Below are 72089 nucleotides of genomic sequence, written 5' to 3' on the forward strand. Positions count from 1 at the left end.
AATCACCATTTTTTTAGCACATCTTATACTAATGTTCTTATTAGATTTTTGTACTTTTTCATATGTCCACTATGGATACTAAGCACATTTTGTCAACTTATGCACAAATTGTGAGCATACACATAAGCAAAATGTAAGCAAAATGTAGAAAGAACTCTTATAATACCGTATCATAAGATGGTTTTTCGCATGCTAAACACTGGCCACTAACGTTTCACCACGTCATAATCAGTTGGACCCACCTTATTGGGTCACATGGTTAGCGGCCAGTCTTCATAAAAATTGAGGACCACATTACGTCATTATCCAAACCTAAGCAGGAAAAAAAAGAAAGTGTGGGACATACGTACAACTGCTACCTTAGATTATGCAATCCATTTAGTACGACTACTTTTAGAATAAACGGGTCCACCATATAACGTAAGATGTAGACCACATAACGAAAACCGTTTGATCAGATCAGCTTTCGCATTATTATCTTATCAATTATCAAATGATCCCCTTTAATTAAATGAGATTAGATATTGAATTATTAATAAATGATCAATGGTTGAGATTATAGAAACTGTAGCATCTCAATTTCACCTAAAATTGGATTTTGTATATAATAGAAAATGGCGGGTAGATCATAAGAACGGACCAATTAGAATTTAGACATGTAGTGAACTTAGTAAAAGGTGTCTTGGGTAGATATCACCTACCCTTTGAAAAAAATTTTGGGAAATAACATCTTAGTGAGATGGACAGGCGAATTGAATAATTGAACGTACGGTTCTAATTTTGTTATATTACCTACTCTCTCGTGAAGGTACCTAACGATAAGTTCATTAATTTTAAGAGGGATGTAAATTCGGAGATCCAAGATTTAATCCACCATATTATCAGTCTATTAGTATTCAAGATGTCATCAATTCTTTTATATATATATATATATATAGAGGATCAAATTTGGATCAAGTATTCAGTGACATTGGACATATGAAAATGGTAATATGTATCTATTTTTAGACACTTATTATCATTTGACTGGTCCATAGCAATAAATGAAAACTCATTTTTATGATTAATATATAATGTATGACTCCGTTGCTTAACGAATCATTCTAGTGGATGTTTGAAACGGGTGGCTATTATCAGCGTGGGTTGTAACTTGGAAGAGACAAAGAAGGGGTATTGACTTTTATTAGTTCGAAGAATAGTTGGTCAAGCCCGCCATACAATCAGGGGCCCCACATGGGTTTTGGTCCTTTTCTTCTGACGTGGGTCTTGGCCTTTTTTGCTAACACGTTGACACGCCCTTTCATGCATCAAGAGCCAAGTCAAAATGATAGCCTATTTTTTAAGTTTGCTTTCACATTTGCTGTTTGGGTGTAATTAATATCATGCTAAACCGCGTGTTCACTAACCGACCATGATGATTTTCACGTGTAATCTAAGAGCTAGATTGATTTCTCAGAAACTGAGAGAGAAGCCCATCTTTGTTTTGTTACCATTTTTTTGTAATAAAGGGTTAATGTATGTTTTACCCAATATGTTTAAATTGTGTCTTTATAACTTGAAAACAAGACTTTAAACTTCGTTTTTAGTTATAAATTACCGTGTGTGTAAAATACACTACATGAAACAAGTTTTTTCCTTTTTGTAAAGCCATTGAGATGAGATGGGTTGTTAAAGAAAATTGTGATCCCCGTGATTTGTAATCTAAAACCTTGTTCTCCTAAATTCTCCCACTACATGGAATATTAATCATGGGGATTTTCATGAGTGTTGGGACATACTCCCTAATCAGAACACAACCAATGTGGTAAGATCTATTAAAGTTGCCATCCATATAGTGGACAAAAACCAATCACTCAGATGAAAAGGCAAACAAAGGCATCCACCAACCCTATAGAAAATTAAGAAAAAAAGGTCCTCTCTATGGAAGACTTCATATGCCCCTTAGGTGGGCTACAACACTTAATGAGTCTATATTGTCTCCATTAAAAACGACTTTTAGCTCCAAGATAAGTTTGGAACTATATCGTAAGACTATTACTGTATTTTTTATTATTATTATTTTTTTATGAGTAGACTATTACTGTATTAAGTATTTATGATATGTAGCCATTTATAAAATTATTTATATATATATATATATATATATATATATCATTTAAGAGTATAGTTTAAATCCAAACCAATTTAAAATTTTGATAGTTTCTTTAATTGTCACATAGTGGTTTGAAGGAAGATAAGTCCAAATTAGTTTGGAGCTAAACTTTTTTTTTTTATTTAAACAAATTACATAACTTATTAAAAAAAATAATGTGATTAAAACTACACATAGATTATCTTTTTAAGAATTAGAGATTAGATATCTTCAAACTGGTTATTTGGAATTAAAAATTTTCGACACACTATGTACATGAAGAACCTGAGATAACTCCCAATGATATGCTTTGATCATGTTGCTCTTGTGATGCTCCCAAAGAGGCCAGTATCATAATGGGGCTGTCGCAATCTAGATTAGTGGGCGGTACCACCAAATCAACAAAATAATAGCCTAGCTTTTCATCATGCGGATTACTTTACAAGTTTACATTGACCTTGACTTAAATCGCTAGTGTTATATGACCGGTGTTGATGGGAAATGAAAATCGGTTTTTGTTAGGTTATAGAGAAATTAATGGATGAACTGCAGGTTTGAAACATGAATTCCACAAAATTCAGTAGTTGGTCAATCAGTACCACCGAAAGCCTTCTCCTTTCATTGGATAAGTAAAAACTCGAGACATAAATTACATTTTAATATAATTAAGCTTAAATGAGATATATAGAAGCAATCCTCAAGACAAATGTAAGGGACACGTTTGTTTGGCCAAAAAAAAGTGTAAAGAAAACGACTTTATACTCTAGTGAAAGTGTACATAAGTACTTCCTCTGGTATGATTTTCAAAGCAAAAGAGAAGCTATTTATTTGCTAAAGTAACACTGTTTTAAAGATACTTAAGAAAACAGCGGGCTGGTTTGGTAAAAGATTTATAGTAACATTATTATTATTTTGTAAAAATACGTGTTGATGAAAAAGTGTGTAGAAATGCTTGTAAACAGTGTTTAAACAACAGTACCAAACACCCCCAACATTTTCATAAACTCATCCTTTGAAGAGACATTTAGAGAGACGAGTTCAAGCAATATATGATGAAATCGTTTTTCCAAAGGACATGCATGTTCCACTTCTATTATGTTGACATGATAATGCTGACTATTGTAAGAGTTTGAAAGACAAGTTTCATGTTTTTCATACCATTTTCTTCTCAAAAAGAAAAAAAAAAGTTTTCATCCATTTTAAACTAAAACTAGTTCTACTTTTAATTTGAAATTCCTTAGAGCATCTACAACAATGGAGCTAAATTTTTAGCAGTTTAGCTCCACCAAAAGTTATTTTATCTATTTTACTTACACACATGTTGCAGCAGTGGATTTATTTTAGCTTTCAACACAATAAAATAATATATTCAACACAATAAAATAATATTTCTACTACAATAAAATAATAATATTTCTATTACAATAAAATAATTTATCACCACCACCACCACCGGCCACCAGTCCACAACAGGAAAAAAAAAAAAAAAAAAAAAAAAAAAAAAAAAAAAAAAAAACAACCCAAATCGAACTCACAAATCCACAACCACCACCACCGGCCACCAGTACACAGCAGGGAAAAAAAAAAAAAACCAACCCAAATTGAACCCACAGCCACAAATCACAAATCGGACCCAGCTATCACAAATTGAACCCACGCCGGTACGACCCACCAGCAGCAAAACGACCCACCACCACCACCATCTCCACTGTGACCCTTGAAATCCAGCAACCCAAACGCCGAAATCCACCAAACCCAAATCCAGCTACCTAAACATCAAAACCACACACCGATCTCAACCTCGATACCAACGCACACCGGAGCACAACCACGACCCAACGGCGGAGTGGAGGTGAGGGAAGCCACTTCGATCCACGAGGTCGAAGCACAACCACGACCCAGCGGCCGGAGCACAATGTTGAGAGAGTGAGGTTGAGAGAGATACCGAAGTTGAGAGAGTTGAGATGAGAGTGAATGAGAGAGAGAGGGGCACAGTGTGAGAGAGAGAGAGAGGCATTTTTTTAATAAAAAGCTGGAATAAAATAATGGTTTTTTTTTTAGCTCTAATGAACAGTGCACATCTATAAATAGATGTGCACTGTTCATGTGGAACTAAAAAAAATGGATATAGCTCCACTACTGGAGCACCATTTTAGCAGCAGTGTAGCTCTATCATAGCAATATAGCAATATAGCTACACTGCTGCAAATGCTCTTAGATCTAAGTCTTTGCCCAAATAGAAATACTTCACATTGTAATTCTAGTTTAAGACATTAATAATAATGTGTTAAAAAAATTGATGCGGTTGAATTAAAGAAAATTATGGACAAACCCAAATAAAAGAAATTAGGACATAACGCAAACATCTTCCAATATTCATTTATATATAACCATAACAATTGCACCGATATTAAAAAAAAAATATATATATATATATATATATATATATATTTAAAAGTCTCAACAAGAGACTAATTCCTATTATATATACTAGCTAGGCTACCAGCTTCTTTTTCGCAAGAGTAGTTATAGTGCCACAATAAAAGGTACAACTTGTCCCACAACTCGCCACATGATGAGTTGTAGTTAGTGGACGGGTGATAGTGGATCTATGTGGGAATACCCTTCCACCAACTACAACTCGTCACATGGACGAGTTGTTGCACAAGTTATATATTTTGTTGTGACACTAGACTTTTTCTTTTCGCTTGTGTGTTGCCTGTGCTTAGACTTTAGAGGCTTTTCTATGTTTTTTTCATCTCCAAAAATTTAATTGTGTTTAAAATTTAAATGTGATTAAAGAGAAGTGGGTGACTGTTCTTTTTTTTTTTTTAATTATCCTACTCAATTATCATCAAAACTATTTGAAGTTTATTGCTTGTTCTATATTTAATTCTTTTTGTTTGAGAATTTTTTTTTTTTTTAATAGGCAGGACTCAAACCGTCAAACGAAGATTGTTGTTGTTATTTTTTTTTTTGTTTTGTTTTTTGGGTTAATTTTCCTACTCAATTATCATAATTGTTTGAAGTTTATTTGTTTGTTTTATATTTAATTATTTTTGTTTAAGATTAAAAAAAAAATGCAAGACTCATACGTAGGTCTTTTTTAAAATATAAATTGTGGGGCACAAGAATTTAAATAGGGTACTTGTGCTACGTGTCATATCCATGGCTGAGGAGTCCATTATCATGCCGAGGAGGCCACACACTCGAACAATAAGGTCGCATCAGTGGCACATTACTAGAAGAGGTCATATTATAGAAAAAAAGCTTTAAGGAGGGGGTTAGCCCTAACATGATTGAAGGAATGGTAGCTGCCACCATATTTAATGCATCCCACCAAACCTCCTGACTGCATTTATGTGGAGAAAACCCCTGAACAGTGCTGTCTTAGTTGCCCCAACTCACAAGGGGCTTGGGAAGGAGTCTGATGGGACAAACACTCAAGTACAGGCTTGGACAACCAACAAATGTAGGACCAAGATCATCTAAAAGGAACTATATAATGTAAGAGACCCTTTAGGGAGATGGGATCGAAAAAAATCTGTAGAGAACACATTGTGGCAACAAGAGTTGAAATTGTATCCAAGTCCAAAAGAACTAAATTCAAGAAGCATTTTTCTCAGACTTTGCCGGGGAAGGATTTCCTTGCTTTAAACTTGTCTTGCTTTGTTGTCTTAATATTTCTGATCCATTGTGCGCGTTGCCTGATTCATTGAGGCCTAGCTTTTTAAGCCCATTCTCTACAAATTCATTATGTGGGGTTCTTTGAGCCTTAACCCACTCATCATTTGGGCTTAGGAGCCAAAAACTCACTTCTACAATTGGCGCCGTTTGTAGGGAAGCTTGAGATTTAGTGAGTCCAATGTCCAACCATGGTAGGATCAGGGTAAGAACGAGAGGAGTCTATTGGTTCCCAACGTCATGATCAGTTCCTCAACCTTGAATGGAGGAAGGGCCATGAGGTTAGTGTGCACACCACGCATACTAGTAGGAGCCAGTCTCAAGGCGGGAGTCACATCTCTCATGAGGAAAATACCAGAAGCTTGTAGTTGGAGATTGACTGTCTTCGTCGAAGGCTACGCCGCGAGCGATGAAGAAGGACTCCCTTGGATTCTAACCCTTCTTCTGATGATAAGGGAGATGGTAGTTATAGGCTCAAGTCCAGGACTCCTCCCGGTGAGTCTTTTTCATACGATGAAGACCGTCATTACAAACGAAGGAGTAAGTCCACCCTGCAAAGGTCTGGGCTGATAGACCAAGAATGAATTGACCCTTTGTGATAAATTAATTGATTAATTTGCCAAATTTATTAATTAATCAAATTAACATGCAATGTACGTGGCAGCACAAACAAATCACCAATTAAATTAAGTATGTAGCGGAAATTAAATTGACACGGTGATTTGTTTACGAATGAGGAAAACCTACACGGCAAAAACTCCACTAGATGATTTTAAGGTCACTACTCTCGAGAATCCACTATTATTACAACAAGCAGTTACAAGTAAAGGAATCCTACTTCCTTATATCAACCTACAGTTAAACCCTTACCCCAAAACCCAATTGGACTTGTTCTGTAGTGATAATCTCTCATTTTCAATGCACGGCTCTCAGTATGTGACTAACCAATTGCGTAGATTCCAATACGCTACTTGATCACCAACTTGAGAAGAATGTTGGTTGTAAAGTTCTTCAGTTCATCACACGATGAAAATCAAGAAGTTGCTTGGTCACAAAACCCTACGGTGTACAAATACAGCAGCTTCTTTAAGAGAAAGAAGAATTAGAGCAAACTAGGTTTCCGATCACACCTTTTTTCAAACTTGTGAAATTGTGCTCTTGTGCAACTATGTGTTACCTTTTATGGCCCTTAAATTAATCCTTATATATGTTTAGGGTTACGAGAAAAGAAAACCCAAACATACATTCACGGATTGGATGAAAATCAGCTTGAAAAACTGAATTTCATAAACCTCGATAGATAGCCATCTATCGAGCTAGCTGTCAAGCCATGGGTTTCAATAGCTTTTAAACCTCGATAGATGCTAGCTGTTGAGTTTTAAAATCCTACACTTTCTCACTTGATTCTTGGATAAACTTGCATGGTTTTAACACTTAAACTTGAAACCTTGTTTCTTGAAGCGTTAAACTTATCCTAAATCTACTCAATTACAAGTGGAGTGCGTTTTGTCAAAGGATTAGCCAATTACATAAATTTTGAAATTAAAAATTTTCGATACACTATGTACATGAAGAACTTTAGATAACTCCCAATTAATGATATGCTTTGATCATGTTGCTCTTGTGATGCTCCCAAAGGGGCCAGTATCATAATGGGGCTGTCGCAATCTAGACTAGTGGGCAGTACCACCAAATCAACAAAATAATAGCCTAGCTTTTCATCATGCGGATTACTTAATTTACAAGTTTACATTGACCTTGACTTCAATCGCTAGTGTTATATGACCGGTGTTGATGGGAAATGAAAATCGGTTTTTGTTAGGTTATAGAGAAATTAATGGATGAACTGCAGGTTTGAAACATGAATTCCACAAAATTCAGTAGTTGGTCAATCAGTACCATCGAAAGCCTTCTCCTTTCATTGGATAAGTAAAAACTTGAGACAGAAAAATTACATTTTGATATAAGCTAAAATGAGATATATAGAAGCAATCCTCGAGACAAATGTAAGAGACAAGTTTGTTTGGCCAAAAAACTTGTAAAGAAAACGACTTTAGACTCTAGTGAAAGTGGGACAAAATGGGCTTCTGCCCTTTTTGGGCAAAGTAAATAGCCTTTTGCCCTTCTTCCCAAACTAAATAGGGAAATGCCCCTATTTTGAAAATCGACTTTCTTAAAATCGAGTTAAAAAAAAAAAAAAAATTTCCGTAGCCCTATAGCGACGTTTTTAAAGACCTATAGTGACGTTTTAAGAACCTATAGTAACGTTTTATAACTTGATATTAATGAAATCGAGTTATAGGCAATAGAATTGCCTATAACTCGATTTCATGGATATCAAGTTACAAAACGCCACTATAGGTCCTCATAAACGTCACTATAGGTCCTTGAAAATGTCGCTATAGGGCTTAAATCGATTTTGAAAAACTCGATTTTCAAAAGAGGGGTATTTCCCTATTTAGTTTGGGAAGAAGGGCAAAAGACTGATTAGTTTGCCCGAAATGGGCATTTGACAATTTTGTCCAGTGAAAGTGTACATAAGTACTTCCTCTGGTATGATTTTCAAAGCAAAAGAGAAGCTATTTATTTGCTAAAGTACCACTGTTTTAAAGATACTTAAGAAAATAGCATTTTCATAAACTCGTCCCTTTGGAGAGACATTTAGAGAGATGAGTTCAAGCAATATATGATAAAATCATTTTTCCAAAGGACATGCATGTTCCACTTCTATTATGTTGACATGATAATGCTGACTATTATAAGAGTTTGAAAGACAAGCTTCATGTTTTTCATACCATTTTCTTCTCAAAAAGAAAAAAAAAATGTTTTCATACCATTTTAAACTAAAACGAGTTCTACTTTTAATTTGAAATTCCTTTGATCTAAGTCTTTGCCCAACTAGAAATACTTCACATTGTAATTCTAGTTTAAAACATCAATAATAACGTGTTAAAAAAATTGATGCCGTTGAATTAAAGAAAATTATGGACAAACCTAAATAAAAGAAATTAGGACATAACGCAAACATCTTCCAATATTCATTTATATATAACAATAACAATAGCACCAAAATATATATATATATATATATATATATATATATATATATAAAGTCTCAACAAGAGACTAATGCCTATTATATATACTAGCTAGGCCGTAGGCTACTAGCTTCTTTTTCGCAGGCGTGCTGCTTGTGCTTAGACTTTAGAGGCTTTTCTATGTTTTGTTCATCTCCAAAAATTTATTTGTGTTTAAAATTTAAATGTGATTAAAGAAAAGTGGGTGACTGTTTTTTTTAACCATCCTACTCAATTATCATCAGAACTATTTGAAGTTTATTGCTTGTTCTATATTTAATTCTTTTTGTTTGAGATTTAAAAAAAAAAAAAAAAAAAAAAAAAAGGCAGGACTCAAACAGTCAAACGAAGGTTTTTTTTTTTTTTTTAATTGTTGTTTTTGTTAATTATCCTACTCAATTATCATTATTTTTTGAAGTTTATCTGTTTGTTTTATATTTAATTATATTTGTTTAAGATTAAAAAAATGCAAGACTCATTCGTAGGTATTTTTTAAAATATAAATTATAAAGACTCAAAAACATAATTAAACCTAAAATTTAGGATTTTTTCACAAAATTTCTAAAAAACAGCAATTGAAAATTGACTGATTTACTTAGTTTACCCTATTCTTTAAACATTTTGAAGACTTAATAAGGTATGGGTACTTTGGGACAACGGAAAAGTCATTCTAAACTTAAGAATCCTGCTATTAATAGTAAGTATGGATAAAAATCTTATATGTATTTTATTATAGGATATATGTATTATCTATATGGTTTGTTTGATTTTTGCAGAGAGTTTAATACTTTTGAACTTATTAAAAAATGAACATTTTATTAATCATTTTGATATCCAATGTGAGGGTTTTCTAGTTAGATGAGGATAATTAATTTTGTCATTTAGAAAAAAATAGAACAGTCTTGCCTTGGGATTGTGGATGTTCAAGATCACATGAGGGAATACACATTCCATAATGTGAGGCAACCATAATCCACTCTGGTCATTCCGTAAGGGAATACACATTCCACAATCCACTCTACTGGCTATTTACTACCAAACAAGAAAATACACGGAATTTCTTAGATAATTAAGGCAACGCTCGAGAATCCTCAAAAATGTTATGAGATGACCCAAATCAAATGCCTTGATGCAAATCAAATGGTCCAATATTAAGGCATTGAAGTTCTCCATGGTTTGTTCAGATGGTGATTGAATCATTGCTATTCAAGAGAGCAATAATTGGTGCAATTGCTGTTCAAGAGTGTAGGGAATTAACCCGAAATTCCCAACCTCTGAGAAACAAAAATAGAGAAAACACACGTCAAAGAAAAACAATCACGTGCACAAGTCAATATTTATGTGGTTCGGCACTTTACCTATGTTCACGGAGTTGCAAGGATTTCACTATTATCAAGGAAAAATACAAGTGCGGCAGTACAGTGTTTCAGTCTCTCAAAAACGACAACAACAACAAAACCCTAATCACCAAAAACAGTTTCTATATACTACGCATAGGATTCACAATAGGCAACAAAATAGGCCAAAAAATTTTCACATGAGCACTCGGGCTTGGGCCTGTCGGCCCTAGCCTTCGCTCTATGGACTAAGCCTAAAAAAATCTCCTATCAAAAATCACGTAACATTATTTGGGTCGGGTTTGATCGTCAACCAGATCAAACATAACTAGGCTCCACAAAACCCAACAAAGAGAGCATTGTCCACCCCACACTTGTGGTTTGGTTTGAGTTTTCCATTATCTCCCGTCAATTTTCTTCTAAAGTATTGAAATTAACCGCACACAAAAACCAAGAAGTGATTTTATGAATAAAACATGAGAAGATTAAGCATAAAAGAAGCTATCAGGAATGCATGAAAAGAAATGAGAATTATGACAAATTGTAACTTTGCATCATACCATTTTTTCAAGGATAAAATTCAATTTAGTTTCTTGATTTTAACTTTAATTGTCAAAGTAATCCTTAAGTTTTAATATTTGTCCATTTAGTCCATGCTCAATACTCACTTTATCAGAACTTGTCGAACATCCACACAATGCACCGTAAAATATAATATAATTATTTATAAGAATATAATGTAAAATTTATAGGTTAAATAGTGCATGTGTTATAAAAAGTTTTTTTTTTTTTTTTTTTTTAATTTAATAAACTTTATGTAATGTGTAGGGATCAAGGCCAAAAATAGTATATTGGGTCTTGGGCCTTATTCGAGAATATTAATAAGTCCGAGAAGGAGCAAGTAGCTGTTCAAACGTTCCCAATTAAAGTCTTAAAGATAGGGAACAAGTGAGAGGTTATTCAAGGATGATATGTTGAATATAGTTCACAACATATACTCCGTCTGTCAGCTTAATCCCCCAGAAAGCTCCAATAAAAGAGACATACTTCATGAACATACGAAAAGGAAGGAAACTCAAAAATATCTAAGGGAAAGCTGCCACCACCGCATTAAATGCACTGCAGCTACTTTTCTGGCCGCATTTATGTGGTCTGAACAGTATTACCTTAGCTACTACAACTCACAAAAAATCAGAGAGGGTGTCTGATGGGATAGGAACTCAAGTAAGGGTCCGGATGATCAACAGGTGGAGGGTGAAGATAATCCAAAGGAGGATATATAAGGTGAAAGACTCTTCATGGAAGAGGGGTGGTAAAAAAAAAGAGAAAGAGAACATTATAATAATCCAAATTGTTTCTATATTCAACTGTGATCATTATATATAATTACGGTCTCCTCGGACTGAAAGTCGACTGATATCAATACCTCTTGTTTGTGCTTGATTATCATTTAAGCTCTATATTAGCCATTGTTCAAATCATTAGGGCCTAGTTCTTTGACCCACTTTCTATAAATTTATTGTATTGGACTCATTGGGCCGAGATTCCATATACTTTGGATTTAGGTCACAAATCGAGACCCTACAATTGGCGCTGTTTGTGGGAAGAACTTGTGCGATAGAGAAAGCAATGATCAACTATGGCAAATCCAGGCTCACATCAGGAGGAATCCATAGCATCTCAACGTGAAAATCCTTTCGCTAGCCTTAAGCGTAGGGGAGACCAGGAGGGCAGCGTGCACGTTACGCACACGAGCAAAAGCCATTCTCAAGTTGGGAGCCACGTCTCTAAAGAACAACACAATAAAGCCATGCAAAGAGAAATCGACCAGTTGAAGAAGAAATTACGCCATGCACAATGAAAACGAACTCCCACCTCGTCTGATTCCTCTTCCGATAATGAGAAAGATAGTGGTTATCGACGTTGATCAAGGACTCCTCCTAGCGAATCCTTCTCATATGAAGAGGAGAATCGTAGTGAACGCCGACGCAAAAGCCCCATACACAGAGGACTAGGAAATGATGTGATGAGCAAAGCTTTGAACCAGATTGCCAAGTCGCCATTCACTAATAGGATTGAAAGGGTAGCTCCTCCTCGGCGTTTCCACTAGCCAACATTCACCATCTACAATGGGCGAATAGACCCGGTGGAGCATGTGAGTCATTTCAATCAAAGAATGGCTATTTATTCCAAAGACGAAACCTTGATGTGTAAGGTGTTCCCATCCAGCTTAGGACCCGTAACGATGAGATGGTTTGATGGCTTGAGGACAGGTTCAATAAATTCCTTCAAGGAACTCACTCAAGCGTTCGGCTCCCGCTTTATCACATGTACCAAGGTCCCTCAGCCCTTAAACTCTCTATTGTCTTTGTCCATGCGAGAATGGGAGACCTTGAAAACATATTCGGACCGATATTGGGAGATATAGAATAAGATAGAGGGTGACTTTGAGGATGTCGCCGTCAGTACCTTCAAGAGTGGCCTTCCAGTCGAGCATGGTTTAAGGAAGTCCCTGACAGGAAAACCAGTCACCAACTTGCGCCAGCTTATGGACCGTATTGACAAGTATAAAAAGGTTGAGGAAGATCAACAACTGGGTAAAGGAAAGGTTAAGATTATCCCTCAAGAGAGAAGGGATTTTAGGTCAGACCGATTCAATAACAACCGGCCCGAAAATATTTTGCTGGGCAATCAGGGTCTACCAACACCCAGACCATTAATGTAGTATTCTGAGAACCGGTGCATCAGGTTCTAGAGAAGATTAAAAACGAGCCATTCTTCAAATGGCCGAATAAGATGGCTGGAAACCCCTCAAGGTGCAACCAGAGCCTTTATTGCCAATATCATCAGGACTAGGGACACACTACAGAAGACTACAAGAATTTGTGGGACCATTTGGACCAACTGGTCCGAGAAGGGAAATTGAAGCAACTGCTGCACCATGAAGGGATTCTTCTTTAAGACCTCTTCTGGGAACGATCAAAGTCATCTTCGTTGCCTCCGGTAGGATCGGTTCCTGTCCCTCCAGAGTGATGTCCGTGGCTCGGTTACTGACAGAAGATAGCAATTCGAAACCAAAAAGAGCCAGACTAGAGGCCCCACTAGTCCTGGGTTTCTTGGCTGATGATAAGATCGAAACCATCCAACCTCATGATGATGCTTTAGTGGTCACACTCAGGATAGGGGGTTACGATATGAAAAGAGTGTTGGTAAATCAAGGAAGCGTTGTCAAGGTAATGTACCCCAACTTATATAAGGGGCTGAATTTGAAACCCGAGAACCTAACAGCGTATGATTCCCCACTAGTAAGATTCAAGGGGAAGACATTTGCTCCATGAGGTTAGATTAGATTGCCCATACAAACTGGTTCGGATGTGGTGGAAGTGGACTTCATCGTGGTGGATGCTTATTTACCTTATACGACTATTATGGCCAGGCCTTGGCTTCATGCTTTAGAAGCCATTTCTTTTACCCTTCACTAGAAGGTAAAGTATCTGTTGAATGGTCAAGTTAAAGAGATTGTAGGGAATCAATCCATAGCTAGGCAGTGCATGGTGGCTGCCATCTTGCATAGGCCTAGTGCAGAGTCCTTGGCCTCTGCTGAAACGAACTCATAGTAATCAAGAACTCCAATGCTATCCAAAAATGAAATAACCCAGGAAGTGAAATGCGAAGATCTGGAAAAGGTTGCAGTTGGTAGTGATCCGGAGAAGTTCTTTCAGGTCGGCTCCTAGCTTCCTCCCCAAGAGAGACAAAAGCTAATCGAATTCCTGAGAAAAAATGTAAATGTATTTGCGTGGGACGCTTATGAAACCGGGGGTGAACCCAAGTTTCATTTGTCACCATTTGAATGTCAATCCATCTATTACCCCCAAAAAACAACCCCCTCGGTGCTCGTCCAGAGAACATTTTGATGCTGTCAAAGACGAGGTGACAAAGATTAAACAGGCGGGGGCTGTCAAAGAGGTTTTCTATCCTGAATGGCTAGCCAATACTGTGGTAGTAAGGAAAAAGAGCGAAAAATGGCGAGTGTGTGTAGATTTTACAGATTTAAATAGGGCTTGTTCGAAAGATTCCTTTCCTATGCCTCTGATAGACCAATTGGTAGATGCTACTGTAGGCCATCCTCGGATGAGTTTTTTAGATGCCTTTCAAGGATACCATCAAATACTGCTAGTGCTAGAAGACCGGGAAAAAATAGCTTTTGTTACTCCCACTAGAAACTACCACTACAAGGTAATGCCTTTTGGCTTGAAAAATGCAGGATCCACCTATCAAAGGATGATGATAAAGATGTTTGAACCTCAGTTAGGCAAGAATATTGAAGTCTATATAGACAACATGGTAGTGAAGAGCAAAGTGGTGTCCGAGCATGTGGGATACCTCGAAAGCATTTTTTAAATATTGAGAAGACACAAGTTGCGCCTTAATGCCTCCAAATGTTCTTTTGGTATGGGATCAGGAAAATTCTTGCGCTACATGGTAACCCACTGGGGGATTGAAGTTAATCCCGAACAGGTTAAGGCGATAAACGAATTACAACCACCTCGGAATCCCAAAGAAGTTCAGAAATTAACCGAAATGACTGCTGCTTTAAACCGATTTATTTCTCGATCCACAGATAGGTGCAGACCTTTCTTCCTATTGATGAATAAATAGAAATGATTTGAATGGACTGAAGAATGTGCTTTGGCATTTCAGCAGCTTAAACAATATCTATCTTGGCCGCCTATTATGTCCAGTCCTAAGACAAACGAAGTCTTGTTTTCTTATATCGCAGTGGCCCCCCATGCTGTGAGTTTGGTATTGATACGAGTCGATAATGGAGTACAACGGCTAGTCGATTATGTGAGCAAATCACTGCATGAGGCCGAAATTTGCTATCTACCGTTGGAGAAGGCTATCCTGGCAGTGGTGCATGGTACAAGAAAGCTTCTCCATTATTTTCAAGCACATACAGTCGTCATCCTAACTCAACTTCCACTCAATGTCATACTTCGAAGTGTTGATTACACGAGGAGGATTGCAAGGTGGGGCACAGTTCTAAGGGCTTTTGACATCAAATATATGCCCCGTACCTTCGTCAAGGGTTAGGTACTGGCAGACCTCGTGGCCAAGTTCACTAAACCCCTATTGGAAGAAATATCAACAACACAGAACATGGATGGAAATCGGTTGGCACAGTATCCCTGCAAGAACCTTCATACTGGAAGGTATATGTTGATGGTGCGACAAGCCAAATGGGCTCTGGAGTGGGGCTAGTTCTGATCTCACCCGAGAAGCTCACTATAGAAAGTTACTAAGATTGGGCTTCTTGGCCTCGAATAATGAAGCTGAATACGAAGCCTTGCTTGAGGGGATGTCCATGGTTCAAAGAATGGGAGGAAATACGGTAAAAATGTTCTCAGATTTGAGGCTGATCGTCGGCCAGGTGAAGGGCGAGCTAGAAGCAAGAGATGAAAGGATGTAAGGATATTTAAGTCAAGTTAGACATCTGCAATCAGGATTTGAATCCTTCATTCTTCTGCACGTCCCCAGGAGTAGAAACACACACGCTGAATCCCTAGCCACGCTGGCAACCTCCTCGACGCAGAGTCTACCTCGGGTTATCCTTATAGAAGACTTGTGTAAACCCATGGAGGTCAAGGGACCAACGGTTCATGTCCACCAAATCAGAGTAGGACCCAGTTGGATGGATTCTATAGTACTATATCTGAGAGAAGACATCTTGCCAGAAGACAAATCAGAGGCTGAAAAGATAAGGAGAAAAACGCCTCGTTTCTAGTTATCTGAAGACCAAAAATTGTACAAGCGCTCTTTCTCTAGGCCATACTTACTCTGTGTTCACCCCAAAGCAACAATGCTACTCCTTGAAGAACTGTATGAAGGAATTTATGGAAGCCACACACGACGCAGATCTTTATCTCATAGAGTCATCACTAAGGGTTATTGGTGGCCAAATATGCAGAAAGAAGCACGAGAGTGTGTGAGGAAATGTGATTAGTGTCAGAGATTTGCACCAAACATACATCAGCCAGGAGGAGTTCTGAACCCCCTGTCTAGCCCCTGGCCTTTTGCCCAATAGGGTTTAGATATAGTTGGCCCTTTCCCCAAAACAACATGGAATAAGAGGTATTTGCTGGTCGACACTGACTATTTTACTAAATGGGTTGAAGCTGAACCATTAGCAAATATCAGAGATGTGGATGCTAAAAAATTCATTTGGAAAAACATTGTTACCCGATTCGGGGCCCCTCATTCCCTCATCTCGGATAATGGTCTTCAGTTTGACAGTAAGTCATTCAGGAGATACTGCTGTGAATTGAGAATTACGAACAGATATTCTACTCCAGCTTATCCTCAGGGAAATAGGCAAGCCGAGGCTATTAATAAGGTCATAGTTAGTGGACTCAAGAAAAGATTAGATGATGCGAAGGGAAAATGGGTGGAAGAATTGCCACATATCTTGTGGACATATCGAACCACGCCCCGTAGGTCAACAAGAGAGACCCCCCTTTTCGATGACTTATGGAGTTGAGGTTATTATTCCCTTAGTGACAAGCTTCCCAACACTAAAAACTAGCTCATTCAGTCCAAGTAGTAACAATAACTTGCTAGAAAGGAGCTCGGATCTCATTGAAGAAAGAAGAGAAAGTGCGATGGTCCAATTGGCGTACTACCAACATAAACTCAAGCAAGGTTATGATGCCAAGGTAAAGTTAAGGCCACTAGTACCTGGTGATTTGGTATTGAAGAAAGTTCTGGGAACTGCAAAGAACCCAACATGGGGAAAGCTAGGACCCAATTAGGAAGGACCATACCGCTCACCTTTGTGGCTGGTATAGGGGCCTATTTCCTTGAAGACTTAAATGAATGTGTAATACCGCACACTTGGAATGCAAACAACCTGAAAAGGTATTATTATTAATGAAATTTTCTTTTATCAAATAATTCTCTTGTTGTGCAAAAGCATTGTGTTCTATGTTACTCATTCAAATATTAAACAGAACCTAAGTCCTACAACTTATGTCCTGTATGGCTCCTCGGATCACAGGTTTAGGGGAAATTAATTATTTTTGACATTTGTTCAAGTATTAAACAGAACTTAAGTCTTGCATGGCTTCTCGGACCACAGACTTAAGGGAAATTAATTATTTTTGACAACTGTTCAAATATTAAACAAATCTTAAGATATGTTAGGTCTCTCGGACCACATGTTGAGGTGAAATTAATACTCAAAGGTATGTAAATAAGTGTTTAAATAGAACCTAAAGCCAAAACAAATCCTAGGCAAATTTAAACTTATATTTATGAGCAATATATAGATTGTCTACCTCTTTTATATTCTTTCACATGATATAAGTCTATGAATATCAATCTTCATTACCTAAGATTCAATTCACAATATACACACTTAATTCACAACTTTACTCTTGACACATAATCAGATTATTAAGCAGCGTATTATTGTTGGCCTTAATTGAAGGCACAGTCACATCAATTCAATGCTATGTATAAAATTAATAAAATTCAAATTACATGAGGCAAAAGAACAAAGGATGAAATGAAGAACATTCTCATTAAGTGATAAAGAAAACACATTGAACACATTGACATAATGTCATTAAAAAAAATAAAAATAAAAACTACTACAAAAAGGGATCCTAAGGGCTAAGGTTTAGCAGGTCTTCCTTCTGGCTTGGTTGAGTAGTAGGAGCATCCTTGGCCTTGGCGTCATCTTCTTGAGTCTCGACCTCTGCTTCCTTTGCCTTAGCTGCATTTTTGGCCTTAGCAGAGGGCTTTTTCCCCTTGTCTTTGCCCTTGCCTTTCTCCCCTTCAACCCTCTGGCCTTGGTCACCAGCCTAGCTAGATTTCTTTGAAATTTCAGGAAAAGGGGGGCATCTAGGATGGCCAATGGCTGCTCGGAAGATTTTGGGGCAGGGGTAGGAAGAGAGGAGTCAGCCGGGACCTCACGGATCTCTAGATGATAGTAGAAATTTTCAGGCAGCCTCCAAACAAAGTCGGCAGGGACTTTTGCAATAGTCAGGGCCTTATCCCATGTCATGTTTCAATAGTCCCTGCACACTTCTACAAGCTTCTTGGCAAGCCTTACTTGCATCTCCTCCACACCAAGCTGATATGCAGCCTTCTTCTCAGCCTTGGCTACTTCCCTGGCCAGTTGAGCTTCTTCCTTAGCCTTCTGCAACTCAGCCTTAAAATCTATAACTAATTGCTTTTGTGTGGCCAGATCTATTTCGGTCAAGTGCAGTTTTTAGCGCTGATTCTCAGCTTTTCAGCCATTTTCAAGCCAGCCTCAGCACTTGAATGAGCTTGGTTCGCCACTTTGAGTTTCTCGGACAGCTTTATTTGCTCCTGCCTAGCAACCCCCAACGATTTCTCAACATCGGCACGAGTAAGGGCCTCAGCATTAGCCTGTTTATGAGCGTCATGGTACCTCTCTTCAGCCACAAAAACTTGTTGAGTAATCTGCCCAAAGACCACAAAAATAATATGAGTTAAAAACTAAAATACAATTTAACATCTAGGTTTATAAATGGATAAATTGTTTACCATAACAAGGTCTCTCTTCAAGGACATAAAGAGGTCAGTCTGTGAAAAGCACCTGTAAGCCTCCATATCCTTAGATAGGAGTAGAGGTTGCTCCAGGGCTTCAGCTATGTATCCAGCTCGACCCTTTTGAAACTCCTGAACCGAGGCATTCCAAGGAATGGGAGCCCCATCCACTTCTAGCCGAGGACTCCATGTGCGTGGTGTTATATGCACATTAGCCCTGTTTTGTTCTTCTCGGCTTTCCACAGACTGGGATCTCCTATCCCGAGCATCTGGGATCACCTTCTGCTGCTTCGTCTCCTTCCGAGGACCCACTTTGCCTTCTTCAAGCGTCTCGAGGGGCCTTTTCTTCTTTAGATCAGGATTAGGCTTTAGACCGAGATCAATGGGAATTTGTAGAGGAGGAGGGGGAAGATTTGAGGGAACTTGGGACTTAAGGGCTACCTTCGATGTTGACTCCTTGCCCCTGGAAGCCAAGAGCTCCCTTAAAATCTTATTGCCCTTGTTTAACTCCATACTATCTTCCTCTTTGTCGGAGTAGTTGTTTGGGTGGGCGATTACAAGAATAGGAGTGCGAACGTCGAAATTTCTGTCTGACTCACCCTCGGTGTTCGAGATGTTGATTAAAGGAACCATCAGATTATTTTCTTCTTCAAAATGGAATTTGTATATCTCCTCCTCAAATGATAAACGAGATGAGGCAATCTCCTCTTTAGGAACTGCTGCTACTTTAGGAAGATTTTGTGGAAGCGGTAGTGCAACTGGTGGAAGGTTTGGTGGAATTGGCAAGGCAACTAGAGGAAGATCCCTTCGAGCCAAAAATCCTGGCTTGGAGACGTCAATTTAAGCCATCCTTGAACTTCGGGCCTTTATTGCTCGACCTACGTCTTGGAAGATGTGGGACAGAGGCTCATAATCCAAGATTAGGTGAGCGGCTCGCAATTGTCCGTCCTCGCTCACAAAAATCTCTGACCTCAGAAGGTAATTGAGAGCCTGAACGTTAGTAAAACTGAGCTTTGGTGCAACGTGATTTTTATATGCAAAAACATCCGAGAAGAAGATCATGGTTAAATCACCAAAAAAGAATATTTTTCAACAAAAGAAGATGAAGTGTCAAGTAAAAAGAGTAAAACTAAAAAGGCTAAGTTCCCTTCCAAAGGGACTAATCCTAAAGGTACCACACCTGAATCTCCTACCTGAGTTGGACAATGAAGACCGTCGTTCCACTCCCCTGAGACAATCAGGTAGTCATCCTTCATACCCTTATTGGACTTGGGGAGACAAGATATCAACCTGACGACCTCGGACCGGGATTTGGGGTAGTATCCCTCATCTGCGAGCTTGTGGCACTTGTACATGTGAACCACATCGTGCCACATGAGCCCTAAGCCCAATTGCTCTTTCAGGACGTTTACGCAGCCTAAGACCCTAAATAGGTTAAGGGCGCATTGCTAAGGGGTCAATCTATGGTTAATCAAATAGTCCCTAGTTATCCTACTCGTGGAAAGTGTCATTCCTCCCTCTATGAAAGCAGTCATGAGAATGACGACTTGACCCACATTCCTATTAGTAAGTACTCGGTTTGGGGGAAAGTATTCTAAAACCACCCCTTGTGGGATCCGGTACTTAGCTCCAAAATCCTCCATATCGGCTGGTGTGTCTACTAAGTGCTTGAACCTACCCATCTAGATAAACTGGGAGGCTGAGGAGAAAGGCCGAGGCAAAAGAGGACAATATAAAGAAATAAAGACTTACGGGAATTTGTATGTTAATCTCTGAAACTTTCAGAGATTTTTCGAAAACTTCTTACAGGAATAGCTATGAAGACTCAAGAGTTTAGTGCATTTTGTGAAAACGGGGCGCTAGAATTCTCTGAAGTTCTTAAAGATTTCTGAAGAAAAGAGGAAAAGGGGTTCCCTCAAGGCTTTATATAGAGGGAGAAAATGAGTGAGAGTACTCCCGCTCAAAATATTAGGAGAAATGTCAGCCATTGGATTGGCGTTTCACTGTTGTATGTGAGGGACATAAATCCGCCTGGAGTAATTAATGACGCCTCGTGGACTACGAAGCATCAGTGAAAATTATGAGGCATGTAAAACCGCATTCTCACACGTGTAAATCAAAAAATCAATTGATCTTATCTCTTAAAAGTCAAAACCCCACTTTTTCTCCTTGGATAGGAGGGAAAAAAATCAGAATTTCGATGGGCTATTGTAAGGATTAGGACCCAAAATAGTATATTGGGCCTTAGGCCTTATCTGAGGACATTGATAAGTCCGAAAAGGAGCAAGTAGCTGTTCAAACGTTCCCAATTAAAGTCTCAAATATGGGGAACAAGTGAGAGGTTATCCGAAGGGGAAATCCTCCTCAGATATAATGAATATAGTTCATAACATGTACTCCGTCTGTCAGCCTAATCCCCTAGAAAGCTCCAATAAAAGAGACATTCTTAATGAACATACGAGAAGAAAGAAAACCCAAAAATATCTAAGGGAAAGCTGCTACCACCACATTAAATGTACTGCAGCTACTTTTCTGGCCACATTTATGTGGAAAAGACCTCTGAATAGTACTACCTTGGCTACTACAACTCACAGAAAACTAGAGAGGATGTCTGATGGGACAGGTACTTAAGTAAGGGTTCGGATGATCAACAGGTGGAGGGTGAAGATGATCCAAAGTAGGATATATAAGGTGAAAGACTCTTCATGGAAGAGGGGTGGTAAAAAAGAGAGAAAGAGAACACTGTAATAATCCAAATTGTTTTTGTAGTCAACTGTGATCATTATATATAATTACGGTCTCCTCAGACTGAAAGTCTACTGATATCAATACCTCTTATTTGTGCCTGATTATCGTTTAAACTCAATACTAGCTGTTGTTCAAATCATTAGGGCCTAGTTCTTTGACCCACTCTCTATAAATTTATTGTACTGGACTCATTGGGCTGAGATTCCATATACTTTGGATTTGGGCCACAAATCGAGATCCTAAATAATGAAATATATAATATATTTTGCATTCAATAACAATATATATATATATGAAGAACATAATTTAATAAAAAGATTTAAATTACATAATTGTAATATTGTTTTATATAAAGAGAAGATGTAATTAATTTTTTTTTTAAATATATCATAATCAGTTGAGTAATTTGAACACATCCAAGAATATTAAAAAAATATATATATACATCCTTTTTTCATGGAACACATGTAACATATTACATTAAGTTTATTAAGCATTTTTTTTTCTAAATATAATTATAATGCCTATATTATTGAAACTTGAATTTTAAGGTAATCTTGTGGATATTTATCCTTAATATTTCTTTTCTAGGACTCATATAAATTTCTAGTGCCTATTTTGTTTGTATTTTTTAGCCCAAAATTAAAGAGTTTGGCCCAAATAGAATAAAATTTCATACTTTTTTCAACCCAAAATTAAGGGGAAAAAAATGAAAAATTGAGTCTTAAACTAAAAAGGTATCCTACAAAAATGAATCAATTTTGAGGCCCAAATTGAACAAATTGGACAAGAGGTAACTCCAAAATGCAGACAAGAAGTTTTAAACCCAAGATCTCATGGATATCATAGTTCCTTAGGAAATAGGAACCAGTTAGCCAAATCTATTAACAAATGAAACTGTTTAAACTTTTTTTAAAATAATTTTTATAATAGAAGTCAGCAAAACATAAGGTCTTAATAATAGTGCATCTCATGAATATGTTAAGTTAAAATTTTAATTAAGAAAATATTTTTTTTTGAACAACATCATTTTCTAACATATTTGGAGACAATGATCAAATTAACTCATTTTAATAAAGTGAGTGATTAAATTGACAAAAACTAAACTTTAGAAAACTAATTTGTTAATTGAAATAAAAATTGGACTAGATTTAATTTTAGTCCCTTTTTTTTTTATGTGTACAATTGGACCGAATCATCCAATTCAAACAACCAGCAAGAGTTTCATCAAACTAGTTTAATATGTATTAAAATTTTAATGAGCATTTTAAGTAATCTCAAGAAATACTTTTTAACCAAAATTTACATGAAACCCGCAACTTGAAAGTAAAAACTATAGCACTAACGTGTATTAAAAAAAAAAAAAAAAACTACTCTAAAATCTTTATTTTTCTTAAGTTTATGTCTAAAAATTTAGTTCACAAAACAAAAAAAAAAACAAAAAAAAATCAAGAATATCAATTATTTATGAGTAAATAAAATTTCATCGTGAAGGTTAAAACTTGACATATAAAATCGACATTGTAACAAAATTTCCGCCATAAACATTTTTTTTCCTTTGTGTAGTTGTGGTAGTCTCGAAAAAATCCCTAGGACTATGCTTGGTTGTAAGGAAGGGAAGAGAAAGGAAAGAAAGAGAAAAGAAGGAAATGGAAAAGAAAATATATATCTGAATATAAAAGAGAAAATAAAAATAAAAATAAATATATAACAATTTCATCATTTTAAATTGTAAATTAATAAGGATGTAAAAGTAATTTCAACAAAATTCAAATTTTTTTTAAGGGTATAAGAGTATTTTTGGTATTGGAAAAATGATAGTTCTCACTTCTCACCAAAAAAAAAGAAAATCCTTCTTATTCCCCTTTTTTTTCCTCTTTTTCATTTTAACCAAATGGGAGAAATCCTTTCATTTCTCTTCTCTTTCTTCCATTTCCCTGTAACCAAACGTAGCCTTAAATCCCCATGACCCAATTTTCTCCGCGTGAGTTTGGCCTACTAAAACAAAATCACAACAAAACAAAAGACCACTGAATTCTTTTTTCTTTTCTCACGCCCCAAGATTTCAAACACACGTTAGCCGCCCCCACGTTTTTAGTGACGTGCCATTCTTGAAATCTCAAAGTGGGGTTTCTATAATTGTATTGAAGTGTGGTCGGAGCTGCTCAACATGGAAGATATTTTTATTTTCTTTGAGAATCTGGAAGACTGCTGTATTTGATTTTAAACAACAGACAGTTGTTTTTTTTTTTTTTTCTTTTTTTCTTTTTTTTTGGGATGACAGGGCAGTGTTTAGACGTTGAAAAGTGACCTTGTATAATGTTGTAATAAATATATTAAAAATCGTGAGACTCGTATGATTTGACCAAATACTCTATAAATGACAGGTGATGGGACTCTCTTTCTTTTTCCTTCGTGTTTTTTTTTTTTTTTTTTTTAAATTTTCTCCCTTTTAGAAACTCACTCCTATTATTAATTTTATGGATTCAGTTAATGTGTGCTTTTAATATTAAGCTATCTATTAAACTATTAATTTTTGTATAGCTTATTAACTTAGACACACATTAAATTATTCATTTTTTGAAGTATTTTTAAAAATAATTAATTATTATGTACCCTTAAGACACACATTAAAAAAATCCTAATTTTATTGTACATATCAAATCAATAATCACTTATGTTATAAAAACATACCTATCAAATATACGATTTTTTTTTTTTTTTTTTAACTTTTGAAAAAATGTTATTAGAAATATAGTATTAAATATAATTTTTTTTAATATTATAAGTACTTTAAACATGTGTTTTCATAAATTTTTTAAATTACAGTTTTTATATAATTTTGAAAACGGTTGTTTACAATCACATACCAAACAAGTATATTTTTTCTTATTTTCAAAAATTTGTATGAAAGACTATATGTTGGATTAAGGGAATTGAAGCATGAACATCCAACTATGCATTGTGACTTGTGAGCATCACTAGTGAGAACTCATTGACTTGAAGGAAACGCTAGATGCAGACGTTGGCTTTTCATCTGTATTGAAACGCCACTGAAGTCTAAATACAATCCACTTTTGAGCTTTAGATCTAATGTTTATTAGACTTTTTTTTTTTTTTTTTTTTTTAATTTGCATTATGTAATTGAATATCACTCAACAGTGAATACTACTCATTTGATATGTGATTTTAAATTGGAAAAAATTTGATTACAAATTTGGTTGTAATATAAGATTACAACTTAAAAAAAAAAAATTAACATTGCTACATATTTTGAAAAACGGTTAGATTTCATATTCTTTACGCTCTTAATATACCTGCCAAATTTTGTGCTAATTAGATTTTATTTACTATATGATCTATAAATTTATGTTTTATGCATAATTTTAAACTACAAAAAATTTTAATTTAAGCAATTGATTGATGACATAGTTATTGATCTCGAATTTTTTGAAAATTTTACTAGCACAAAGGATATAAAAAGAAAATGTAATCTAATGGTGGATTTGTCAAAATTCACATCTAATAAAAAGATACTGAGTGAAATTATAGTTTTAGGCTATAATTAAATTTATAACCAAACTTTATCCTTTTAAATTTAAACAATAGTAAGAGTTTAGCCATTGAAAACTATGACAAATAAAGTATGTTTGGTTAGGGTATTTGATTAAGAACATCCATAGCAATGCTCTTAAAATAGCTTTTTAGTTATTTTATAGCTCCAAACAAACAAAAACACCACACATCAATGTTGCTAAACTTAAAATATTTTACAAACTTAATATTTTACAAATATTAAATTATTTTCTCTTTCTTCTCTCATTATTAAATTAGTTTTTTTCTCTCTCTCTCAATTCTGACCATGTCTAATGTTTATTATATTTATTTTATTTATTTTTTTATATTATTATAATGTATTATTTATTAAAATAAAACTTTAATATTAAATATATTGTAAAATGAGATATTAAAATAAATAAAGTAAATTTTTATGTTGTTAAGGGTCCGGTTAATGTGTGCCCTTAGGGCACATGTTAAGTTTTCTATTTTTGGAAATATTTTCTCGAGAATTAAAAAGTTATCATTACTTTTTCAATTTTCAAAATTCTTTTTTCAAAAAATAAAAATTAATATGTACCCTAGAGACACACAATAGTAAAATCCTATTTCGAAAACATTTCAAAATAAACTTCTAGTTTTTGACTAACAATGTAAGTGGCATCGTGCATTATATAAATATATTGAAAATTGTGTAACCCATATGATTTGACCAAACACTTTGAATGATTGCTAATGAGACTCTCCTTTTCTTCATTTCACATTCTTTTTTTCTTTTTCTTTGTCTCTCTTTTTAGAAACTCACGACTATTAATAATTTTATTATACATATCAAATTAGTCATCACCTAACAAAAACTCTTACACATGTCAAACACACCATTTTAAAAATCTTACTATAAATGCTCTAAAGAGAGTCATAGTTCTCAATTTAATTTAAAAACACCATATTTTTAAAACACATCAAAATAAGAGATTATTTGGTACATTATTTTAAATATATATTTTTAATTTTTAAACAATATTACACATATATTTAACATTTTTTCACTTAAATATGTTTTAAAAAAATTAAAAACTATTATTTAAGACGCTAAACTTTTAGTTTTTGACTAACAATATAAGTGGCATCGTGCTTTGTGTAAATATATTGAAAATCGTGTAACCTATATCATTTGACCAAACGCTCTATGAATGATTGCTAATGGGACCCTCTATCACTTTATTTCACTTCTGTTTTTTTCTTTTTCTTTCCCCCTCCTTTTAGATACTCACGACAATTAATAATTTTACTATGCATATCCTTCAGTCATCCCTTAAATAAACCAAAAAAAATAAAAATTCATTCACATATTTAACACATAATTTTTTTTTTTTTTTTACTTTTAAAAGTATGTTACTAAAAATATGATATTAAACATATTTTTTATATTATGAGTATTTTAAATATATATTTTCACAACATATTTTGAATCATAATTTTTACATCATTTTAAAAACTATTATTTGCAATCACATACCAAGCGGGTATTTTTTTTTTTTTATATAAAATATGTATGAAAGACTGTATCTGTTGGATTAAGGAGATTGAAGCATGAACATCCAACTGTGCATTGAGAGCAGCGCCAGTGAGAACTCATTGACTTGAAGTCTAAGACTCTAAGGGTCCGTTTGGATACAGCTGAAAATTGAAATTGAAAATTGAAAAACACTGTAGCAAAATAATTTTTAAATGTGTGAATAGTATCGTGGGACCCATTTTTAATGAAAAAGTGGCTGAAAAGTGTATTTTGTAGGACCTATGAACAGTGCATAAAAGCACTGTTCACACAAGAAAAGTCAAAAAGTTACGCTTGACAAAAAAAAAAAAAAAAAAAATTCTGAAACGTAAACGTGCGTCTGGCAAGCGCAAAACGCGCTTCCCAAACGCACTCTAAATGCAATCCGCTTTTGAGCTTCAGACATTTTAAATTTGCATACCGTATTTGAATATCACTCAACACTCACCAGTGAATAGACATGTACATTTGCAAGTCAAAAAAAAAAAAAAAAAAACAGACAGAATGGATTCACAATCAAAAATTGGATCTACAAATACACAAATTAAATCACTATATGTACTCCATTTGGAGACCGTATCACCTGTAATGATACTTAATGAATTATCAATACGTACATAAATGCAATAACCACATGAGATTCCTAGCCTTTGAAGATTCATGATCAATGACCAGTTTTGCCCCAATATTTTATATTCATCCTCCAAACACCAAAAAGAATTCCTCCACTTCCAAGAAAGGCATCCATTTGCACTATTCTTATCCATGGATGTAGTATCTACAGCACAAACTACCATCTTTTCTGTTCTCTTGACATGCAAAAAATCAGACTAGGCAGCAGTGGCCACCTTAAGGCCAGGATGAAAATAAAAAATTTTGGGGTATTCAAATCCATGATTAACATCAAATGGCATAAATTGGGTTCAGTTCTGTATCAGAATCCAAGTGATTCCATAAGCTAGTCCCACTTTTTGACATCTTCTCTTTCTTCCTCACTTTGCGAACTTGTTTCGACTTAACCACGCAATATGTCATGGTTCCAAGAACTCCTGCCATGGTGACTCCTCCTATAACTGTAATAAGCACTGCAGCCCACTTGTTATGCCGACCAACCACTATATATGCTGAAGAGATAAATGCAACCGTAGTGCATACAGAGGCCAACCACATTAGCTTATTGATCACCTCAACAACCCGCCTCTCAGACTTCATCTCCCCTCTGACAATTGTGATTTGTACCAGCACAACAGCCAATGACGTAAAGAGTGCAATGGCATTAAAGATGAAGAAGATCTTGAATGGTGTACTGCTCGCCATCACAGCATTCCCACTATCTGTGTCACCACCAGGAACTGTGAAAATCGCTGCGAATGCAACAGTGGCAAATAGCACGGCAACCACTGTGACTGAGTTGGTGGCATTGTTGATTCCAGCTATGTGGAGCTTACGGAGCTCCTTGGCTATCCCATTCACATTTCTGTTCGTTTTGCGGGTTTGTTCAAGCTGCGTGTGTACATCTTTTTTTATTTCTGTCACTGTTATCCTAAGCTCATCTCGTGGCTGGTTAAGTTCATTTGCTCTAACGGCACCATAACGAGCCAAGCAGTCCTTAATTTCTGAGGATTCTTCTGAGAGGGGCATTCCATCAGCTATGTCAAAGGCTGTTTTATGGTCTCGTGTTAGTGCATTCACATTAGTGTCGGGAAGCAATAACAGCTCATTCACTATCTGCAGAAATAATAAGTGTCACAATTGTTGCATTTTAACTGACTTTAAAAATTGTGATTACGTGTTCCTAACTACCAGTATGGTAATGATTTCTCGTCCAAACATGACAACTATTGTGCTATATCTATGTAAATAATAAAATCCAAAAAAGAAGAAGAAGAAATCGAATAGAAAACAAAAAATCAATGTACTCTATGGCTTGTTATGAATGTTCGATAAATCATATTTTACCAGCCATATTATATATGAGAAAATAAATCCAAATCCATTTCCTAGCTGGTATAGAGTTTGCTTCTGAACCAAACTAAAAATGGTAATATGCACTAAAGCGAAATCATACAAAAGACAGTATTTTGCATTTTTGATCATTTCCAAGAACCTGTAAAAGCATGTTATGCTATCCTTTGAAGCAGTTCCCAACCAATTTCCAGACATCCATTAATCAAAAATAAAAATAAAATCTAAGTTGGGACTTGGGACACGAGAGAGAGAGAAGAAAAGGTTCTCTAAATATTGAAGCAATTTTTCAAATATAACAAAATTTATTAAAAGAACATTACGTAGGAACATGTGTATAAGATGTGGATAGCCAGCACAAGTTAACTCTAGCTGAAATATCTAATAACCTTCACAAGATGTTGTTGCATAACTGAGGGTTGAAATCAAGCAAGGCCGAACCAAATGGTACTTGGCTCATAACATAATGGGTTAGGAATATCATTTGTCAGGGGAAAGAATGAAAAGATCTCCCGTAGCCTAAACTTGAGTAATTATAGTATTATCTCATGTCATCTTATTTACCATATTTGCCATTGAGTTTTAGTTTTCAACTTTTGAAAAACCAAAATCCTGTTTTCATTTTCCATCATCCACATCCAAAATTTTGAGTTTTTGAGTCATGAAAACAGTCATCCAAAACCTAACCAAACAGTTTGTCATTCGTGGGACCCACTCGATTTGGATGATGGATCATGAAAACTGAGTGATATCACTCAGTTTTCATGATATCCAAACAAGCTATATCTCAATACTTGGACCAAACTTTGCTCAAACTAGGCTCAAATAAGCTTGAAGGGTGATTCTTTAAAGGAACAATAAGAAGGTATTAGGCTATCTCAGCTTCATTTGCAACCTTTCTCATAATGCTGAAAAGCATGAAATTAAGGGAAATAATTATAATTGTAGTCAACAGCAGAAAATATCTATACATGAACATAAGAATTTAGCAATAACAATGAATACCTCTGCCCGCTTTTTCCTGGTGGCTACATGTAATGCCGTATTGCCAAACTTGTCTGGGAGCATGACAATAGCTGCATCTGCCTCAAGAAGCAACCTCACCACTTCACAGCTAACCCCTTTTACAGCCATATGCAGAGCAGTCTGCCCTTTCTTATCGGTCCTTCGAGCTAATTGTGGATCTTTGTCAAGCAATGCTTTTACAATATCTTCATGCCCTTGCCGGGAAGCTAAATGTAACGCGTTCTTTCCATTGGATCTAGATATCTCCAGCAAGCTAGGATCTTTTGATAGCAATTCTTTAACTACTGCTGTATGCCCTCTTGTGGCAGCAGTTATAAGAGGGGTTGCATTTGATTGGCCAACTGTTTTGCTTAGCCCTGGGTCATGATCTAATAGCACCTGGACAATGGCTGCATAGAGATAGTTAACGATTGAGGATGGCCCAGAACTATGATGTATTTACAGTGCACATATTGAAAACAGAAACATGAAGGCAAACAATTAGACAGCGTAAACTTAAGGTTGCACATACTGAAAGATAAGCGGACAAACACTTCATAAGAAAAGCATATCTGTTTCTGAAACCATGTTGAAAACAGCACTACCCTTAAATATTAGAAGACTTATTTTAATAAATGCTTTGAGCAGACCGTAAAATTAAACAGAATGTTATTAGAATGGACTTTGAACTCCTTCCAATTTTTATTAGTAAGTTACACATGTACTTAGTGAGTTTTGAACCCACAACCTCACCCTCCACCTATTCTTATGTCATTTGAGCTAGAGCTCATTGGCTTTCAATAGCTCATTATTTCTTTTTTCTTCTTGCCTTAGAATGTCTCAACAATATCCTTCAATTTCTATCATATACGTTACAGAATTAGTCTCTTGTGGGCATGAAGAACAAATTGCTCCTCTCGTTCAACTTACACATTAGAGGCATGTTATGGACCTGTGGTCATCAATTTTAACTATCACATCATTTGATTCATAGCCTATAAAAGAGAACAAGATTAAACAAACCAACTAAACTATGATACAAATGATTAGACTGCACCACAAAATCAAAATTCTAAAAAGGGTTACCTTCATGACCTTGTCTTGCAGCAATGTGCAAAGGATCAAACCCGGACCTATTCTTAAACGAAATTGCCTCCTTAGTGGTATACTGCAACAACTCCTTAACAACATCAAGATGACCCTTCTCGGCTGCAGTGAACAACGCGGTCTCGCCCAATTCATTCACCTCATTCACAATGGCTGCCCTTATATCAAGCACCTCAGCATCAAAATCCGCCCCGCTTATTGTCCCAACCAACTGTGCATCAATTTCACCCAAAATTTGCTTCACAGCTTCCAAATCCCCACGCTGCACAGCCAAGTGGAGCTCAGTGTCATTGTGGCGACCCGTCACCTGCTTCACATACTTCTTCTTATCTATCTTCTTGCCCGAATTCGACATAACCAAAGACTTGCTAGAATTCGAAACCAGCAGAGCCTTGCCGGAATTGGATAGCACCATAGTCGGTGTCCTTGGAGTTGGAGGTTCAGAGATATGGTTGGCATTCCGGTCCAGGCCTAAGCCCAAGCCCAAGCCCAAGCCCGGACTCTTCTCCATATACCTCTCGTCTCCTTCACAACCTACCATTTACTTAACACATCAAATCGATCAAACATACTAAACATACAAAATCTCGCTACATTTTTCCAAAAAAAAATTTGTGGGTTTGATTCAAAGAAACCAAAATATTCAGAAATTAACGCAAACTATAAATCAAACTATGCTATTTCTATAGACGCCATTATGACACGGTTACACAAACAAATTCTAAAAAATTATAACATGAAAAGGCCAGTACGACACCTTAAATAAAGTGTATGTAATTCTTAGCTTTTCATTTAAGAAACACATAAAACTCAGTTTTCATTTGCTTTATATCAAAAGATAATGCAAGGAAAAGGAAAATTACCTTCTTCAGGTACAGACTCCATACGGAGATGGGACAATGGAGCTCTATTGATTCATAATTGAGAGAAACTATTTTTTTTTTTTTTTTGTTGATAATAATAAAAAAAAAAAATTCTAAGAGGTTAGGAGGAGGCAGTGATCTAAGGAAATGGAAATGTCAACGGCGCCGGAGATAGCATAATGACCACCGGACCACCCGGGGTCGGGCGCGAATCACACAACAGGGAGCTTTTATTGCGACTTGGGACTTGGGAGGTGGTTGGGTTTGTTGGTTGGTTGTTTGTTTGTATTTGCCATGTCAGCATAATAATGAAAAAAATAAGTCAAAAGTTATATTTTACATCCTTTTATGTTGGACAGTTTTTAGAAGCGTCTTGCTTTAAGGTGGGGATTGAAACTATCTTTTATATGTATTTTTAGTTTCAATGACTTGTTTAAATCATAATGATAATAATATATATGGATAGTTTTATAATGAGTTGGAAAAGATAAATTTTAGTCTGATTGAAGTCAAACTTTATCTTTCTAAAATTTGATCAATTATCATTTTCACATACAATTAGTCCCTCCTATATTTTGTTAAAAAAGTTTTTGTTAAGGACTAATTGTGATAGCTAATGTGAAATCACATGACTAAAGTAATAAAAACAAAACTAATAAAACTAAAATGACAATTGACCAAAAAATTTTTTTTCAAGAAAATTTCAACCTATAGTGTCTGTTTTTAATGAATGCTCTTTATCATTAGCTAAGATATCAATCTTTTTAATATAAACGAGAATTGAATTCTAAATCTCTTATTCAACCACCAGAGAATTTACCAAGCTAACTAGAGCACAATTGACCAAATGTAATTTTCTTAACTATAAAAAATTAAATTACAAATTTACTTAATTATGGATATTCTTATATTTAAGATAAAGTAAATATCCTTATATTTAAGATGAAATAAACATTTGGAAAAAGAAAAACATTATCATTAAAAGATATAAAAAAAAGAGGTTTAAATTGTGTAATTTACTTAACTATGGAAAATTTAAATTACAAATTTACTTTAACAATGGATATCCTTATATTTAAGATAAAGTAAACATTTGGGGAAAAAAAAAAATCATTATCAATAGTAAAAGATAAAAATGAGGTACACTTTCAAATCTAACGGTCCAAAGTAGTGTCCCGCAAAGATCAACCAACGAGTAGGCTCAGATGGAATAACATTTTTACATATCCGAAGCAACGAATAAAACCTTAAACCTGGAATGTCGGCAGTTATCCCTGTTAACAGGAGACAGAGACAGAAACAGAAACACACACATAGACACACAGCTTTAGAGTTCAGTTTCAACTTTAAAAGTTGAAGTTCCAACCTTAATTAATATCTGAGCTAAAAAAAACGTCTGCAATTGAATGGGGAACATCCATGGCCATCGCAAACACCGTAACAGCTCTCATCAAAATAAACCGCCTTCAAATTCACAGCCCTTTAAATATGGTCCGTCCGATCAAGCTCCACAAGTCCCCAGCTCCACCAAGCCTAAGCCCAAAACCAACATGGTCTCCTTGCCTTACGGTCATGTGGACTCGACCCTACGAGCCCTCGCCGGCCAAGCCGAGGGGTTCGGCCACCGCGCCATCGGTGGGCTCCACGGTTCTCTTTACCATGTCACCACCTTAGCAGGTCACAGCCTTTTCGTCCCTCTATCTTGTTTATATAAAATTATGTGTTTGTGTTTATGAAATTCAAAATTCTGGCATTGGGATTTTTTGTGTTTTTATTAGGTTTCAAAAGTTGGATGCGAAACAGTGGTTTATGGTTATATGTTAGGCTTTTGGGATTTTACTGTTCACTGGTTTAACAGTTAGTTTATTGAGCTTTACTTTTTGGTTACTTATATATATGAAAATATGATCATCATGATAATGTGAATTGCCTGGACATTGTTAATTCGATGGGGTTGTTTCAACTGGTTAGGTAGATTAGTGAGTTTGGAATTGTTGCATTAATAGGGATTTTACTAATGCAAATGATGGAAATGTTCGAGGTTTTAGCGAATAGTAGAATTTTGGCAAGTGGAATTGAGGTAGAGTTTTACTAGGTTGTTCATTGGTGCAAAGTTTAGACTTTGGAAAATGCTAAAAATCTTAGTGTAAATTTTATTAGAAAAGTTTACAAATTGGCATGGCAATGTAACATTGAATGTGATTGGTGCCACTTCAACGATATGATAAGTAAGTTTTGAATTACTTTTTTATGATTGATAACACACCTATTTGTAAAGCTTATATAGTAAAATTTGTAATATCCCTAACATCACTCTTAGACTTTGTAGCACTAAAAGTTTTTATTGGGGCTACAAGTATATTTTATTGATAGTCTTCAGTGTGATTATGGTTATGTGGGCTTCAATCAATAAAAAAAAAGGTAATGTGGGTTGGGTTGCCAAACCTGAATTTGTAATTCAATTTGGTATTCCCTACCTGAACTATTGATAAATTGCATTGGTGTAGTTGGGGCATTGGCTTGTCAAACTCTTCTCTTTGGAGGGGCCATTCTAGAGGTTTCCCAGAGTCTGTATTTGACTGTGTTCTGATGTGCATAACATATTCTTCATTATGGTTTTGCAGATGATGGGCCAGGATCACTTCGTGAAGGATGTCGTAATAAAGAACCACTATGGATTGTGTTTGAAGTTTTAGGCACCATTCATCTCTCTTCTTACTTGAATGTGTCGTCTTATAAGACCATTGATGGCCGAGGCCAAAGGATTAAACTCACTGGGAAAGGTTTGAGGCTGAAGGAGTGTGAACATGTAATTATATGCAATCTGGAGTTTGAAGGTGGTAGAGGTCCTGATGTTGATGCCATCCAAATCAAACCTAATTCAAAACATATATGGATAGACCGCTGCACCCTTCGTGACTATGATGATGGACTGATAGATATCACTAGGGAAAGCACAGATATTACTGTTTCTAGGTGAGATCAAAATTCCTTGTTTCAAGAAATTTCTCTCATTGAAAAATAAAGAATAAAAGTTAATGTCTTCAAACATTGGCTTCAGGTGTCACTTTTTACAACATGACAAGACAATGCTCATTGGAGCAGACCCTTCTCATATTGGTGACAGATGCATTCGAGTGACCATTCACCATTGTTTTTTTGATGGGACCAAACAGCGGCATCCTCGAGTTAGATATGGGAAAGTGCATCTTTACAACAATTATACCAGAAACTGGGGCATTTATGCTGTTTGTGCCAGTGTGGAATCACAGGTGCTATTTTTAGTAATCAAATTCTATTATTTGTTGGTTTGAACATTTAAAAGGTTTCAAGTTTTTTCCTACTCTAGGTGATTAAAGATCTTGTATCTATATTGTGATATCAGATATACTCCCAATGCAATATATATGAAGCAGGACAAAAGAGGGTTGCATTTAAATATCTCACAGAGAAGGTATATCCACTTCTAGTTTTGAACTGAGTACATTTCTGAAGTCTGCACAATCATCTAGAACTGATTGCTTTTAATTGTCTGAGGGCTTAAGTAAAGTTTGTATACATAGATGTAAATACACACAAACACAACGGGATTTCGGTTGTGAATTCAGCTCTTTGAGCATTCTTTAATTGAAACAGCAAAAGGAAAGAAATTTTAAAGAAATCCTTGGGAGATTACTATGTAACATACATAAAGACACATTTTTGCATTAAAATATCAGTTTCTTATTCATGTAAAAAATTTATCTGCAGTAAGAGAGCTTTATATGCTAATAATTTTCTGCTTTCCAGTAGGTAGATATTTTTTTGCTAGTATATGAAAGTAGAAATGGATAAGCAAACCTATGGATTTTCTGTATCTTTTTTTTTTTTTTTCCAATTTCTGTTGTCTCTATTGTGTTTTGATCTACGATATCTATCTCTTTATGTTCCTTTCTAAATGTGGTATAGGAGCACAACAATTATGATTGCATAAATTAAGACATTTTGGCTTCCTCTCAACATGAGTGACTATATTTTAGCATTCCACAAGAGCTTTTGTTATCCTCTTTTTGGTTCCCATTTCCATTTAGCAGTGAATTTCTTTCAATATTTCATATGTCTTCAAGTATCAATGTTTGAGATTAATAATCTTGCTATCTAGAAGCCTTACAGAACCCAACATTTAGAAGTAGGAAAAATAGAGGAAAAAAAAAAGAAAAGCAGAAGATTTTCAATGATGAGACCCCTGATGCTTATCTAATTGAATTATAGAAGAATTATCTGATGGAAAGAGGACACCTCATAGCAATGGAACAGATGGTATGTGACTTCTGCACATGATGCAAATTGAGTAGAATGGCTGTGCGCACTCTCACTCATAAAGGTGTGTGACCTGTAGTTCATTAATCAAGAACTGTGAAAAGACTCCCGTGTCCTGACCTCTAGTGCCCTTCTACAAGCATTATTTCTTATAGTTCATGACCAGTTGGATTGAACTTTGAAATTAACTTTCAAGGTGTTCATAGGAATTTTCCACTCCAAAAGTAATCCAAACAATCTCCCATAAGAAAAGAAGACAGATATCTTGAGTTGTCGATTTCATACATGAACCCTTGTGATGGTTTCATGTAGCTGGCTATGTGAATCATTCATATGAACAAGTTGAATTTTCATGAGACACATACATGAGAATCTTTGGATATTGGAGGTCTTAGTCAGGATAGGTAGGAACCGACTCTTATTGTGTTATTTAAAGGTTTGCTAGTATTTTATTTTATTTTTAATTGTCAAGCTTTATTAGTATTTATGATAGGCTTAAACTCAGTTTTCAAGGAATGGAAGGATGGAGGGAATGGTCCATTAGCTGATACTTATCTGATGTGTCTTGTGTATGCATATCCATTTTTTATTTAATTAATGGTTTCTGGTATTAGCCTCTGCATTGAGAAACAAAATATTTTTTGTTGCTTGACTATATAATTGAGTATGCATGACATAATTTAGAGTTGTGTTTATGTTGGATTTTTCTTATTGCCTACTTTGTTAAATCCACCTTTTGATCGTCTTAGCCATATACAAACAACAAAATGTTGGTTAACCATTTTTCCCTTGTGGCCTTATCCTGTTTTCATCTACTGGATGGTTGACACTATAAATCCCTGTGCTAGATATTGGGAAAAGCATGACATTATGTGAAAGTATATATGTTGGAATTTTACTAGCTGCCCATGCATTGTAAATCCATTGGTTGATAGTAATAGCAATACTTAAAAATGCTTGCCAATTAAGCTGCACAGACAAATGCCATCAAAAGTGTTGAATCAAGTTTTTGAGTTGTGAAATTGCGGAATATGGTCCTCTTCAAAGTACCACATCTCCGTTTGGTTAGAATGATCCTTCCTGTGAAATTGTATATTTGACTGGAAGTACATGAATTTGTCCATGACCAATAAATTGTTTCAGCATCTAACAGCCGAGACGTGTTTTTCCTAATGAGATTGAAGTTGGTTTTTTGTGACCTCCGTCTAGGCAACTGACAGGGAGGAGGCAACAACTGGCTGCATAAACTCTGAAGGGGATTTATTCATTAGTGCAACTCAAGCGGGGCTAATGACCAAGGATACTGCACACAAAATGTTTCATCCTAGCGAACACTACCCTATATGGACAGTGGAACCGCCCACGGATGATCTTAAACAAGTTCTCCAGCATTGCACAGGATGGCAGTCTGTTCCACGACCTGCAGATCAGAAGGCGGTAGCGTAGTATCTTGATAACTACATATATAATCTCTACTTGGTAATTTTGACTATGATGTTTATTTCAACAAAATACCTCTTCCCGTCTGTAAAAGGCAACCAGTGAGTTTTCCTTTTAAGCAAGGATGAAATAAATAAAATTTTTGTTTTGATGTTGTTATGTACCTACTTTTACTTCCCCATTTTCCTGGTTGACATAGACACTTGACAGGTCTCAGAATTCGTTGTGCCCCATTTCTTTGGTTAGTGTACATCAGATCTTGCTGATAGGTAAGCTTATTATCTAATTTGATGTGTTGGTTTCACTGACAATATATATAATTATTATAAAAGTTTTCTTGGTCCTGTTTTGCACTTTTCTTCTACTGTATTCTTTGAATCTTACTTTAAGAAGCAACAAAAATAGTTTTAAATTGGCAGCAGGCCAATTTGGAAAGTACTTAAAAAGAAAACTATTTGTTGAAAATAGCATCAAAAGATTGGAAAATCCGCATGCAATTAATGTGTTGTAATTAATGTGTTGGAAATGATCCGGCATTATAAATGATATAGGTTTGAGTGTCAAGAGGTAGGTCATATATTCATGGAAATTTTTAATGGCTCTAAATGATTCAAATGTATATGAATGGAAACTTTGAAAATGATAATATATATGCTTATATCTAGAAAGTGAAAGGGTATATTGACATGACCATTTCCATACAAACCAATTATAACTAGAATCTTCTTTGGAGCCCATATAAGCAGCGGTTGTTATTTGACTCACCATTTTGTTAAGGAGAATTGTTGCTCATTCATTTCAAGGACAAAAACCTTTTTCAAACCATGACGCGCAACCACACCAGATTAGGTACTACAAGACTACGGTATGAAAAGAGAGAGTTTGAGAATCTAAGAGCAACTACACCAGCTCATGGATAGTCTTTTAAAATACAAAAAATGCTTAATTTTACACATTTTAACCCCAAAACCCCCCACATCAATCTTTGTAAAAATATCTAAATATGCACAATGGTCTTGCAAATGAATAGTAATTGTGTATATATACACGGTTACTGTTCACCGTGTAAATAATTTTTTTATTCTTTTTTCTCTCTCCTCTCTTCACCTCACTCTCTTTTCCTTTCTCTCTTCTTTCACGATTACTGTTCATAGTGTTAAAAAAATGAATATTTTATTTGAATAAATGTATATAATAGACAAACTAATGTGGGTTTGTAAAAGTGGGTGTATAAAATAGAAAAAATAGGTTTTAGATGTGAAAAATGGAAAATTTTTTGCACATACTGATGTAGATGCTGCTTGTTTGGTGAGTGAGTTCAAACTCACATTTTCATATTTTAAACAACATTATACACATTTCTACATACTTTTTTACTCATACGTATTTTAAAAAATTTCAAACAATAATTTTCAAACTACTCTACCAAACACCTCCTAAATGAGATATGGAAAATCCGAAATAACACTTTCCTAAAAACGCAGATATAAAAAATTGAAAAGGGTTTTTTTTTTTTTTTTTTTTGAGAGTGAATTGAAAAGGGGTATAAGTACATAACGATGTTAGACAAAAGTACAAAACATAGCCAAAAAAGTCGTAGTATAAACTGATTATTCAAACGGTACTTTTACACAAAAGGAAAAACTATGAACAACATGTACATCTTTATATATAATCGAGTAAAAGAAGTCAAAAATTTGGCTATCAAAACAAAAAATCGCCAACTAAGCCCAAAAACTGTTTGATATTGTTGTTAGTATTTAAATAATAATAATATATCTAACAAGTATTTTCACAGAAAATTGAACAACAATATTTAACCATTACTACCGAACAGCCCTTAACCTCTAGACCACGAATGTCGTTGATGAGACGAGGAATACGAAGAAGAAACACTAGTACTCCCCGAGTTATTGTTCCCAAAGAACAGGTCCGACAAGTAATTCCCCACATCCTCAGGGGCAAATCTGACAATTAACCCAACATTGCGCTCTCCAACAACATTAGACCTGTGAGCGTCGTAGAATTCCCGATAACTTGGGACAATCTTTCTCGCTAATGAGACTTTCATTTCGTCTCGGAGTTTCGGGTCCGATACGACAAACGAGCTCTGTTTCCTACAAGTTTCGTCGAAGCTCGAATTGAATTTCCTGAAAATTTCCTTCTCCTGAGCTGGAGTAATCGTGACCGTTGGATTTTCCGGCAGCGTTGCAATCACTGGGCCCCACGCTAATCTCTCGTAATTCGCGGCGAATAGTTTCACTTTCTCTTCGTGCTTTGCGATCCAATCCTCGCCGAGAAGGTACTTCAAGTTCGAGGTTTGAACTTTGGAGACAACGTGGTTAAGGTTGTTGGCTAAGAATATGTACGAGAGACAAACGTCTTTGTGATGTTCAACTTTGCCGTCGAGTTTGCAGAGGAGTACGAGGATTAACCAAGCCATGCGCATGGAAATCTCCGGTGCCGGAGAGTCATCGGTGGATGGACTTTCGAAGTAAGATTCCGGTAACGATGATCTCGGAGGAGGAGGCCAGTCGGCGAAAATGTCTGCGAGGATGTTACTGTAATCGGCGAGGAGAGAGAGGTAGTTCATGGTGGTGAGAGTCAGAGTGTGAACACCGCCGCCACCGTGGATTTTCGACTTCGACGAGTCCTTTTGCATTGTTGACTCGAACTCTGATAGCATTGAGCGGACCGAGTCGCTGAGTTTGTTCAGCGAGTTGAGAGCTTGAGCTCGAACCATGACGGTTGATTCGAATGAGAAGATGGAATCGATTTCGATCCAGTTGGTTGAAATCGCTGTGTACATGTCAAGCAACCGGAAAATTTTCTCAGGATGAGATTTCTTGCTCTTAGCTACGAGTTCGGGGAATCCGAAGAGAAGAGTAGCTCCTTCTTTGGAAATCTCAGTGAAACAAGATTCTCTGATCGAGTCTGAGGAAGCGAAAACATGGTCGCAGAGGATTCTCTCTCCGTTGAAAAGAGTTGTCGTCGAAACTTTCACTGCCTCCAACCAATCCTTGATTCTGCGATCGAGAACTTCCCAGTCCATCTTATTGATTTGTGAGGAGCTAAATTTTTCAACACCAAGTCGATAAATGCCTTCGTCGATTATCGATTTTCTGATAATTTTGTATATACTGATACACTCTTTGGCGTAACCAGAAGAGATCATACACTCAGCTATGGATCTCAAGTCAGTCATAGCTATGGAAGAAACTTCTTCGACTTCATCGATTGAATCGCCCACGTTGCGCACTTCATCATCGTGTGAGACTGAGCCATCATCGTCGAAATCAGAAATGCTTGATCGAGCGGAGGCGCGTGAGGATCTAGCGGAGACTGATTCGGGGTCCAAGTGAGCTCGATTCATGGAAAGGATTTGATAGAACTCCTTCTGGAGTCTCTTCATCGCTATCTGCATAAGGTTCTGTGCGTGCACGAGCTTCTCCGAGGTCGAGTTCTCGGTGACCAAGGCGTGCATGGATTTCTGAAGATCGTTCACGCACCTGATGAATTGCATGGCTTCACGTTTGCTCTCGTAGAACAAAGATGTGACTTTGGCATAAGTGGAGGTTTCTGGGTTCCACTTGTTTATCAAAACCGTGGCCGCTTCGATGCTCTGCTCGATCAATGACTCCGAAAAGCTGCGTCGAGGAGTACCTGTTGAAATTGAGTTTCTTGCAGGCGAAGAATATCGAGACATAGAGAAAGATGAAGTTTTGGAGTTGAAGCAAATACTCCTCATTCCTTTTCTAGGCATTTTTAAGATCTTGGAGTGAATATGAGTGCTTGTTTGTGTTTGGGTGTGATGGGTGTGATGGATAAATACTTGAGCTCTGTGATGGTGTGTGAGAAAAGGTATATCACCGTATCAGAACTATAGATTTATTTCTAGTTCTGAGAGTCTTTGTTTATGGTAAATTGTGAGTTGGAACATTGTTGTGGGGGTATATATAGACAAACGAACAACGCCGTTACTTGGCCGAAACTCAAAAAAAAGAAAAAAAGGAAAGAAATGAACGCCGCCATTATTGCTTAAAGAAATATTGTAACGTGTATACCGTATAGGCCATAGGGAAGAACGTGAAATATTGACTGCACGTAAATTGACTCTTACACGTTCCACGCGTACAGTTGTATACTTGTCTTCTCGAGTAATTTTTAGGTGCTCTCGCACTATAGAGAATAATACTAATTTTTTTCATATTTTTTTGTAGGGTTTATGCATTAAATTTAGGTTAAAATATAAAATTAACTTTCTAACTTTCTTCAGATTTTATTTCAGTCTTTTAACTTTGTTTTTGTTCATTTCAGTCCTCTAAGTTTTAGATTTATTCGATTAATATCTTTTCGTTAACTTTTGTTAATTTTTTTTTAAAACACTGGAAATATTTTTCAATCATTAACTGATTTTTTTTTTAATTTAAAAAATTTGAAGAAAATTTTATAAAATTGAAAAATTAACCACAACATATAACAAAAGTTGATGGAAAAGCCTTAATTGAATAAACTTGAAAGTTAGAGTACTTGTGGGACTGTTCGATCAATAGGCCCATAAAGTTCGAAATTGATTCAGGATTGTTGGGCCCGTGGCCCATCCGAGGATGCATATCCGTCCGAGGACACCATACTCCTCGGCAGTATGCGTCCGAGGACGATCAGGACGTGGTCTTATTGCAACCAGACCTCAGAATTAGGTCACCGTAAAGGATAGAATAACTGACCAAGGATGAAAGAGATAAGACAAACAAATATCTGTAACTACAGCTGCCTCCGTATTAATGACCTCTCAACCAATTCTCTGACCACATTAATGTGGAGGTGATATCTGAACAGTAAGGAAGCAGTCTTACAGCTGCCCATAGGAAGTTTCAGGAGGTGTTAGATGGGATAGAAAGAAATCCTCCGGACCCAACCTACGCGTGTGCGGTGAGGATGGAACACTAAGAGGGGTATATAAACTAAAAGAAGAGCATGAAGGAGAGAGGATCGGAACAGAAAAAGAAAAGGGAGAAAAACACAGACAAAAAGGAAGAGAGCAAAAGTAGAGAAAAAGAATTGCATTGATCACTAAAGAAAACAATCGTTGTACCAACTTTAGACCTTTAATATACGTGAGAATGAATCTTTTTAAGAGAGACCACAGTTAACCTAGTTCTTTATACCCACGCTCTACAAATCATATTGTCTGGGCCTTTTTACGTGCGAACCCAACACTGTTAAGGTTTGTTGTAAATCGTGTCCTTACAGTACTGAAATGAACAAAAGCAAAGTTAAAAGACTGAAATGAAATCTGAAAAAACTTAGAGGGTCGATTTTTTATTTTACCCTTAAATTTATAGTGGAATTCACCATAAATGTAAGGAGAAGGAACATAATTTTTCTATGAAATATTTAATAATTTTCCATCTTGTATTGTGTGTCTCTCAGAGAAGCTGGGAGCCTGGGACTTTGAAATTTGATAAAATTTAAACCCAAGGAAATATCAAAATAATAAGAGGTGGAAATATTTTTGTATAAAATTGATGAGAGAAAATAGATTTGCCCGTGTGTATCGATACCCAACTCTTCCGTTTTGTAGTGATACATATTAAAAATAAATTAAAAAAATTCTGAATTGGGTATATTATAAAAATAATAATACTAATTATTTCTGGTCTGGGTTTATTTAAATCAACTATCAAGTCAAATAAATATCATTTCTAAAATAAATAAAAACTATCAAGTCAAAAAGGATAAATTGAACCCTTCAAAAGAGGATAAATTGACATAAATATCAATGGGGATATAAATCTCTTGATAACTTATCCTTACGTGTGCTTGATAGTTTTGAAAGATTATTGCATGTGATTTGAAGATGTTGACTAGATTTTTATAATTTACATACATTCTTTATTTATTTTTCTCTAAATCCCACATTAAACAATTTTTCTTTTAGTAATCTATATATACATAAAGAAATTTGTGTTTTACTACATGAAAAAAAAAAAAAAATTGATTTTTTTTTTTTTTTGGGTGTCTGGTTCTATTTGAATCAACTATGAAGTCAAAAATGATAAATTGTAATAAATATTGTAAGAACGGGGTTTAGCAGCCCAAGCCCACTTAGAGTAGTGGTGCCTTGGACTTTAACCCAAACCTAAATAATAGAATTGTTTTGTGTAGAGGTGGGAAGACAATTACAGTTTAGTCACAAGCTAAGCTTAAGGCTAGTGATACAGTTGTCAAATACAGAGGAACAAATCAAGTAGTTGATGGTAAGAAAAGTTTTCCTTTGCCACTTTCCAGGAAGAGTTCTTATATAAGTCTTTTCTAGGTTTTTATCAAGTTATACACTGTTCTCTCTTTCTCTCAGCCTCTCCTTTGGTAGACCAACTCCTCGGGTCAAACGTGCTTTTCTGCAATGAGTTGGTGCAAGATATCCCGCTCCTTATTCTTCTCGGTCCTCGGATGTTCGACAAATATAATTCGAGAAATGGAGAATATGATTTGAAGATTATTAAATATGTTTTTGAAAGATCATTAAATATGATTTGAAGATTTGACTAGAGCCTTCTAATTTACATACATTCTTAAATTGTTTGAATAGAAATTAAAATCACATTAATTTGTGTCTAGAAATTTGGAAATGATTCTTGACGAGTAATAAGAAAATGGTCCACATGGACGATTACATTCAAGCCAGCAATAAGTAATGGTTATAAAACCATTATAAGGGCCTTCATGAGCTGCTTCATGTTCGTTACAAACACCTTTATAAGCCGTTCCATTACTTTTAATCACCTAGCTCAGGCACAATGTCCAGGAGAGATCAACAAACCTTGCAATAACTCATAAGTTGTCTATATAAAGCCATAAAAAGCAAGTAAGTAAACACACACGAACTAAGCTACAATACATATTAAATATTTCCTAAAAAAGATTAACTAATTTAAGCATTGGAGAGTCTTTGGTTGACACCAATCCGATGTCTTTTATTATCACCTTGTTTTCTTTTAACAGGAAACCTAGGTCATCCATCGAGAGAAACGAGGAATATATGTACTGACAACACTTTTTGTGTTTTATCAATTCTATTCTAGAAAAATAAAATAAATCCACGTGGAAAAAAGTATAAATTGAAATAAATATCATAGAAGAATATAAATCTCTTGATAACTTATCCTTACTAGCGCTTGATAATTTTGAAAGATTATTATATGTGATTTGAAGATTTTGACAATATTTTTTTAATTTACATACGTTCTTAATTTTTTCTACATAAAGAAAATTTTTGATATCTAGTTTTATTTTTTTGAGAGAGTTTCGACCTATAATATCCGCTTCTAGTAATAACTCTTTATCATTAAACTAAGAGTCTGGTTTTATTTAAATCAACTATTAAGTCAAAAATAATAAATCGGAATAAATATAATTGGAGAATATGATTTTGAAAGATAATCAAATATGATTTGAAGATATGACCAGTCTTCTAATTTACATACATTCTTAAATTATATGAATGGAAATTAAATGAGGATAATGAAACAAGGGGGGGAAAAGGAAATAGCATTTGATGTATACTCGTATTTGATATTTGTTCCATTGTTTTTTTTTTTAGCACCTCGTCAGCACTTATATAATAGGAGGAAATAGTAAATATTTCTGAAATATTTTTTCATGCGCGGGTTGACCAGATTCACTTGTTCAGAGTATTTGCCCTTTAGGTTGAAAAGGAAGCCATTTCTCTCCAAAAAAAAAAAAAAAAAAAGAGAGTTGAAAAGGAAGCCAATAGAAACAAATTTAAGTTGCGATTTACATGTGGACGTACGTAAGCATAAAAATCATGGACAGCCTAGCAAAGAAGAAAAGACTCAACTAGAGAATCAGGCATGACGCAAACACTTATATCATGGCCCTCGCTCTTTCCGAAGTAATTTTCGAGACAAATCATAATCAAGGTGTTGTAAACAAAATAAAGTACATACTTGTTTCGCACGCGGTTCACTGTGGTTCAACTAAAAGTCTAATTTTGTTTATGTGCACGTCAAAAGTGAGGCTCATGGGCCATCCTTCGTTTGGGTATACAATCTATTTATAATGTGGATTTCAAATTTCCTACGCTAAGTAGTTCCTTATATAGAGATTCAACAGAGCTGCCTCTCCCTACTATTGCTGCCCAAGCTTAATTCTCACTTCTTCCACTCTTATTTTCTTTTAGAACTTTTCCAACCACATCCCTTTCTTCCTTAACTTCTCATATTTATAGCCAAAAATTAGTAGGCAGTTATGATTACTTTTATGGTTAGTGGGAAAGGAGGTTCAATGTCATTAACCTTAAGTGGGTGTTTAGTTAGGAGTGAGGCGTGGTAAGAGTGGCATTGGAACTAGTTCCCACCTAAGTAGAGCTACTTGGCAGCGATATTCCCCAAGGCACTGCTGGGTAGCCGAGAAGCGGTAAACCTGAGCAATTGTCTTAATGTTTTGTGAGTGGTTCACCGGGCATGATCCGAGTGATGAAGCATGGTGCGTACTAATTAAGACCATTCGCTCAATGAGCTTTAAGGTGGCATGAGACCTGGGCCTATGGTCCTTGTGGGCCTAGGGCCCAGGCCTCAGGCAAAAAGAGGTTGGTGTCATGGGCCATATTGTTGGGCCGAAGCCCAAGGCCCAAATGGGCTTGGGGTCTGAGTGCTGTACAGTTTCTGTCTTTGCTTGTCAACTAATAATTCTTCTTATTTAAAATTGCAACATTTTCCATGATTATTTCCTTGTAATGTTTATGATAAAAAAAAAAAAAAAAAAATCTAATTAAGGGAAAATTTAATGAATGCCTTAAGGGCATTGTCATTGGAAATATTTTTAGAAAATTTTTATAAGAAAGTTTTTTTTTTTTTAATTTAATTTTTTTGATACATTTTTATATTTCTTGTTCTGAGCGAGTGTATTCTTATAAATAGAAGATGCATTCTTCCAGGAAAATGTCAAAATGGTCCTGGATCACACAACATCCAAGAGAAAATACGACCACAAATTTCATTTCTCTATCAAGAGATTTCTATCTAGGCATGTAATCCTTAGGCTCTTAGAAGGCTTGTGGAAGAATTTAGGCTTGTAAGTTAATTTCCCTCGTACTTGCGGTCTTCTTAAGTCCTATTAATTTATGCATTACTGAACCCATATCCTCTCTCAAAGTGACTATGCATGTATCATCTTGAGTTGCAAAAAACTGGTTTACACTCAAACAGTTTTGCAAGTTAGTCACTTCCTAAACATTATGACATAATTTTGAATGCATATAAGTTAGTAGGGGTTTAACGTAGCTTTAAAATGATAAGTGCAAAAGGGATAGAAAAAATGTTAAATCTAATATAACCAAAGGAGCAGAGGCATATTGAGACACTTATGAGGATGTTGTTATACTAGAATGGATGATGCTATAAATTGAAACGAGAGATGTGTAGTTGTCCCATACCCACTATGCACAAGTGGGAAATTATAGAAATATTGGGTAAGACCTAGGGACAGAACTGTCAAGGGGATAAATACCTTGGGGAGCTTCCTTAAGTAATTAATATAACATATAGAAACACACTTTAACCCAAAAGACCTAAGCCCAATGAGTATGTGCTTAATTATGTTATATTAATCACTCATTCTTCTCATCTTTATTCAATGTGAGACTTCACTCACACGTGTAATCCAACAATCTCCCCCTCACATGTGAGTCTCTGCTTCTTTGTGGGTTTCAAGACCTCTCTATGAGCCATAAACAAGTCCTACTCACTCCCCCTTGCCTAATGGGCTTTTCACTTCATCAATGCATCATTCATGAGTCTCTCGTATGCCATCCATGGGAACCATGTGTCAACTCCACACGCACATCCATGGGAACCCCGTACGTCCATGTCCATGGGAACCTTGCATCACACCATTATTTAGCACCATTAGCAATATTCATTTGTTGGGCTCTTGTTTTTCTTCTCCAAGATCTTTGTGTGTGGGTTGTTTAGGCTCTTTCTTTTCCCGCTAGGTAAGGACCATGAACACCTCACCACCTTCGCCGCACACCACCATGGGCTCTGATACCACTTGTCGAGGGGATAAACACCTTGGGGAGCTTCCTTAAGTAATTAATATAACATATAGAGACACACTTTAACCCAAAAGGCCTAAGTCCAATGGGTATGTGCTCAATTATGTTATATTAATCACTCATTCTTCTCATCTTTATTCAATGTAAGATTTCACTCATACGTGTAACCCAACAAGAACCACCTTTGGACTAGGGGGACAATGGCCCACTAATTTTTTTAAAAAAATATTATTATATATATTTACTAATTTTAGCAATTTTGTTCTATAAAATTACATTTTCTTTCCATTTAACAATATCATTGATTTTTTTTTTAAGAGTAATGCTATACTCAAACTTTTTTATAACATTTTTACAAACTATTTTGGAAACAAATTCTTATTAGTTTACATATGGGCACACTGCTCACATCATTTTTTACTTACCAGTAACCATTTATCACATTAGTAACTTATAAAAAAACTTGTAGCTCTACCATTTTCCTCATTTTAGTGACCATAAAAAAATTTATAAATATAAAATCTAAAACAAAATATACAAGCAAAAAAAAAAAAAAAGTTCACAACAAAAATTACTAGTAAAACCAAAGACAAAATTAAGCTCAATTAACTAATTTTATCCAAAATAAATAACCCTGCCCTTTTAAAAAATTCTAAACAAAAATAATTTTGTTCTTACCCACAAAAAAAAAAAAAAAAAAAAAAAAACTCAGCAGCTAAGTAACAAAATTAGAGGTTGAAACTGCTGCAAACAGCCAACAGTAAAACCGCTCTCCTAACTCAAAGTTATAGCTTCATCTCTAATTAGACCAAACCCAAAATGAGTATATTCATTGGGTTCAACCAACACATTGCTAAAAGTTGTGCCTATTGCCAAGAGTTCCTTCTCTCTCTCTCTATCTCTCTCTCTCTCTCTTCTTCTATTTTCTTTTTTCTTTTTTCTTGAATCAAGAGTTCCATCTCTTGGCTTCATACTTCTTGGTTATCAATATAAAGCAGATAAGAGCTAATATTTGCAAGAGATTTTTTACTATGATGTTGTAAGGCAATGGCATAACAGCTAATAAAATGTCTCTTTCCCTTCTCATCAATATCAAGGGGGGTGGGTTCCTCTTTACTATTATTAAGGTTATCTCCCCCCCCCCCCCCCCCCAAAAAAAAATTAAATAAAACCATAGATGCACAGGATCTCAGTTATGCAGTCAAAAGGGATTGCAATCTCTTGTTCGAACCTAAGCTAACACTATGTTTGTTTTATTGAAAAATCTTTTGTAAAAATAGTTTTTATTTTTTTTTATTTTTTATTTTTTAGTGTTTGGTAGCACAATAAAAATTGGTTAACCACAATTTTTAGTCAACAAAAAACCATAATAAAAATAAGGTTTATTTTCTAGAGGTTGTTTTTCAAAAAATAATTTTGGAAAACAATCTTTTTCACATGTTGCATCTCCTATTGCCAAGGGTTCCATCTCTTGGCTTCATATATACTTCTTGGTTATCAATCTCTCTCTTACAATATCAAAGATCCTAAGCTCATTTAATAGTAACTCTTCCTCACTAAGACAAATATCTCCCTTATTAAGAGCATCCACCTGCCCATTGGTTTTCACCTTTTACCCCAAGATTTGTGAATAGAAGATAAAGAAATTTAAACATAGACCCAAATAATCATTTGCAAAACGGCCTCACATATCAAATAATCAATACGTAAATACCAGATAAGAATATGTCCATAAGAAAGAAAATCTGCAACTCAAGAACGTTGAGAATAGGCACTTGTGCAAGGCTAGGAAATTAAAATAATCATTTGCAAAATGACCTCACATTTCAAATAATCAATACGTAAATACCAGATAAGAATATGTCCATGAGAAAGAAAATCTGCAACTCAAGAGCATTGAGAATAGACACTTGTGCAAGGTTAGGGGTAAATTAATTAGGAGAGAGAAAGAAAGTAGAAAAGAAAATAATATAAGGGTCATGCTAACAAGTGCCCTTAAAGTAATGGTTAATAATCCATTTTAGGAAATTTTTTACATCACTTTTATGAGAAATAAAAAAAACTATTAAAATATTAATTTTTTTTCTTTTTCCATATAAATTTTCTTTAAATAGATTGTTAACCCATACCCGAAGGGCATCCGTTAACATTTCCCATAATATAATGCTCTCTAAAATTAATTAGCTAGGTTAGCTAATTTGGATAGAAATTAATTTTAAAGATGACATTAATTAGAGTGATTTTCTAATCATTATATTTTTTTAAAATCTACAATTTAAAAAATATATAACTTTTGTAGAGTTACACTAAGTGTAATTTGAACATATATTATATAAATACTTCTTTTAAATCATTGGATTTAAGTAGATCCAACGGTTAAAAAAAGACTATAATTATTACAAATATTTTGATTAAAATCTAATTAATTATCCACATTTATTACCTTCTAAACCTATTTTTAAACCTAAAAAAAGTTTGACTTCTGACTCTCTCTCTCATTTACATTTCTCTCTCTCTCCGTTTCTCTTTCTCTTTCTCCTCCACCATCTCCAACAGCCCACCATATATCTCTCCAGATTTCTACAAGAGCCGTTGACGTTTTAAGGTCGGAAGTAGGATCTATATATAAAAATTTTTCCATTTCATCCAAGAACCATGCATACTGTACGAAGGAAGGGAGGACTTATTGATTGACTATATTTTAGGCCAGATTATTGTTCTGTCAAGTAGTTAACACACGTTTAAAATAAAGGTGAGAATTTTCTTAATTAAGAATTAGTCTCTGTTCGATAAGCATCTTATTTTATAGGCACTGTTAGAAATACTGAATGAATGTATTGTATTTCTTAATCAAAGAATATACATCAGTGCCTTAATATAGGAGACCTATGTGTGCGGTACAAGTAAAGTGTAGTACAAGTACAAGTGTACTATACAAGTAACCTAGTTGGGCCTAAAGCCCATAACATAATATACGTTAACAGCCCCCCTCAAACTCAAGGTGGATGTGAGACCAGCTTGAGGTTGTCAACCAAATCACGAGTGCGTCCCTTAGGAAGTGACTTGGTGAAGATATCTGCAAGTTGATCTTTGGAGGAGACGGAGAAAAGCTTGAGAGCACCATGGACAAGATGATAACGGATAAAATGACAATCAATCTCGATGTGTTTAGTCCGTTCATGAAAGACATCATTGTGAGCAATATGAATGGCACTCTGGTTGTCACAATAAAGGGGAGTAGCAGAGGATGTGGACACACCTAAATCCTTAAGAAGCCATCGTAGCCAAAGGAGCTCAGATGTGGTATCAGCAAGGGCACGATATTCTGCTTCAGTATTAGAGCGGGCCACAAAGGTTTGTTTCTTACTTCGCCAAGAAATCAAAGAAGAACCAAGGAGAAAGCAATAACCTGTAGTGGACCTGCGATCAGTGGGATCTCCTGCCCAATCAGTATCAGAGAATGCACGGAGTACAAGAGGAGACTGAGCTGAGTAGAAAAGGCCATGAAAGAGGGTGCCCTTCAGGTATTGAAGAATGCGCAGAACAGCAGCATAGTGAGTTGATCGTGGAGCAGACAGATACTGGCTCACCTGATGAACAGCATAGGAGATGTCTGGACGAGTAACTGTGAGATAAACTAGGCTGCCAACCAATCGTCTGTAAAGAGAGGGATTAGACAATGGTTTCCCCCCTGAGGGAGTCAGATGCGCATTAAGTTCAACTGGAGTGTCAACAGTCTTGCTATCAGTGAGTCCAGCTCGAGACAAGAGTTCAGAAGCATACTTAGTCTGAGTAAGATAAAGTCCATCTATAGAATGAGTGATTTCAAGACCCAAGAAGTAGCTGAGATGTCCAAGATCTTTCATCTCAAATTGCTGACTGAGAAAATCCTTGAGTTCTTGAATGCCACTGAGGTCATCACCAGTTATGATCATATCATCCACATACAGGAGAAGTAAAATAGTGCCTTTGTCAGTGCGACGAAGAAATAAGGCAGAATCATAATGACTGGCCATGTAACCCAAATGAGAGATGGTAGAGCTGAATTTGGCAAACCAAGCTCGTGGAGCTTGTTTAAGGCCATAAAGAGCACGTCGAAGGTAACAAACCTTGTTTGAGTCAACAGAGAGACCAGGAGGAGGTTGCATATAAACTTCTTCATTTAACTCCCCATTAAGGAATGCATTTTTGACATCCATCTGAAAAAGATCCCATTTACGGGCAGCAGCAACAGCTAAGAGGGCACGGACAGATGAGATACGAGCAACCGGAGCAAAGGTCTCTTCATAATCAATCCCATACTCCTGTGTAAAACCTTTTGCAACAAGACGAGCTTTGTAGCGCTCAATGGACCCATCAGAGCGAGTCTTAATCTTGTAGATCCACTTACAACCAACCACAGATTTCCCAGGAGGGAGTGTCACCAAATCCCAAGTATGATTTTTAGATAATGCATCAAGTTCCTCTTTCATTGCAATCTGCCATAAAGGGTCAGTGGAAGCCTCACGATAGGTGTGAGGCTCATGTAGTGTAGCAAGAGCAGTGTAACAATGATAGTCAAGTAAATGTGCAGGAATAGATCTTACTCGAGTTGAGTGACGAGGTGGAATGTCTTGTGCAAGATCTTCAGGCGAGGAAGGAGCAGGGGACCCAAGCTCAGGGTTGGGGTTGGGTAGCTCGTCTTCAACCTGTTCATCTTCCACCTGTTCATTAAAGGGTGAACTAGGAAAGGGATCAGTAATATCTGGTGGTTGGACAAAGAAGTCTACAAGAGAATCAGGAGCAACTACAGGAGGATCAGGAGCAGTTACAAAAGGAATATGTGCCTCATCTGGAAAAAGATCTAAAATAGAGGAGGACGATAGGGAGGCACGAAAGTGAGAGAGCTCGACAAAGAGGCGATGTTCCCAAAAGACAACATTGCGGGAAACACGAAGACGATGAGAGACAAGGTCATAACACCGATACCCCTTTTGAGTTTCGCCATAGCCAAGAAAACAACAAAGCCTTGACCGAGGCTCAAGTTTGTTATGCTCATATGGCTGAAAAAGAACGAAACAAGCAGAACCAAAGGAGCGAAAGTGGTGATAGTCTGGAGATGACCCAAAAAGGCGCTCATATGGAGTTTGATTTTGGATAACCGGACTCGGAATGCGATTAATAGCATAAACAGCATGAAGAGCAGCTTCGCCCCAAAAAGGAGCAGGAACTTTGGCAGAGAGAAGGAGAGCACGAACAGTGTCAAGAATATGACGAAGTTTCCGTTCGGCTCTACCATTTTGCTGAGAGGTACCTGGACAAGTTAGTTGATGAACAGTGCCATAGGAATGCAAAACAGCTTGGAAAGCATATTGAGTATATTCAAGAGCATTATCAGATCGAAAAATTTTGATGCGTTTGGAAAACTGAGTTTCAACCATTTTTGCAAAATTAGAATATACTTGCAATAATTCAGAACGATGTTTCATATTAAAAATCCAGCTATAGCGAGAGTAATCGTCAACAAAGACAACAAAATATCGAGACCCACCAATACTAGAGACAGAGGAAGGACTCCAAACATCAGAATGAATAAGGTCAAAGATATCAGTGGATATTGATTCACTAGTATTGAAAGGCAAAGCTGGTTGTTTTCCTAATTGGCACGAAACACAATCAAAATTTTTTGTAGACACTGAACCTAATAAACCTCTAGAAGCTAATTGTTGTACCCGAGAGGAAGATGCATGACCAAGTCGAGCATGCCAAAGTGCAAGGGAAGGAATTGAAGAAGCTGTAGCAGCTGCAGCAACAGAAACAGGAGCAACAAGTGGAAGACGAAGGTTGTCCACGGGAAACATACGCCCAACTCTGGGACCAGTCCCAAGCTCCTGTCCCGTCCTTGAATCCTGCACAATACACCCAGAATAATCAAAGATAATGCGATAACCCAACTCAGCTAATTGTCCAACAGAAAACAAATTATAAGAAAGGTCAGGAACATTAAAGACTCCAGGAACCGAGAGATTGGAGGTCGCAACGGAACCTATATTATGACCAGACATTGTGGAACCATTTGCTGTGCGAATATTAAGAGGGTGTGATGCAGGTTTAAGGTCAGAAAATAAGGACGAGTGTGGTGTCATGTGATTGCAACAAGCAGAATCCATAAGCCAAGAGGTAGGAGACATACCAGATAAAGCTGAGAGAGAAGAGGAATAAGATGCATTACCAACCATACGAACGACATTGGCGATGATATTTATAAGGTCATCTCTGGAAATGGTGAAAGTGGATCCAGAAGACTGAGACTTTGCAGAGACGGGAGCCATAGGTTGGACACTCTCAGTGTTAGCAACAGTAGCAGCAGAAATGGAAACAACTGATTTGTTGCATTGATAGCAAGTCTCAATATTATGGCCAAAACGTTTGCAAAAATTGCAAAAACGTTTGTTGGATTGTCGGCGACGATTGTTGCAAAAGGAAGAAGACTTGTCCTTATTTTTCATTTTGAAGCAAAATATGCAAAAATGGACTGCAAAAACGAAATCTACGCGAAAAACTGGGTAAGGAGCACCTGGACAAAAAAGTCAACCCGAAAAAGTCAACGGTCAAAGTCAACGGTCAACGCTGGTCAACGGTCAACGCTCGGTCAAAGGTCAACGATCTGTCAACGGTCAGAAGATGACGTCACTGGATGACGTGGCGATGACGTCAGCAGAACAGTGGATGCTGACGCAGCTAGGGCTAACGTGGCAGGTGAGATGACGTCAGCAGACCAGGTGAGGGCGCGTGAAGGCGCGTGCAGGCGTGTGGCGGCAAGTGGACGGCGCGTGACGGCGCGTGTGCAGCGCATGGCTTGAAATTCCGGCGCGTGGCGGCGCGTGTGGCGCGTGATCGTCGAAGCAGCAACTTTGAGCGGCGCGTGAGGGCGCGTGATATCTCCGATGACGACGAGGCTTCCACGGATGTGTAGATCGGCGCAGGACGATCTCAGTGGTACCTTCAAAAATGAAATCGGAGCAATATTCGCAGCGGTGATGCAAAGAGCAGTGGTCTGTGTAGTGTGAAACTCCTGAACGACGGCGGCTGCAGGTCCGGAACCCAAGGACGACGGCTGGATGACGTCGGAGGTTCAACGGCGATAGGCTGCGGTGGCAGTTGTGATGGCGGAAGCGTTAGTAAAAGAAAGGAAGTCACACAATGAAGACAAGACTGCTAAGAAAAGGTCAGAGCAATGGCTCTGATACCATGTTAGAAATACTGAATGAATGTATTGTATTTCTTAATCAAAGAATATACATCAGTGTCTTAATATAGGAGACCTATGTGTGCGGTACAAGTAAAGTGTAGTACAAGTACAAGTGTACTATACAAGTAACCTAGTTGGACCTAAAGCCCATAACATAATATACGTTAACAGGCACCATTTTGAGAAATACTCGACTAGAAAATCAAAATAACTCATTCTCGGACATCATCCCCCCAGAATATGTATTTGACACGCAGATCCCAACCCACCAACTATACGAGAAAGGAAGCAGCAAAAGTTTAAAGACTATATATATTTAATTCACAGAAATATTACGCAAATGTTTACCATGTCTTCCTCCTTGTAATCATTAACACGCACTGTTTTCAACCAAAAAAAAAAAAAAAAATGATACGCTTAATTGAAACTCCGTACCTCTGCTCATATTTTAATTTTGCTGACTCAATCCAGAACCAAGAAAATATTCGATAGCGCTTCATAATTGACTACGTTGCTCCAAAAGAAAACAAGGAAGAAGAAACTTCTATGAGGAAGTTTAAGCATGTGATGATGATGCATTGTTTGAGATATGCTTGATATATTTATGTCGAATAAAAAAATTGTGACCAAAAAATTGGCATGTGGGTTGTATTTTATTACAGTGAAGATCTATCATGCGAAAACCCTACTTAAAAAAAAAAAAGAAAGAAAAAAGTCTTCAATTTGAGGCTTCATGCATATATCACTGCCTAATAAGGTTATTATTGTAGTTGTTGTATTTTATTTTTTAGCACCTGCTAATTTTTGTTTTCTTCCAGTTTCATGTGAGACAAAGTTTATATCCGCAGTCTCTCTACGATTACTACATGAACTGCCAATTTTTAATTTGTATTATGGCTCACTTGATTGTACAAATAATTCTTTAATTTTGATTGGATTTCTACGTTTATTTGAGTATTTAGATTAATTCATAATAAAAACATCTAACGTCTTTAAGAAATCAAGGCATACATATAATATTTTAGAAGTTTTCAATATTTGATCATACTGTTAACTTCTAAGTTATTTTATTTTTCAACTCTACTTCTTCTCTCTTTAAAAAAAAAAAAAACTTTATGTGATCAACTTTACTTTAATAACTTAATTTTTTTATATTTAGAATTTTTAAAAAAAAATTAATTTTATCTTAATCTTGTTCCCTAACTCTGTCATTGTCTGCATAAATAATTATGCATCATGATATATATTATTAATTCATAATTGCATATTACTATTAGCCCATGTCAATTAATTTATAAAATGGATACTAAATTACTGATCATTACTTCTGGAGTTATGGCCGAGTTATGGGCTCTAAAGGATGGTCTCACGCTAACTTCTCAACTTAGAATTTTTGACATATGTGTAGGGCATGATGCCGAGCTTATTGTTTTACTTCTTACTAATTACTCGATAAATAATCTCATGTTATCATGTTAGAGCCTTTGCTTGATGATTGCCATACCCTCTGAAGAAATTTCATAGTTCAACTGTCCACCACTTTTTCAGGGAGGCAAACCAATGTGCTGATGCATTGGTTAAGTTTGGAACCACCTTTTCTTTGGACTATGTTAATTTTTTAACCCACCACCTGTGGTGGAAGACTTGTTAGTTTTTGACAAGACGGAGCTTTTTTGTAGTAGACTTATTAGTGTTTAATCTATTTTAGCGTTGATTTACCAAAAAAAAAAAATCATACAAATTAATCATACATGTGTCAGGAGTCATATTTTTATTTATTCATTTATTTTGATAAGGTGGAATCAGATTGTTTTTTATTTTTTATTATAAAAATTGGAATTAGTCAGATTTGTTGAACTACTGAAATGGGAATTTTTAGTCCGCTAATCTACCAGTTAACTATTTGACCTTGTAAGCATATAAGTTTGTAACTAAGAATCTGTATAGACACAACATGTCCTTCCATGCAAATCAGACATAACATTTTGGTAGCAAAATATCATTTGTTACTCGTGTGACGAGTCTTGTAGTACCGAGATAAGTCTAAAATGCAGTTTATTCGGTTTTCTGTTACTTTTAGTTAATCATTTAAAACTTTTAAGGCTTTAAGCTATAAATTAGAATGTTTTAAAATATAAGGTTTATTACATATTATTCATTGTGTTATACTTTTATAATTTAAAATTATTTTATTTTTTATTATTTAAAACTGAAGATACATACATACACATACGCAAGTACAACTTATATTGTCATTAGGGTCTAATAATCTCAGTTATAGAAATTAGAAAGTTCATGATAGATAAGGACCTTTTTTTAAAAAAATTTTAATTAAAAAAAAGAATATTTGGATGTTTAATACAAATAGTAGAAAACAGAAATAAAGAATGTTGATTTGATAATTTTCTTATTGTATAATAGCCTCATCACACGCGTTTTGCGTATGCAATGAGACTTTTATTTTATTTTTTTAAATACATGAATTAGTAGGAGCATGTCCGATTTTGTAGGTGTGGGGGCCAGTCAATCAACAGGCCCATTAAGGTCAGGATCGTTGGGCCTGTGGCCCATTCGAGGATGCATATCCGTCCGAGGAGGCCAAGTTAGGTCATAAGGGTGATTACCGAGGGGGGATGGTAGTCAATATCACGAAAGTAGAGTTCCGTATTCATTCGAGGACGCCATACTCCTTGGCAATATGCGTTCGAGGACAATCAGGGCGCGGTCTTGTTACAACCGGACCTCGAAATTATGTCACCACTGAAGATGGGATAACAGACCAAGGGTAAGAAAGAAAGGGCAAACAAATATCTATAACTATAGCTGCCTCCACATTAATTACCTCTCAACCAACTCTCTGACCGCATTAATGTGGAGGTGATACCTGAACAGTAAGGAGGCAGCCTTACAGCTGCCCATAGGAAGTTTCAGGAGATGTTAGATGGGACAGAAAGAAATCCCACGAACCCAACTTACACGTGTGTGGTGAGGATGGAACACAGAGAGTGGTATATAAACTGAAAGAAGAACATGTAAAAAGGGGGGATCGGAACATAAGAGAAAGAAAGAAAGCACAGATTGAGCAAGAAGAACGTAAAAAAGCAAAAGAACTGTATTGATTGCGAAAACAAAAACGATCATTGCGCCAACTCTAAGCCTTCTATATACGTGAGGGTGAATCTTTTCATTCCAAAAAAGTTAATCTAGTTCTTAACACCTACGCTTTACAAATTATATTCTTTGGGCCTATTTACGTGCGAACCCAGTATCGTTTTAGGTCGTTACAAATCGTGTCCTTACAGTAGGTATTTTAAAAGGAGTTAGAGATATATTTTTATTGGGTTGTCCTCAAGTTTTTTCCTTATTAAAAATAAGGTTTAGAGATATTTCTAAATCACATAAAAATTCGATCTAAAAAGAGAAATTTTTTTATAAATAGTATAAGTAAAATATACTTTATAAAGTCCATAAGAGTTGGTCAAACTAAAATATTTTTATAAAAATTTATATAAATATGAGTATTTTACTAGGATTTGATTGGATATCACTTATTGCTGAAAACTGAAAATACTGTAGCAAAATAATTTTTGAATGTGTGAATAATGCCGTAGGACCCAGTTTTAAAAAAAAAGTTACTGAATAAAGGTAATTGTGAGTCCCGTGAACAGTACACGGAACCCATAGAAAAAAAAATGTTTCTGCTGGGAAACGTGCAAAATACACTTCCCAAACAGAGGTGAAGTATAACAATAAGTGTGCGTTTGGAACGCACATTTTCCGTGCGTTCCTATGTTTTGCTGAAAAATAGTGGGTCTCGTGTACTGTTCATGAGACCCACAAAAACTTTTTTCAGCAAAAAAAGAACTTTAAAATTGGATCCATGGCACTATTCACTCATTTAAAAATTATTTTGTTATAATATTTTCAATTTTCAGTTTTCAATTTTTAGCAATAAACGGTATCCAAATAGACCCTAAAAGTAAAACCCAAGCAGGACAAAATCTATTCGGTTTTATAAACCATGCCGGGCCATTTCCAATTCAACCCTGTCATTCTACGTATGGGTGTGACCATGTAAATAAAGTACGTATACCAAGGCGTGAACCTCGCAATAGAAAGTAAAACTTAGGGGCCGTTTGGATTGAGTTTTTTGATAACTCAATTCTCAGTTTCCATAACTCATAACTCAAAAATGGTGGGACCCATAGCAAAAAGGTTGTTTGGCCAAACGATAACTCTGTTTCCATAACTCTGTTTCCATCACTCAATTATCTGATTTTTGAGTTATGAGTTATGGAAACTGAAAACAACAAAAGGCTGTTTTCAGTTTCCATAACTCATAACTCAATGGCATTTCTGTAAATAAACACACATGAGGGACCCACAGCCGCAACTTTTGACCACCTTTTGACTTTTTTTTTTTTTTTTTTTTTTTTTTCTGGGTTGGCGTTGGCTTTTTTTTTGGTTGGCGTTGGCTGTCTCTTTTTTTTTTCTTTTTCTTTTCTGGGTTGGCGTTGGCTTTTTTTTTTTTAAGTACCTAGACTCACCAAACTTAGTGGAAAAAAAAAAAAAAAAAAAAACCCAGACCGAACAGCCAACCCAGGAGGGGAAAAAAAAAAAAAGAAGAAGCTGCTAGTGAAAAAAAAAAAAAACACTGTACCGTGACAGGTGTGGGCCCTCCAAATAGTGTGAAAAATAGTGAGTGATGAAAACTGAGTGATGAAGGCAAACGGATGTGAAAAATTAAGTGATGAGTGATGAGTGATAAGTGATGAGTGATGAGTGATGGAAATTGAGTGATAGAAATTGAGTGACGAAAATTCCTTACCCAAACAGGCCCTTAGTCACCCAATTAATGGACTTTATCTTCTGTGTGCAACCACCATGACTTACTAGTTACTACTATGCTCGTATTTGACTCATTGAGATTGCCTCAATTTGCTTCTATCCCATTTTTTATGTGAACCCTTAGAAGCTGTGAGATATCAGATTTATGGACTTTTTGAGTCTTCTATTAATTAAATGCATTGCATCCATTTCTCGTTTATTTATCTCTGGAAACTTTCACAGTCTTATTTGACGGCTTATATATGTGTGACTCATGAGTTCTTCTGCCATGGAAAATTATTTACTATGATGAACCAACTGGCTAGCTAGGTATACATAATAGTATGGTTGGTGATTATTTTCCAGATGCGTTTAGACCAATTAGTACTTCCACATTCATACATATCGTTGTCTTTTTTTTTTTTTTTTTTAATTTTTTATTGATAGTATTGTCCTATTTAGATAATAATGAACTGAGCTCCATTGTCAAATTCATAATGCTAGTTATTTGAGGAATCTATATATATAATAATAAATGAAGTTGAGAAAAACTCAATTTATAATTCCAAATTAGAGTTCCAATTTTGTGCCATATGTCCTAAATTATTTATTCTTAAAGAGTTTTATTTAATTTTAGAATAAAATATGAGACCACATCATAAATATTCATCTATATATATAATAATAGGTGAAACCGAGAAAAACTCAAATTAGAATTTCAAATTAGGATTCCAATTTTGCACCATGTGTCTTAAATTATTTATTCTTAAAGAGTTTTATTTAATTTTAAAATTAAATGTGAGACCACATCATAAATATTCGTACAAGTGAGTTATTAGGTACAAAAAGCAAAGACTCTAAAATAAATGAAGAAAAAAAAGTGTTTCACAATAATTAAAAAAAATGGACAATTTACATTTTATATCCAATAATATCCGTACAAATTTTTTTTTTTAAAAAAGTTAACAAAATATAAAAATGGCTATTGTAGGGACACGATTTTTAACGGCCCGGGAATGACCTTGGGCTTGTATGTAAATGGCCCAAATAATATGATTTGCAGAGAATGAGTTTGGAAAGGCATGCCCTTGGGCACTGGGCAGGGGTCTAGTCCTGGTTTAATGAGAAATCATACAAAGGTATGCTTGGACTGCATAGCTAAGCCTTACCTTGGTGTGGTTTAAGAGGTTTGGCTCCTCGGACTTAATCCGAGGAGCATTACCTTCTCACCAGCCTTCCTCTTTTCTCTCCTCCTTTCTTTGGACCCTCCTTCTTTTTAGCTCTCTTTTCCCTTTTATACTAGTATTCATTTCCCCTTCTTCATCTACGTGTCAGTTTCTCCTTCTTTGGGGTGGTTACTCGTCTTATCAATCCTTACGTCAGAGTGGTTGGGAAAAGCTGGATAGCATGGTATGAGTATGGGTTTGTCAGGCGATGGGCTCCACATTAAGGTGCCGGCAGCCTTCTCCCTTGTGCTGCTCTTGTACTGAATCTGTCCTTTTCTTCAGGCGTTTTTGTGAGAGGTTGGACGTAAAGTCGTCCTCGGCCACATCCTTGGGCCTTCAAGGAGCTTTCATTGCGCGTCCTTAACAATAGGGCTCCTCGGCTTGGGCTTTGGGCCTTTAATACAAAGTGGGCTGGGACCTTAGATTTCGGGCCCCACAATAGCCCCTCAAAATCCTGTTACTCGACTTTTTAGTTGGGGAGGAGGGTTTTGGTGACGTTAGGCCCACATTATGGCTTGCTCAAATCCTGTATTCTATTATTATTTGTATTTTTTTTTTTTTACATGGGAGGCGTGTCAAAATAAAGAACACTCCTTTATCTTTCACTCACGCGGAGTCCTTTGACATTTCGGTACTCGAGGCGCGCCTTCACGAGGATCTTCAGATCCTACGGCTGCGGATGAGGTTGGAAATTGAGCCAAGTCTGCCTTGTCCGTAGCATTCCCTGAAAATTTGCATGAACTAAATGCCACCGGTTTGCTCTGTGTATAAATATGATAGGGGTCACTCCCCTTACATATGAATTCTCCTGTTCCCTTTGGAATCATACTCCTCCTGCCATATCCACGATCTCCATTTCTAGTGCCATTCTGCCTCAAAGCAAGATGTTTGAGGCGTGGATGGGGATGAAAAGTCTTCGCACGCTTCAGAGGCACCGAATCTTCATGATACTCAAGGTGATGTGGTACGGACAAGGATGACACAGATTCAAGCCCGTCCCCTGTTTTGACAGGGGGAAGATGGTATTTCTCCCTCTTTCAGTCAAAATCTGAAGCAGGTTCTGGTCATGCCAGATTTTTGGTATGTCAGAAGAAAGAATTTCCGCCATCAGCGCCGTCTGCCTTGTCGCAGGCAAATTTTCATGGGGGCTCCTCAACTTCCGGTTCCCGGCACCTTTTCTTCAACGGTGGGGCCTCAAGTTGGGTTCCCTGTACCTTTTCTTCAGCGGCGCTAGCCCGAAGCCAGGCGCTCTCTGCACCTTTTCTTTTCACTTACGTAGTTAGCTTTAGTATAAGCTTGTTCCAGCTTTTCATTGTACACTGTACTATTTCTTTGTCTTAATAAAAGATGAGTTTATTTCTTTCTAAATACTTTTCTTTTCTGCAACAACTACTTTGTGCATGAATATTAAATATACGCTTGCCTTTAATGATACTTAGAGCAGAAAAATGCCTTAAAACAAATTCCTACTAGTTTAAACCTATTGACATTATCAAGTATAGCAATGGTAATTCTCAATAAATTAAACTCATGAAACTAACCGAGATAACGGCCGAGCACTGTGCAATACATGCAAAACAAATGTCCGAGAACGATGAACTCTAAATAATTCATCCGAGAGGGTAGTCGAGTAGTGATGGACTTTGATTGTGTTTTTGGTAACATATTGCCCTATATTGCATCAATCCCTTTGGTACTGAGGATCCGAGAATAGACTGAGGGATCCGTGCAGTTTAGGGATTAACCCAACTGTTAATGGGGAGTTCTCCTCGGATGGATTCTAAGGTTCATGTAACGTAGTTTTCCTTTTAAGTACTTGTTTCCCCATAGGCTTGAGTCCGAGGACCATGCAAGGTCTTGGTTTTGTCCAAAACTTGTAATTTTTCTTTTGTACTTGGTTTCCCCATAGGCTTGAGTCCGAGGACCATGCAAGGCCTTGGTTCTATCCAAAACTTGTAATTTTTATTTTGTACTTGGTTTCCCCATAGGCTTGAGTCCGAGGACCATGCAAGGCCTTGGTTCTATCCAAAACTTGTAATTTTTCTTTTGAGTACTTGGTTCCCCCATAGGCTTGAGTCCGAGGACCATGCAAGGCCTTGGTTCTGTCCAAAACTTGTGATTTTTCTTTTGAGTACTTGGTTTCCCCATAGGCTTGAGTCCGAGGACCATGCAAGGCCTTGGTTCTGTCCAAAACTTGTGATTTTTCTTTTGAGTACTTGGTTTCCCCATAAGCTTGAGTCCGAAGACCATGCAAGGCCTTGGTTCTGTCCAAAACTTGTAATTTTTCTTTTGAGTACTTAGTTTCCCCATAGGCTTGAGTCCAAAGACCATGCAAGGCCTTGGTTCTATCCAAAACTTGTAATTTTTCTTTTGAGTACTTGGTTTCCCCATAGGCTTGAGTCCGAGGACCATGCAAGGCCTTGGTTCTGTCCAAAACTTGTAATTTTTCTTTTGAGTACTTGGTTTCCCCATAGGCTTGAGTCCGAGGACCATGCAAGGCCTTGGTTCTGTCCAAAACTTGTAATTTTTCTTTTGTACTTATTTATTTTTTGAACGTAAGCCCCTAGATCAGGGCGGGGAGAGCCGGCTTGAGGCCAGAAGCCCCTAGAGCTGTCCGCGCCATTAGCACTGCAAGGCGTAGCCCCTAGCAGAAGTTTATATCGGAGCAACAACTGCATGTAGCCGGAGATGGAGGAAACCCCGCGAACCTTTGCTTGCTAGAGAGTTGACTCCACCGCCACCTGCGCCAACGCGCAAGCCTTCCCACGGCACTGCAAGGCGTAGCCCCTAGCAGAAGTTTATATCGGAGCAACAACTGCGTGTAGCCGGAGATGGAGGAAACCCCGCGAACCCCTGCTTGCTAGAGAGTTGACTCCACCGCCACTTGCACCAACGCGCAAGCCTTCCCACAGACGGCGCCAATTGTAGGGACACGATTTTTAACGGCCCGGGAATGACCTTGGGCTCGTATGTAAAGGGCCCAAATAATATGATTTGCAGAGAATGGGTTTGGAAAGGCATGCCCTTGGGCATTGGGCAGGGGTCTGGTCCTGGTTTAATGAGAAATCATACAAAAGTATGTTTGGACTGCATAGCTGAGCCTTACCTTGGTGTGGTTTAAGAGGTTTGTCTCCTCGGACTTAATCCGAGGAGCATTACCTTCTCACCAGCCTTCCTCTTTTCTCTCCTCCTTTCTTTGGACCCCCCTTCTTTTTAGCTCTCTTTTCCCTTTTATACTAGTATTCATTTCCCCTTCTTCATCTACGTGTCAGTTTCTCCTTCTTTGGGGTGGTTACTCGTCTTATCAATCCTCACGTCAGAGTGGTTGGGAAAAGCTAGATAGCATGGTATGAGTATGGGTTTGTCAGGCGATGGGATCCACATTAAGGTGCTGGCAGCCTTCTCCCTTGTGCTGCTCTTATACTGAATCTATCCTTTTCTTCAGGCGTTTTTGTGAGAGGTTGGACGTAAAGTCGTCCTCGGCCACATCCTTGGGTCTTCAAGGAGCTTTCATTGCGTCCTTGGCAGTAGGGCTCCTCGGCTTGGGCTTTGGGCCTTTAATACAAAGTGGGCTGGGACCTCAGATTTCGGGCCCCACAGCTATTAATAGTATTTAAATTATATATATATATATATATATGAATTATATTATACATCTTCTTATATATCTTTGTATATCTATGCATAAGCATGGGTTATAAACTAGTTTAAATAAATGGGATGTACAAATATAAATAAATTATCTAATATGTGTTTGCTTCTAGGTCAGGCTTAATTCTAGTGTCCAGTAATATTGAACCCGTTGAGATGATGACATGTGTCGACTTTTGGACATATATCATCATCTGACCGGGTCTAGTGAATTAAATGTATTGAACCTAAACCAAGTCCTTTGCTTCTTAAAATCAAGAGAGAGAGAGAGAGAGAGAGAGAGAGAGAGAGAGAGAGAGGAGGGGAACTAGATTTATTCCTTTTGGCCATTTGTTCAATCCCATAATGATAACATTTAAAAAAAAAAAAAATTTGATAATGACAACGTTGATGTTCAATCCCATAATGATAACATTGCTTTCAGTCCATTCGCCCCCCAAAAAAATTGTTCGTAATATAAAGTCTATTAGATTTTTTTAGAAGCTTTTATTTATTTATTTTATAATTTGATACATTGGGGGGGGGGGGGGGAATTTGATTATTGGACACTTCTATTGAAAATAATAGGAATTGCTAATTGAACAAACACATTTTTGTATATTTTATATTTGTGTTAGAATCTCATATTCTTTTTCCCTTGTGTGAGAGCTTGTTTCTTTATAATAAAATCAAATAAAAAAAACAAAACAAAAACTAAAATGGTCTTGGGACTCTTGGAAAGTCTATTACACTTATTCTTCTAGAAAACGATCATGATCTTATCTGGAATAAGATCAATGACTTCTTTTAATGGCTGTTTCTGCATGTTGGTCAAATGACTCACATCAACATGTGCTTCTCGTTTAGGTTTTAAATCAAAATGTCTGGTTATAATTCATTGTAAATACTAATATATAAGATCACATGTATAATAAAAAATTTCGTTCAATTTCTTTCCTGTTTAGTTGTCCCAATTTTTTCATCGATATTTTAGAGAAAGCAAGTAGCCTGTTCTTGACGAAGTTTGTTTTTAAAGCTCATTAGGTAGAATTAATGATGGACTATATAATTCCCCCATAATTTAGAGGTATTATTAATTTAAACCTTAAATTTCAATTACTTTTAGTTAAAACTAATTAAAACTTCTAAATATTTTTAATTGACTTCTTAGTGAACACTATTAACTAAAACTAACAAAAGCTCAAATAAACTACACTTAAAAACTTATGCTAAATCGCAAATGACTCTTTTTATGTTTGACATGTTTTCAATTTCATTTTTAAGGTTTCATTCTTTTCAATTAATTTGTTCCGCAACTATCATTTCCTGTCAGTTTGGCTATTCCCTTCAATGCCGTCAAGTGGTTTGCCGTTAACTTCTCAAAAACAACATATTTGATTTGAATTTAATCAAATTAACTGAATCTTAAATTGGATTTCTTGATAAATTTGTTATTGGCAATATAAATAATATAATGAATAATTTATATTAAAATCTTACAAATGTATAAGAAATTCATATATATATATATATATATAAGTTAAAAGATAATGAAATATAATAATTATAGGGATATGGTCTCAAAATTGTATATTGGGCCTTGGGCTTTGGCCGAGGACGTTGATTGGTCCGAGGATGACTAAACAATAGTGAGAGTGTTAAGTTCTAAGTCCCATAAGTAACATGAAAGTAAAAAGGTTAGGAAAGGTGATCCGAGGAGGAGTATTTTCTCGGATAAACAAAGCACAGGTCAAACGTATATTCTATTATTCAAAGTGACCTTCTAGGAAATTCCGTTGAGAGGGACGTGCATCGTGAATGTACTGGAAGAGTGGAAGCTAGCAAATATCTAAGTAAAGTTGCTACCGTCACATTGAATATCTTACAGCTAACTTTCTGACTGCATTTATGTGGAGAAAACCCCTGAACAGTGCTGCCTTGGCTACCACAACTCATAGAAAGCTAGAAAGGGTGTTTGATGAGACAAACACTCAAGTAATGGCTCAAATGATCAACAAGTGTAGGATCAAGATAGTCCAAGAGGAACTATATAATGTAAGAGATCTTCCATGGATAGAGGATCGAAAAAAGGGAGAAGAAAGCACTATAGTAAGCAAAATTCTATTTGTAACTGTTTCCAATTAATATACACTATAACTTATTCCTCGGACTGGGCTGAGAGTGAATTTATTTAGGTTAATCCTTCTGGCATTTGTTTGATTATCTTTCAAACCTATTCTATCCGTTGTCTAACTCATTAGGGCCTAGTTTTCCAACCCACTCTCTACAAATTTATTATGTTGGGCTCATTGGGCCTATATCCCTTTACATTTTGGGTTTGGACTTCAAAACGTGTCCCTACAATAATGAAATTAATTGCAAAGATATTCAAATATGTATTTTAACAATTCTTGATTATATAATCAAAATTAGTTTGTTTTCTTCTTGTATGTATCGCTTATAGAATTTTACTAACAATGCTTTGACAATTGTTTAGGTAGAAAGAAAATTTTCAATATTAGAATTTATAAAAACCAACTTCAGATTGATTATTTCATAATAGGATTAAGTGGATTAGCCTAGAGGCTAAAATAATATATATATATATATATATATATATATAAAATTAAGGTGATCAAGATAAATATATCAATAATTTTTTAATCCATAAAATAAACACTTACACTCATTTATAATTTATACTTAAAGCATATCTTATAACATGATCTACTATATATATTATCTCTCATATTGTTGGAAATACACATGTGAGTGAAATCTCAGATTGAATAAAAATGACAATAGGAAGTGGTTAATTTAAGAGCCCAAACTCATAAATTTAATCTTTTGGATTAAGTGGTGTCTTTAGATGTTATGTTAACATTTCAATTGGAATCTCCTCCAATGTGTTAATTGACTTAACTCCCTAGGTAAATTTCCAAGTTGGAGCAAGGACAAAGCAAAGCCTAAAAGGCTCACCCAAACGATCTTGTAAAAAGACCCAACAAATTAGTATTGTCAATAGTGCAATATCATGGTGTAGCATGAGAACATGGAAGTGTGGATTGGATTCCCATGGATGAGCGTGCTAGGTTGACACAGGATTCTTATGAATGGTGTATAAGAAGCTTATGGATAATGCATTAGTGAAGGAAAAAACTCAGAAGGTAAAGGGAAATCAGTAGGACTTGTTCGTGGCCCACAAAGAGGTAAAGACTCACATGTGAGGCAAAGATTGTTGGGTATATATAAGACAAAGACTCCAATTATGAAAGGAATTTTGATAATCTTGCCACTTTTGGAGAGAATTACTTGAAGAGACTCCTTGAATAGTTAATATAACATATAGAAACACATTTGATTAAAAAAATCAAAGCCTAAGAATATGACCTCAACCATATTATATTAATCTTTCACTCTTCCCATTAATATCCAATGTATGACTTTACTCTATATACTTACAAATAGATTATATACCTAAAAAAAAAATCTATGAACTATGTATGAAAGTGAAACTATGGATGTAACATTTTCAACTCATGCAATTTCGCTTTCTGAATTCTGCGGACCTTCATGATTTTCATAAGGATGCAAACCCGTCATGAATTCGTACACGTAAAATCAAAAATGGTCCGTACATGTATTGATTTCTGTGACGCATATTTCAAAGCTAATGGTGATTTAAATCTAATCGAATTTAAGAAGCTTGTACAAGTAATTCAAGACAATGAACCTTCAGCAACGACCAAATTCATGTTAAATTGTTATTTCCTTTTGGCGGTCCTAATGAAAAAGGCTGAAAGACAGAGACCTTTTATAGCTTTAAATTTGCAAATTCAACATTTTAATTCATAGTAGAAGTTCAAGTTCCCCAACAATCAAAGAAGCTATCAGCAAGTTAATTGCCATTGAAAGCTCACATCAACTCGTCCTATACTCCTACGTTGAAGTTGCTCATTTCTAATGGCGACTAGATGTCCAATAGTTATGTGCCACATTTGGCTAGCTGGAATGGAAGTAGAGACTGGGACCAATGTCTAATTCAAAAGGATTGTGATATCATGGAGGTGGACAAGGTGGAAAAGACAATCATATCTTTTTTCTTTTTCTTTTTTTAATATCAAATAGCAAGAATTTGTTTTTTTGCCCCTTATATGGTATCGGTAATTGATGAGAGTGTATAGAAATATTTATTTTAAATTATTTTATTCCTTTATAAAGGTTAATTGTATTTTTATTAGTTAAATTTGAGGTATATTGTTGTGGGTTCTTTTTGGGACAGTTTCCTAGTCCAAAGCCAATACAGAAGGCTTGGGAAGGCCCAATCGTTACTTTGGTTGGTGGTGGATTCATGGTTGGGTCGAGTCTACTATTGGGTTTAGGTCTAGGATTGAATGTAGGTTTGCTTGCCTATATGTGAGATGATGTTGTTGGGCATTGGAGAGTGAGGGGAAGAAAAAATAAATTTACCAAATGATTTTAATAAGATATACTACAAAATGAAAAGCGTGAGATTTTTAACAATGATGAGAGATATGTGGTGTATTTGAAGAGTGGGCAATTAAAAAAAAAAAAAAATTTATACATTTTCTATTTTAATATGTGATCAAAATTTGCAAAACTGGTAATGAATGGTCTTTCTCATGTATTTTAACATCAATTATAGGAGTTCATTTTTAAGTTTTAAAACATTTTTGTCAACTTACTTCTCAGAGCCAAAGAATGCACAAGAAAGAATCACGTAGGAGAAATTGTTCGGTTCTAAAGTAAGAGCTCTCTCTCCTTTCACAACAAGTGTATGCTCTTGTGTGGGACCCATGGTGGGATCCACACTCATTTAATAATAAGAACTACTATTGTAGGATTGAATAATTTTACAATTACATAGGGGCTGCACTTGATGAAATTGACATTTTTAGGAGACATGAAAAAAAAACAAAATTTTGCTCCAAATTGGTTTGGAGCTATCCTTTTCAACCTATTACTTGGTGATTTATAAGATTATTCGTGTGTATTATTTAAATAATTCACATGACTTATATAAAATTAATGTGACTAAAATTATATGTGAATTGTTTCTTCAATCACCATATAAAGGATTGAAGAAAGATAATTCTAAACCAGTTTGGAACCAACATTTTCCCAGCAAAAAAATCATTTGCTACCACCAGAAATTCAAAGAAACATAATTATTGGTGATGATTTAGCAATTGTTAAAAAGGTTATGATGTTAAAAGAGATCACAAATTTGAACTGCAAAATTAATAAAAGAAAATCTAATTGTCGGAATACGAAAGGTTAAAATGGTTGCAGGCAAAATAAAAGTTGTTGAGAATTTTTTGTTGCCATTAATTTTCCATGAATTTAAAAAATAAAATAATTTATACTTTTCTAAAATAGTTTACTTAAAAAATAAGTTAGATAAAAGTATCATTATACCTTAAAAAAATAAGGCCTTCAAAACTGCAGATAAATTCACTATGAAAATAAAGTGAATTTAAGTTATCTAAAAAAATAAATTACAGTTCAGTTAATTCCAATTTTTGCCAACCTCCTAACAAAAAATATTTGTAAAAGAAAAATTAAATAGGACTTTGAAAAGCCTAGACTTCAAATGTATTTTGCTCATTTGATAATATTTGTATAGAATTTTTTTAACTCTGTGATATGGTCCATTGTTCTTTATTAGAAGAATCAAAGTTGATATCTTCTCACTTCCTACTATTAAATTACCAAATCATTCTTTTCACAACGTGTAAAAACAAACGCACATATCAAATATGCAAGGTTGGTACAGCCTTTTACATTTGATATATTCATTTGAATAATTGAATGATAGTTGTGTTGACATTTGAGAGATTCTAAACTCTAATTTCAATGATATGTACTAAAATAGTTTGTCTTGAACCTTTAATACAATCCCGATGTTTTTTTTTTTTTTTTTTTGAAACCATACAATCCCGACGTTTAAAAAAGAAATCAAATATACAAAATTATTATTGGTAGACATGTAAAAATTAAACAAGGAGCAAACTGACACAAGAATTTCTTATCACTACGACAGAGATTTATAAATAAGAAGCGTAAGTGCATAACCCGTTCACAAAACACCGCGTAGCGCAGTGGATTAGCGCGTTTAACGTTGGATCAAAAGGTCGTGGGTTCGACCCCCACTATGGATAGAGACCGCTGCACCCTTCGTGACTATGATGATGGACTGGTCAAAATTCATTGTTTCAAGAATAATAGTTAATGTCTTCAAACATTGGCTTCAGGTGTCACTTTTTGCAACATGACAATTAAGACAATGCTTATTGTGACTATGATGATGGACTGATAGATATCACTAGGGAAAGCACAGATATTACTGTTTCTAGGGTGAGATCAAAATTCCTTGTTTCAAGAACAATAGTTAATGTCTTCAAAATAAAGAATAACAGTTAATGTCTTCAAATATTGGCTTCAGGTGTCACTTCTTGCAACATGACAATTAAGACAATGCTCATTGGAGCAGACCCTTCTCATATTGGTGACAGATGCATTCGAGTGCCCATTCACCATTGTTTTTTTGATGGGACCAAACCGCGGCATCCTCGAGTTAGATGTGGGAAAGTGCATCTTTACAACAATTATACTAGAAACTGGGGCATTTATGCTGTTTGTGCCAGTGTGGAATCACAGGTGCTATTTTTATTAACCAAATTCTATTATTTGTTGGTTTGAACATTTAAAAGGTTTCAAGTTTTTTCCTACTACAGGTGATTAAAGAGTTTGTATCTATATTGTGATATCAGATATACTCCCAATGCAATATATATGAAGCAGGACAAAAGAAGGTGGCATTTAAATATCTCACAGAGAAGGTATATCCACTTTCTAGTTTTGAACTGAGTACATTGCTGAAGTCTGCACAATCATCTAGAACTGATTGGTTTTAATTGTCTGAGGGCTTAAGTAAAGTTTGTATACATAGATGTAAATACACACAAACACAACAGGATTTTGGTTGTGAATTCAGCTCTTTGAGCATTCTTTAATTGAAACGGAAAAAGGAAAAAAAAATTAAAAATCCTTGGGAGATTACAATGTAACATACATAAAGACACATTTTTGCATTAAAGTATCAGTTTCTTATTCTTGTAAAAAATTTATCTGCAGTAAGAGAGCTTTATGTGCTAATAATTTTTTGCTTTCCAGTATGTAGATATTTTTTGCTATTACTATATGAAAGTAGAAATGGATAAGCAAACCTATGGATTTTCTGTGTCTTTTTTTTTTTTTCAATTTCTGTTGTCTCTATTGTGTTTTTATCTATGATATCTTTCTCTTTATGTTCCTTTCTAAATGTGGTATAGGAGCACAACAACCATGATTGCATAAATTAAGACATTTTGGCTTCCTCTCAACATGAGTGACTATATTTTAGTATTCCACAAGAGCTTTTGTTATCCTCTATTTGGTTCCCATTTCCATTTAACAGTGAATTTCTTTCAATATTTCATGTCTTCAAGTATCAATGATTGAGATTAATAATCTTGCTATCTAGAAGCCATACAGCACCCAACATTTAGAAGTAGGAAAAATAGAGGGGAAAAAAAAAAAAAAGCAAAAGATTTTCAATGATGAGGCCCCTGATGCCTAACTGAATTATAGAAGAATTATCCGATGGAAAGAGGACACCTCATAGCAATGGAATAGATGGTATGTGACTTCTGCACATGATGCAAAATTGAGTAGAATGGCTGTGCGCT

The 72089-nt window shown here is 35.8% G+C and overlaps 3 protein-coding genes and 1 pseudogene across 3 annotated transcripts; 2 read left to right on the forward strand and 2 right to left on the reverse strand.

Moving 5' to 3' along the window:
• Positions 1 to 27156: 27156 nt before the first annotated feature.
• On the reverse strand, positions 27157 to 31907 carry LOC115952250 (ankyrin repeat-containing protein ITN1). Its single transcript, XM_031069339.1, has 4 exons — positions 31608 to 31907; positions 30724 to 31278; positions 29638 to 30047; positions 27157 to 28395 (listed from the first exon to the last, which is right to left on the reverse strand). The coding sequence occupies exons 1-4, from the start codon at positions 31627 to 31629 to the stop codon at positions 27571 to 27573; spliced, it is 1812 nt and encodes a 603-aa protein (XP_030925199.1). The 5' UTR covers positions 31630 to 31907; the 3' UTR covers positions 27157 to 27570.
• Positions 31908 to 32853: 946 nt separating this feature from the next.
• Positions 32854 to 37505, forward strand: LOC115953878 (probable pectate lyase 4). Its single transcript, XM_031071698.1, has 5 exons — positions 32854 to 33284; positions 34232 to 34583; positions 34669 to 34879; positions 34993 to 35061; positions 37116 to 37505. Exons 1-5 carry the CDS (start codon positions 33014 to 33016, stop codon positions 37350 to 37352), a joined length of 1140 nt encoding a protein of 379 aa, XP_030927558.1. The 5' UTR covers positions 32854 to 33013; the 3' UTR covers positions 37353 to 37505.
• A 1484-nt stretch (positions 37506 to 38989) lies between these two features.
• Positions 38990 to 41253, reverse strand: LOC115952554 (exocyst complex component EXO70H1-like). The gene has a single exon (XM_031069727.1). The coding sequence runs from the start codon at positions 41107 to 41109 to the stop codon at positions 39187 to 39189; it is 1923 nt and encodes a 640-aa protein (XP_030925587.1). The 5' UTR covers positions 41110 to 41253; the 3' UTR covers positions 38990 to 39186.
• A 29260-nt stretch (positions 41254 to 70513) lies between these two features.
• LOC115952120 overlaps positions 70514 to 72089 on the forward strand; it is a 3010-nt pseudogene continuing 1434 nt past the window's right edge.

Source organism: Quercus lobata, chromosome 7 (assembly GCF_001633185.2).
Source record: "Quercus lobata isolate SW786 chromosome 7, ValleyOak3.0 Primary Assembly, whole genome shotgun sequence".
Classification (NCBI taxonomy): Eukaryota; Viridiplantae; Streptophyta; class Magnoliopsida; order Fagales; family Fagaceae; genus Quercus; species Quercus lobata.

Bases quoted from the DNA above. Each gene is read 5' to 3' on its own strand.
- LOC115952250 (XM_031069339.1), bottom strand. From the start codon at position 31,629: ATGGAGTCTGTACCTGAAGAAG. The intron at 31,279-31,607 runs GTAATTTTCCTT...AGTAAATGGTAG, and splicing joins GGAGTCTGTACCTGAAGAAG to GTTGTGAAGGAGACGAGAGG. The intron at 30,048-30,723 runs GTAACCCTTTTT...ATCTCTATGCAG, and splicing joins TGCAAGACAAGGTCATGAAG to CCATTGTCCAGGTGCTATTA.
- LOC115953878 (XM_031071698.1), top strand. From the start codon at position 33,014: ATGGGGAACATCCATGGCCATCGCAAACACCGTAACAGCTCTCATCAA. The intron at 33,285-34,231 runs GTCACAGCCTTT...ATGGTTTTGCAG, and splicing joins CCATGTCACCACCTTAGCAG to ATGATGGGCCAGGATCACTT. The intron at 34,880-34,992 runs GTGCTATTTTTA...TTGTGATATCAG, and splicing joins GTGCCAGTGTGGAATCACAG to ATATACTCCCAATGCAATAT.
- LOC115952554 (XM_031069727.1), bottom strand. From the start codon at position 41,109: ATGCCTAGAAAAGGAATGAGGAGTATTTGCTTCAACTCCAAAACTTCA.